Here is a 65,790-nt window from a genome sequence, read left to right on the forward strand (position 1 = left end):
GGATGCAGCTAGTATGTATATATACATATACATATATTATGTTTATACGTAATACATTTAATTTCCATCATTACATGCGCCAGGCTGAGTGTAATTGCCCAACAAAATTATTTATTTCCCTTACCATCTCCCATCTACCTTATTCTCACTTCACCCGGTTCGGTATACCTAGTGCTGTAGATGACCCTTGAACTTTGTGATTGTCTTCTCTTGTTTACCCCGCCAATGTTACCACAATGTGGAGTTGACAGCTCCACACGGCTGAGGTCAGGGTGAGTACGTGTGTCCCACGTGTTTATTCTAACCGTTGACCTATCCAACATCCAGGTTAAATCCATCATTATCTGACCTAGCTATCGCTGGCTTAACTCGCAGTACCTTTTGGTGGCCAGGTGTGTCTTATGCGTGTAAAAGTAATCCCGTTTTATTTAGGCAATGTTTTTTTTTTAAAGACGGCGTTGTTGGATGGTAGAGCGCACGACTTGTAACCCGAAGGTCCCGAGTTCAAATCCCGGTAAGACGACCATGAATCCATCCAGCTTTAATGAGTATCTGTCTGACGTTAGGGAAAGTATTAGCAGTTGGGCATAGTGCTGACCACACTATCTGACCAGTCTATCTAACCACACTATCTGACCACACTATCTGACCACACTATCTGACCACACTACCTGACCAGTCTATCTAACCACACTATCTGACCACACTATCTGACCACACTATCTGACCACACTATCTGACCACACTATCTGACCACACTATCTGACCACACTATCTGACACGATTATCTGACCACACTATCTGACTACACTATCTGACTACACTATCTGACTACACTATCTGACCACACTATCTGACCACACTATCTGACCACACTATCTGACCACACTATCTGACACGATTATCTGACCACACTATCTGACCACACTATCTGACCACACTATCTGACACGATTATCTGACCACACTGTCTGACTACACTATCTGACTACACTATCTGACACGATTATCTGACCACACTATCTGAGTACACTATCTGACCACACTATCTGACCACACTATCTGACCACAGTATCTGACCACACTATCTGACCACACTATCTGACCCCACTATCTGACCACACTACCTGACCAGTCTATCTAACCACACTATCTGACCACACTATCTGACCACACTATCTGACCACACTATCTGACTACACTATCTGACCACACTATCTGACTACACTATCTGACCACACTATCTGACCACACTATCTGACCACACTATCTGACCACACTATCTGACCACACTATCTGACCACACTATCTGACCACACTATCTGACCACACTATCTGACCACACTATCTGACCACACTATCTGAACACACTATCTGACCACACTATCTGACCACACTCTCTGAACACACTATCTGACCATGGATGAACCCTTGGATCGCCAGGTAACTTGAATATCGTTTGGTCAGCCGTACCAAACCCTACGGAATCTCTTAAAATCTAATGAATAGACAACTTAAACACATCTCTAGTGCGTTGTAGATTCTAGGGTTAAACAACAACATTACTTTCATTTCTGAATTACTATGTTATTTAATTGCTGAAATCAATACCCTAATCCTAACGGCGATACTGAAACAAAAACACGTCGGTTCCACGTTGTATTTGCTTTACTGGAGACAACGGCAGATGTTCTATGGTGGTTTTTTTTTTAAGTTTGATTATAGGCATACAATTCTTTTTCAAAAGTGTGAATAATCGCTTGGTTAATTCGGGTCAGTAATCTCTGTTAATTAAACCGACCCGTCGTGTCCCATCTCTACACCACTGATGTGGTGATGTCACTACCACCACTGATGTGGTGATGTCACTACCACCTCTGATGTGGTGATGTCACTACCACCACTGATGTGGTGATGTCGCTACCACCACTGATGTGATGATGAACTGCGTGATGTTACTACCACCACTAATGTGATGATGTCACTACCACCAATGTCACTACCACCACTGGTGTGGTGATGTCACTACCACCACTGATGTGGTGATGGACTGCCACGACTGCACGTAGAACGAGGTCACCGGCTGCTAGGGTCAGGTTATGGTGTAGCTTACTTGGGGGAGGGGCGGCCTTGTCTAACACCGGCCGCTCTTCTGTGCCTTGACGTCAGAGGCATGACGTCAAGAGAAGCTACTAGAAACGGTTGCTTATCACGATTAGCTCTTAAGCTGAATATGAAATACGAGCTTAAAGATGGGCGGGGTTTGTGACACGTGTGGTCTCTATTTTGTTTGACAAGGTTGTAGTGGGGGGGGGGGGGGGACGGGACGGGTGGGAAGGGGGAGTGGAGGTAAAGTGGAGAAAAAAAATCGATTTATTTTCGTTATCAACGTGGACAGTTGCAGACGTATGGTCCATCAGTGTTGAAGCACGTGCATGAGCAGGGAGGTGAGGGGGTGAGTAAACACGTTTGTTGACGGGAGTTCTCTCACTGACGCCCACACAATAGGTAGGTGTTGACTGCTGATTTTTTTTTGTTGCCCATTGACGGGATATTTTTGTGTGGGGTTGGTGAGGGTGGGAGAGACTGGCGATGTGGATGTAAGTGTGTGAGTGTGTGTGTGGGGGGGGGGGGGTAGCTGCATATTATGTTTATGCTCTGGTGAATAGAAATGTTATTGTTTATGTAGTGGCTAGTTCAAATATTATGGTGTATGTTGTGGCGAAGGCAATTGTTACAGTTTATGCTTTGGCGAGTCAATGTAGATGTTACTTTACTGTGGAGAGTGCACATGTAACGGTACTGAACTTTAGGTCGCTGTGACAAATTGCCCATAGGGACCACTCATTCAATGGTTTACCCCACGTTGAAATGTAAACATATACAGAACCGATTTACTAAAACCACAGAGAGGTGAGGGATGTGGTAATTAGTTTGCACAAAAAATTGCTTAAATGCCAAGTATAGCACACATATTATGTAGGGATATGTGCAGTTGTGTAAATAGCTTTAAATAGATTTATATAAGTATGCAATGAATACAACATAAACATAGTTGCCCTATGTTTGCATTACATAACGCGTAGCTCTGCCATATAGGCCTACATGTCACACAGAAGACTGTTAAAACAAAAATTTCTAAGTACGCAAGCGCGTGATTTGCCTTAAATTCTTGCATGTGTTTGCTAAAGTAGGGGCCATTTGATTTTTTTGACAGAGCTAATGTTACGAGATGGTCACATGACGGTTTTTTCCCTTTCGTTTTTAAACTGCTGGCATACGCTACATACCCAACGCGGATCCTAGTCACGCAATGAGTCAGCGGTTCTTGGAAAGTAAGTAGGTCAGCCGGTGTTTTCTTAAAAAAGAAACTTATCAACACGGTGACTTTAAAAGTATGTAACTTAACGCTTTATCTCAACATAATAATAAAGACCAGTTGCATGGTCAATCGGAGATAGAAAAAAATTGTCTAGGCCCCTAGGATTAAATCTAAAGCTAGAGCATTTGGCTTATGGCATGGTCAGTTGGCGAATTACGTGGTAGACTGACTGGGCAGCAGTCCCCACCCCCCCCCCTCCATGTTTTATGTTTCCCCGCTCTCAATCCCCCCCCCCCCCCTCCCCCTTCAACTTAAGACCCTAACAATATTTACATAAATATGTAACAAAATGTAGTCCTTGTAGAATAATAAAGTGGGCATCAGGTAGGTTTCAACCATGTTCCTTAAAAATTTAGGGCCACCAAAATATTTACATACAGCTAAAACAAAATACAGTCCATGTGATAACCCCCCCCCCTAATCCAATTACTCGGCTAAGCAATTAAGAGGGTGGGCGTTAGTTTAAGTGGTCAATTAATTTAGTAGGCTAATGGACGTTGTCTCTACTACAGGATTAAGAATCGCATTGCTTCCGTCCGGGTCCGTCGTTTAAAGGGAAAGTTTAGAAAAATACCATTCTCCCTTTCTATAAGTAACAGCTAGCTATAGATATAGATATTCTAGATATAGATAGGAGTGGATAAGTTGTTCGTGATAAAGGCAGGACAATCAACAGCTTAGGGAATCAGCAGAAACTTTTACCGGGAAGTCAATCGTGTTTACGTTAATATTTCTTAGACTTCTCACATAACATCACGTGGGTGGGTGCAGACAGGGTCGGAATAAGGGGAGGGAGGCTCACTAGGCTCTAGGCAGGGGCGGATATAGGGTGATGTGTTTGGGGGGGGGGGGTGGGGGTGTCGAGTTTCAGGCAAGCGGATTTAGTGAAGTGGGGCTTATTTTGCTGTAGACAGGGGCGGTTGAGGGGGGGTGCTTATCCGGGTTATAGACAGGCTGATTAAGGGGAGGCTTACTGGGTTGCAGTGATGACCACAATGGTGCTGACCACAATAGTGCTGGCCACAATGGTGCTGACCACAATGGTGCTGACCACAATGGTGCTGACCACAATAGTGCTGGCCACAATGGTGCTGACCACAATGGTGCTGACCACAATGGTGCTGGCCACAATGGTGCTGACCACAATAGTGCTGGCCACAATAGTGCTGACCACAATGGTGCTGGCCACAATGGTGCTGACCACAATGGTGCTGGCCACAATGGTGCTGACCACAATGGTGCTGACCACATTGGTGCTGACCACAATGGTACTGACCACAATGGTGCTGACCACAATGGTACTGACCACAATGGTGCTGACCACAATGGTACTGACCACAATGGTGCTGACCACAATGGTGCTGACCACAATAGTGCTGACCACAATAGTGCTGACCACATTGGTGCTGACCACAATGGTACTGACCACAATGATGCTGACTACTCTATTCCTTCACTATCCCGTACTGCAAACAGGTCCCCCGTATTTTACGGTCGACAAAATGATATAGCTTTTGCTATAATAAGTCATTGTAATATGATGGTTACAAAAGCCTTAAATATTTTTCAGCTGGAAAAGTGTGGAAAAATGTGGAAAAGTTTGGAAAAATGTGGAAAAGTGTGGAAAAGTGTGGAAAAGTGTGGAAAAGTGTGGAAAAGTGTGGAAAAGTAGTGTGGAAAAGTAGTGTGGAAAAGTAGTGTGGAAAAGTAGTGTGGAAAAGTGTGGAAAAGTGAAGTCTCGTACTTAAGTAAGTGTCCGATTGGATGTGCTAATCTCTAACTGATTGCATTTGTTAATCGTTTTCCGGTTGCACTTGCTAAGCGCTGTGTGAATACAATTGCACTTGCTAGTAGCTGGTATAACATTTTCTGGAGTCCAACCCTTTTATGGTAACAAGTGATCATTTGCACATCCGCAACTGGACAAGCACGTGAAAACACGCACAATGACACCAGTGTATCTTTCAGACATTTTTTCTCCGGGGGAGGGGTTGGCGGACACTGGTTAAAGTATATATTTTGTATATAAATTCTATTTCGTTCGTGTGGGAGGGGGGTGGCGGTATACATGCCTCGGGGAGGAGGTGTAAGTCTGAAAGAAACACTTGCACCCACGAATTCCCCTATCATAATTTTATCATCGTGTATGACGATGATGGAAATAACAGCAATTAACTCGCTGCTTGTTTAGATAACGAAATAAACACACATTTGTTTAAAAAAGAGCCTATAAAAATTTAGTTTTAGACCTTTTTTAACCGAATAAAATGAAAGCGGAATTCGAAAGATATTCTAAAATTAAACCAACACCGCAAGATTGCCGGAAGAAACTCTGTTTTCAACTCTCTATATTGTGAAACCATCATCATATTGACATGTTTACTAATTTGTGAGTAGGCCTACTGGCCCGATAAAACCCAAGTCGATGATTAGCTGTTGAGGAGAAGTTAAAAATGACAAACCAAAGGAAGCATTCGCTTGGATGGTTCTGTTTTTAATTTGATTAGTTTGAAAACTACTTTTATCAATTTTTAAAGGCCGTGAAGTTTTATTTTTTAAGCACTTTTGATTGGTTGAGACAATATCTATTTTTAAACGAGCCAGCGATAATGTAGGCCAAATTGAGGGTGTTTTCCCATATCAGTTGAGCAAGTCTGCGATAATGGAACTAAGCGATTTTACGCTGGTGCTTATTTAAGTAGCAAATTAAATGGTTAAAAAAGTAAAAAAAAAAGATAATTTAAAAAGGAAAAGTAAACTTAAAGGTTTTTTAATTAAGCTTTAAAACTTCAAGATATTAAACAATTTTTTTTATTAAAAAAAAAATGCCATTATATTGTGAGTGTGTGCGTGCTATGGTGGTGCTGGTGGGGGGTTATTGACCTTAATAAAAAGTCACATTTAGCTATTATTTGTCAAGAAAAAAAAAAAAAACAGTTCAAATAAAATAGAAACACGTGACCTAAGTGCGTTAGTCCTAGCAACGGGGTTCTACTGTGGTTGGCCTGAGTTCCATGACCTACTTTAAGGAATTCCAGCCCATGAAACGGCAGGATTTCGTGACCAGATTTTTCTTGTTGGATCCTAGATGTGGCCAGCTACAGCCGCACCTAGATTAACTCACCGACAAAAAAAATGCAAGCTAAAATCTGCAAGCAATATATTAATTTTTAACTTTAAATATAATTTTAGTAAACTTCACAAACTTTATATTTATTTTCTAATATATAAAGTAGTTTTAATTATTCACGTTATTTCTATGTAAATTAATTAATCAAATTATTTTAATTCGCATATTAAATACATATTATAATGCTTTAATTAGCGGGATCAATACGTTTAAAAAAACATGTTGGTAAGAACTGGAAGGGAGGTAACTGCTTTGTTTGTCTGCACTCGGTAACGCGCATGCCTGAATTGAACTATGGGAAAAATGTCAAACATTCGACTCGTCACGGGGAAGAAATGATTCAGGCGACGCTGAGTCACGTGGCTGTTATATAACCAACCACTTTGTGTCGGTACGGTCCATGACAACCAGTAAACAGGCTCCGTTAATCAATGCAGGCATTACCCAGTGTTGTTTGATGTGGTGAAATCTAGAAGCTTCACTTCCAAAGTTCAGTGGGGCATGTCATTCGGTCTTGTTGCCTGTCTGTCCATCCAGGTATCGCATGTTTTAATGTCTGTCTGACAAACTGTCACCCACCCATCCCTTCTCTTAACGCATGTCTGTCCATCCAAATGTAGTATGTCAGTCTGACTGTCTGTCCCCTACCCATCCCCTGTCTTAATGCCTGTCTGTCTATCCAAATGTCCTATGTCAGTCTGACTGTCTGTCACCCAGCCATCCCCCGTCTTGATGCCTGACAGTCACCCACTTGAGACCACTATCTAATTAAAGATAGACACCAACCTCTTGCAGCACATTCCAATCTGGATAAAGGCTACATAGACGGCTGCATATTTGAACTGCTGTCTTAAGGCGCATTGCCCTATACGGCTTGTGTGATTGCATGACTAGTGTATTAGGGCTATGCACGCAGATACTATATTCGGGCTTAAAGCATTGTTACATTTAGGGTTTGGTAAAGAAATCTTTTCTCTAGGGGTGGGGCAAAAATATTCCATTAGGGCAGTGGCGTAGCGAGGTCGGGTGTCACCCGGTGCGGCACTTAATGGTGTCACCCCCCCCCCATCGACCCTTCCCGGGGACTTTGAAAACTTTCGATTTGCACCCCCCCCCCCCCTCAAACGTTCGAATTCCACCTCTTAAAACACTATTTAACACTCGAATCAATCACTTAATTAAGTGGAATTATCATTTTTCTCTATATTTTGCTATATTTTACATTGGTGTCACCCCCTAATTGGTGTCACCCGATGCGGTCCGCCCCCCCCCCCCCCCCCTCGCTATGCCTCTGCATTAGGGCTTGGTTATGAATTTGGTACAGCAGCTATTATAGTATGTATTGCTTGTGATTACCCATTAGACTGTTTATCGGATACTATTTGAACACCTTTTTAGATCTATAGCTTGTGAGTCCTAGCTTGTTAATTAGGGGCCCACATCCATATTAGGGGCTCACTAACTTAATTAGGAGCCCCACCATAATAATAGACCACAACTAGTTATTAAATGTCGACTGCATGCAAGGGTAAACAATAATAGATAAAGTTGCATAGGTGGGCCTTTATAAATAAATACTTAATTTTAGAATAGTAATTAGACATTAAATTAATTCTTTTTTAATACTTTAAAAAATTAAACTCCACCGCAACGAGAGACTGACAGTGCAACTTTTTAAAACCTAATTTTAAATTAGTTTAAAATCTATCAAATATCCTCTCCTTTGTTAGAGTTTACATATTCGAAACTGATAGACTATATCTATAATATAAGCGGGCTGAGCGTGTGTCAGTCCTTCCTTTCTTCTGTCATCGCTATAGATTTTGGAACTATAAAAGTAAACATCGCACCATGCTGTGCTTTTCAGTGCACCGCAGTGTCTTATTATAAGTAAAAGAGTTGGGTTTGTTTATATAACGACATAGAGCTATTTTATAATTTCCACTGTTTGTACAATTTTGCATAACGTAAAGAGAATATTAAATACACGCACATTGCTAAAATATATTAAAAGGATCAATGTCAAATATCGTTTTCGTTAATATTCCTAGAAAAAAGTGGATACATTTTAATAACATAATAACTGTAGGTTAGAAAAATCTAATTAAACTGTTTAGTAATTTTGCCAAGGGAGGTATTTTAAAAATAAATTGAACTCACGCTAAAAATGTGAATGCAGAATCTGCAAGACGGAATAATTGTTGGAATAATATAATTAGCAAAATGTGAATGCAAATTATGCAGACGTGTAAGAGTACATTATTGTTGGAATATTATAATTAGCATTGATTGATAAAAGGCTGTCTTTTATTTATTTTATTCACTGAATGTAATGTTTACTACTTATAATTTTTAATCAACTATTAAGCACTATTATAGACGCGTCATCACGTTCATTGGGTGCGCAATGGTTTTAGTTATGAAACTCTATTGTAAATTTTTAAAATTTAAAGTACTGGGGAAAAAAAAATGCGTTAATTGATAAAGTGATATAATATGGTAGGTAAAACACGGATATTTTAAATACTGCTGGGGGTTTTATAGGAGAGGCGTAGAGAGGGGGGGGGGGGACATATGTCCCCGGTTGCCGACCTAAGGGGGCGCCAAAGTGGGTTGGAAAAAAATTGCGGGGGGGGGGGTGGTGGAAATCGAAAGTTTGAGGGCGGTGGGAGGGTGCAAATCGAAAGTTTGAGGGGGGTGCAAATCAACAGTTTGAGCGGGGGGAATTTCAAACAAAAGTGGTGGAAATCGAAGGTCTGAACGGGGGGGGGGGGGGGGGGGGGGGTGAAAATCGAAAGTTTAAGGGGGTGGGGTGGAAATTGGAATTTTGAGGAGAGGGGGTGCAAATCGTAAGTTTGAGGGGGTTTGGGGAGTCAAATCGAAAGTTTTTCCCCGGGCGCCGGAAAGGGTCGCTACGCCTCTGTTTTGTAGTCATTCACTGTGTCAGACGCGTTCGGCGGCGCTCGGAAAGGGCGCGATTTGGCGCTACGGGCTAGACTGTGAGCAATGCCTTTATGATTGCACTTAAATTGTGTTTATGTTATGAGTGTTATGTTTGTTTTTTTCGTTTGTTTGTTTTTTGCGTTCGTTTATGTTGTGTTTAGTTTTGTTCTGTTCCCAAGTTGGTACATTTAAAAAAGATTTACCGTGGCGGAGCACGGGATGCAGCTAGTCTATAATATAAGCGGGCAAGTAGTGTGTCAGTCCTTCCTTCCGTCCGTCATCGCTATAGATTTTGGAACCATAAAAGTAAACATCGCACCATTTAGTGCTTTGCAGTGCATCGCATTGTCTTATTATAAATATTAGAGTAGGATCTGTTTATATAACGACATAGAGCTATTTTATAATTTCCACTGTTTGTACAATTTTGCATAACGTAAAGAGAATATTAAATACACGCACATTGCTAAAACATATTAAAAGTGTCAATGTCAAATATCGTTTTCGTTAATATTCCTAGAAAAGTGGATACATTTTTATAACATAATAACTGTAGGTTAGAAAAATCTAATTAAACTGTTTAGTAATTTTGCCAAGGGAGGTATTTTAAAAATAAATTGAACTCACGCTAAAAATGTGAATGCAGAATCTGCAAGAAGGAATAATTGTTGGAATAATATAATTAGCAAAATGTGAATGCAAATTATGCAGACGTGTAAGAGTACATTATTGTTGGAATATTATAATTAGCATTGATTGATAAAAGGCTATTTTTTATTTATTTTATTCACTGAATGTAATGTTTACTACTTATAATTTTTAATCAACTATTAAGCACTATTATAGACGCGTCATCACGTTCATTTGGTGCGAAATGGTTTTAGTTATGAAACTCTATTGTGAGTTTTTAAAATTTAAAGTACTGGGAAAAAAATGCGTGAATTGATAAAGTGATATAATATGGTAGGTAAAACACGGATATTTTAAATACTGCTGGGGGTTTTATAGGAGAGGCGTAGAGAGGGGGGGGGGGGGACATATGTCTCCGGTTGCCGACCTAAGGGGCGCCAAAGTGGGTTGAAAAAAATGTGCGGGGGGGGGGGGGGGGTGGTGGTGGAAATCGGAAGTTTGAGGGCGGTGGGAGGGTGCAAATCGAAAGTTTGAGGGGGGGGGATTTTCAAATCAAAAGTGGTGCAAATCGAAAGTCTGAACGAGGGGGGGGGGGGGGCGGGGGGGGGGGGGGGTTAAATCGAAAGTTTAAGGGGGTGGGGTGGAAATTGAAATTTTGAGGAGAGGGGGTGCAAATCGTAAGTTTGAGTGGGGGGGGGGGGGGGTCAAATTGAAAGTTTTTCCCCGGGCAACAGAAAGGGTCGCTACGCCTCTGTTTTATAGTCATTCACTGTGTCAGACGCGTCCGGCGGCGCTCGGGAAGGGCGCGATTTGGCGCTACGGGCTAGACTGTGAGCAAAATGCCTTTATGATTGCATTTAAATTGTGTTTATGTTATGAGTGTTGTGTTTGTTTTTTCTTTTGTGTTTTTTTTTCGTTCGTTTGTGTTGTGTTTAGTTTTGTTCTGTTCCCCAGTTGGTACATTTAAAAAAGATTTACCGTGGCGGAGCACGGGATGCATCTAGTCTATAATATAAGCGGGCTGAGCGTGTGTCAGTCCTTCCTTCCTTCTGTCATCGCTATAGCTTTTGGAACCATAAAAGTAAGCATCGCACCATGCTGTGCATTTCAGTGCACCGCAGTGTCTTATTGTAAGTAATAGAGTAGGGTTCGTTTATATAACGGCATAGAGCTATTTTATAAATGCCACTGTGTTTACTTTTTTGCATAACGTTATGAAAATATTAAATATTCGCACATTGCTAAAACATATTTAAAAAATCAATGTCAAATATCATTTTAGTTTATATTCCTAGAAAAAATGGATATATTTCCATAAAAGTAGGTCGAAAAAACTAATTAATTCAACTTTTTTTTGGTGGTAATTTTTTCAAGGGAGGTAATTTGAAAATATATTTAACTCAACAATAATTTAAGTTAATCTTTTTTTTATTACTACCGCATTGATTAGTCTATGTTAAGGTTCATAATTAAAAGAGAAAAATGTTAAGATTATTTATATTATTTTCTAATTAGTCTATGTTTTCTCAAAATCACTATTTTTTGTTTTTGTTTTTTGGTGTTAACAGATGGTGAAATTTTATAATTATAGTATAGAGAATGCTGGAAAGACTCTCTCTAGGCGCGGACGCCTGGGAAAAGCGTGTTTTTCGGTGGTAATTCTAATTACATTGCCAATGTGTTTTCTTAGAACCATAAAAGTAAACACCACTTGCCGTACATTCATTTGCATCGCATTGTTTTATTGTAATTTATGGAGTAGGATCTATTTATGTGACTTAAATTTTTAATGTTGGAAAGGCTCTCCTTGGGCGCGGACGCCTAAAAAAGCGTGTTGTTTGGTGGTAATTCTAATGTTGTGGTTGTGTTGTTTTTTTTTTTGGTTGTGTTGTGGTTGTGTTGTGGTTGTTTTTTGGTTGTGTTGTGGTTGTTTTTTGGTTGTGTTGTGGTTGTGTTGTGGTTGTGTTGTGGTTGATTTTTGGTTGTGTTGTGGTTGTGTTGTGGTTGATTTTTGGTTGTGTTGTGGTTGTGTTGTGGTTGTGTTGTGGCTGTGTTGTGGTTGTGTTTTTGTTGTGGTTGTGTTGTAGTTGTGGTTGTGGTTGTGTTGTGGTTGTGTTTTGTTTGTGGTTGTGTTGTGGTTGTGTTGTGGTTGTGTTGTGGTTGTGTTGTGGTTGTGTTGTGGTTGTGTTGTGGTTGTGTTGTGGCTGTGTTTTGGCTGTGTTTTGGTTGTGTTGAAGTTGTGGTTGTGTTGTGGTTGTGTTGTGAATGTGTTGTGGTTGTGTTGAAGTTGTGGTTGTGTTGTGGTTGTGTTGTAGTTTTGTTGTGGTTGTGTTGTGGTTGTGTTGTGGTTGTGTTGTGGTTGTGTTGTGGTTGTGTTGTGGTTGTGTTGCGGTTGTGTTGTGGTTGTGTTGTGGTTGTGTTGTGGTTGTGTTGTGGTTGTGTTGTGTTTGTGGTTGTGTTTTTTGTGTTTGTGTTGTTTTTGTTTGTTTTGTTCTGTTCCAAAGTTGGTACATTTAAAAAAGATTTACCGTGGCGGAGCACGGGATGCAGCTAGTTAAAATATAAAATGGTAAGTTCATTTCAATCGGGTGTACAACCCAGTAAGAAACGAAATTCATACATTGATTTCTTGGAACGACAGCTTCTGTTGGTAGCTACTAAGGGGGTTTTCCCGATTTTTTCCGTGAGTTTTAAAACCGATACCCAAACATGGCCGATTTTGTTTTCGGTAATCAAATCTTTAACTCAGCTTTAATTAGTCTAGTCCATGGAGATGGTTTCATGAGTCAATTAAAACACGTGGAACTTATCGTCTTGGTATTTTTAAAAACCAACCTGCAGCTGTTGCTGATTTGACTAAATTCAACATAACAAGTGTCAGATCCATTGCACATTGGTTTCACTTGGCAAAGACATTTAAAAATAAATTAATTAATCACTGGTGTGTAGGAGTTGTTTCGATAAAACTAAAAAAAAAAATCAGCACTATCGGTTGAAAATATTTGAATCTGGGCCAACATAATTAACTATTGGCATACTTAAATCAAGCTTGCTTTAGTATTACTTGAAAGATGGAGGGGAGAGTGTGTCGAAAGCGAAAACTACATTTTCACTTCAACCCCCTCTAGAAATATTTGCCTTCAAAATTAGCATACATTGGAAAACAGGGCAAGCCACCAAGATCCCCCCAACATTGGCTGTCTTTGAGTTCTTCACGTACTTGCATTCCACAAATACTCGTCATTACTTTCTCTTACTCTGGGGATTATGAAGAGGTCTACAGTAACATAACGCATTTTAAACGATGCCTCAACATACTATTTTTTATACCCGATATATGTGTAGCCTATTTTTTTTCTTCATCAGCTCACAATTTTTTTCAGTAATAAAAAACTTTTAGATTTAGGCTATCTAAGACAGAAATAATGATAATATATTTCTTTTAAAAACGGTCAAGTGTTTTTGTTGCACGCTAAATACATCGGTAAATTTTGTTAACAAACACGAATCAATCTGACGAAATATGTACATTCAATACATTTAACACGTGGAACTTGCAAGTTGGCGAAGCAAATCAGCAAACGTCTAGTCATCGTAGTCAATGAAGTGGCTGGGAATTCCCACCAAGGCTTAACTACCAAGGTTAACCTGCAACCAATCGCAAAGAGGTGTTTAATGCACGTGAGTATTTCGACCAATGAAAAATCAAGGTTTTACTAAGCACCTATTTATAGAAGCTGGTGCAATCAAGCCGCTAACAGAGTTGAAGCGAAACTAAGCGAGAGAGGACGTACATACAATTCTTGTGATTAATTTATTTGCTATTGCTGTCAATTTTTCTTGATTGATTTAAAAAATGACATTACCAGACACAATGGACAAAGAAAACAGTTTGGACATTAGGTAAGTTCATTTTTTAGCTTTGTTTTAAAGATTGCATTATATAACTATCTACCATGTATCGGTAACTAGGCTAGGTTGTTCCGTGCAAATCGTTGGCACTACGTATTTCGTCAGATCACTGGCCTGGTAGTAAAGTGCATAGTTCAAAGTGCAACGAAGTCCTCGTCCAATCACATTTGCATACCTCTGGTATTTATTTCCATTGGCGAAGAAAAGCATCGGAAAATTATAATATACATTTTAGCGGAATTGAAATAAACAAAGGTCACGTGTACTTTTATCCTTTGTTTTGGTGGTGAGCTGCAACGCCGTCCATTTTTAGCCTCAAGGTTAGACAGTGACGTTGCAAAAAATGATGACACCGCGAACGTAATTTCCATCAGCAGGGAGCATTGACCACATCTTGTGACTCCGTGTTAAAAAAACATCTGAACTGGTGTAAACTATAAACTATAAACACTAAAGAAAGAAGTTTGTTGCCCCCAGCACGTGAATGTGTACCGGCGTAGAGACGTTGCACATAGAGTCTAGATCTACTATTATTAATATTGGGCTATATAATTTGTTTTACTAGACTAGGTCTAGCTAGACAAGTCTGCTAGACTAATAGTCTAATCACTAATCATACTACTTACTATTATCAATATCATACTGACCCCGCCAATAGATCTACTTAATTATTAAATATTAATAATTAATCAAATAGTACTTAAACATTGTCACTATACTATTCTACTAGTCTAAGGTAACTATAGTTAGGCCTAGACACTTAGGGCCTACTATTGCATGTAGATCCAGTAAAAAGATCCTATCTAGAATTTATATCTGTTGATAACTTATCTTCTAAAATTAATTATTAAAAACACCCAAGACCAAAACGTAGATCTTTTCAAAATCCTTTTAGTTTTAGTTATATCTAGATACTAGATGTAGCTATCTAGATAATGTCTGCAAGCAAATCAGATCTGATATGGATCTAGACTAGACTAGCCCAACTACTAATACAATAAAAATAATAAAGTTTCATGTATTCCAATGATGAAAATTTACTTCAGTATTGCAAAAAAAAAAATTAAAAAAATAAAATCAATACTTACATTCTATGTAGACTTAAGCTAAAGATAAAGCAGCCTATGTTGTGATATTTCATTAAACTTTTTTAAAAATAAATTTGTATTTTGTTTTAACAGAAAATTAAAGGCCATGGGCCACACTATCAGAACCTGTGTAAAGCAAGCAATAAGGCGCCAAGGCCTCACATGTGGAATGAAAGCCTGTGGGGAGCTGCTGCAAAGGTAACTGTTTGATATTATTTTAGTTAGTAGAGGCAGACCTAGAGTGACACTATATATTTACTATTAGACTAAGGCTCTAAGCTACAACATGAATGAAGTGAAGATCTACTTTGGAGCTTGCATTACTGTTGCTAACCTTGGTGTAGCAAAGTGCATCTTAACTGTCACAGTATGTGCAGGGCAGTCATTATCACCAGCTGATATGCTGAGTTAGAGGTTATGCAGCCAGAATTATGCAACATCATTCTGTACTCTATCAGATATAGGTCACACAAGCATGTGATGTTTTGCAAGAGCTTTTCTCAAAAAATTACCTACAGACAGAACAAACTTATGACTTATAGATTTTTAAAACTGTTCAGCTTATCAATATCAAATACTAATTGATTATAAAATTACTTGTCTTAACAAGCTGATTAATCTATTTTTCAGTAACCCAGGCAATGTGATGATGTGTGTTCTACCAACTGATTGTAACAACATCAGCATCCACATTCATCAGACCCTGATTCAAGCCTTCTGTAAAGAAAACAACATTCTGGTTGTTGAGCTCAAGGACGATACAGCATTGGCCACTCTTATATCTAAACTTTCAGAGGGAAGGTATGGCCATAAAGTAAATGGGAGACCAGATGACACCAGCTGTCTCCTTCTACAGGTAAATTATATTTTTTATTTAGATAAACCTCAAATTTAATTAGTTACAAGAATTTTAAAATTTTATAATTTAAAAAAAAAACATTTCAAAACATTTTGATGTTAGAGTAAAATAGTTTGATTATTTATTTAATGTCTTTGTTAAATATTAAAATAAAATTAATTTCAGATTTTAATTTAGAAATGATCTTTGTTTCTCAGTACCCCAAAAGAGGACCCAGCAAAGAGGATGAGCTTGTGTTCAAATTTTATGAAATGATGATGAAAGGCTCCCGCCCATTGCCTCATCTGGCACTGCCCGATTGACAATAATTATTTGGATTTTCCCTGAACCAAAAAATTAAAAAAAGGTTAATACACTTTTAATAATTTATCAAGCAAGATTACACATGTGGGTGGTTATTTGTGTTACACATTTTGTAAAATGGTTGTCGTGGAGAGTTAATTAAAACTGTTGTTTGTTGATATTTTCAGACTGACGCTGTCAGCAGTGTAAATGTCAGCACTGTACAAATCCCATCATTTCATCTACTTGAAGGGGTTGCACAGAACTACTCACCCACAGGAACTGCCATTCATGTTCATGATTGGACTTGAAAAAAAAAACAATTCATTGTGAGAGGGGAGAGAATTCAAGGTTAAAAAGACTTAACCAGAAGTTGTTTGATTTACAATTTATTTCAAAGCTGGAAAAATTGTTGTGAAATCTGCAATACTTGTAGCCGGAAAGAAAGGCTATAATTGGTTACTTAATGAACACAGTTGGCTTATGCCAAGGACACAGCTAATTTCAGACGTTATAATTAGTAAATGTCATTTGTACAATTTTTCACTCCCAGTTAGTGAATTTTTTCTATATGCTGTACTTTTTTGGAGCTTTTTAGCATTCTTGTAAAAAAAAACAATTGTTTTGAAAAGTTAATTTGATTAAAATACTACTTTCTGAAATGATAGTAAAGGTAAAAAATGTAAAAGCCGAACTGCTTTTTGTACATTATCTGTTAAAAAGGTGAAACTTTTTTTGTTTGTTTACTCATTTTCTGCCTTCCACCACTGCTGAAGCTGATAATTTACTTATTTAGGCTAGACAATAATCTTAGATCTAATCATTGTATTATTTAGTCAACAGATGTATATAATTTAATATGTTTTGTAAATATGTTACAAGTTTTGGCAATGTTTCCATATTCTATTAATTACATTTTGGAATTTCAGTTATGATTTTAATCTAAAAAATATTCATCTTGAATGTATGAATTGGAAATAAATAAAAGATAGTAAAATTATAAACAAATATGTTGTTTGTTGTTTATCTCTTTTTTTTTTATTATCGAATTCATTTTTTAGGCATCCAAGATTTAGTCAAGCCTAGATTTAACTAAATGTCTTGACTAGTGAAGTAATTAAACAAGATGCTACAAATGAAAATCATTGCTGCATTTAAAGAAAAAATAAATAGTACTTTCAGAAAGACAAAATGTACCACCAGATGTTCATAGTTAAAAACATAACCATGGTTTAGTTACATCAAACACAGCCTTGATTTAGATAGACCCAGCCAGGTAAAACACAGGATAAGCCAGAGGACTCACTGGCTGAGCACATTTCTTTAATGCTACTGTTAAAATAGAAATCAGAATTTTTTAAGAACTGTCTCACAAAAGTGACAACAGCAAACCAAATGTAGTTGGATTAAATTTTTAAAGTGTACACCTACAAAGGTTAATCACATTCATGAAATAAATAAAACTCAGGACTGACATACAGTGAAAGGCAATGTGAAACAAAAAATCAATTCATTCTTCTATACTTCTATATATATGTATAGAAGTAGAAATGACCCTCCACAATGGTTTGAGACTTCACACCATAAGATATTTTTAGCACAAGCCAAAAACAAGACAAGAGGGCTTAGGACATTAATTTTGGGGTATTTAGCTATTTTAAATTATTTAAACATACATTGAAGTTATTTTAAAAATCAAACATTGAGTTGCCAGTGTCTTATGAAAGTAGTAATACCCTAAATTGGTTGGTATAAAAAGTACAAAATAGATAAGTTCACATTTCTATGAATCTTATTTTGGATATACAGTTAGATTAGTACAACTCAGGGACTATTGATTTGAGTCTTTAACAGTTTTCAGATTAACTTATATTGAAAGGTCACATATTAGGAAACAAAATAAAACCTTTCGTAGTGTGATTATTTAAATTCATAGCTACTCTAGCCTGAGGGCTGATACTCTTAAGGGTTTACTTGAATATACCATCTATACTTATTGAAAGAAAATTCCCCCCAAACTGTGTTATAATGCTTAACTAGTGATTGTTTATGCAAGATATTCTCACTTGTGTCTACATATTCACCATGTGTTTACTGGCTACACTGGGCTACAATTTTTAAAAAGCTTGCTGTCAACTTTTTCATAAGGTGACAAACAAAATTAACCTAAAAAACATGCAACACTTCTACAAAGATATTTTTTAACAATACACTGGGTAATGACACCATTAAATTTAGTTAAAACTAAACATCTCATTTACGGCTAAATTCTTAATAAAAAATAATAATCAACATTTGTTTAATCACTCAAGGGCATTTTATTTAATTTGCTAATAAACACATCTGAATGCAGTGAAGAATATACATCAAGAAAAGTGCATTAGAGTCTTGTATTATGAAAATCTTGCTTCCAAACAAACTCCTCTTTATAAGAGTTGCTAATTGCACAGTTGTCCTTGCATGTGTAAGCACACACAATTCCCCAGTCAAGGCTGGCATCCAAACGGTCAACAGATAAAAAATTGAGCAGCTGAGGCATCACCTGTGAGAAAAACAACCAACCGTTGATTACTAATATTAGTGTGGAAACTAAACAACGTAACATATTGGAACAGTACGTCTGATTTTAAAGAACAACAAAATAACCAGTAGTGAGAAAAATAGCTTACAAGTGAAGTTTAAACATAACAGTTTGACTTATTTTCTCCTCGTATTACCCTACGTTCAGTTCCCTATTGCCAACTAATTATTTTGCCTTGTAAGCAAATCTCATAATTTAAAAATAAAGTGCAGTACTTTTGTTTGTTTAAATTGGTAGTAATGTAGAAAATTAACGAGTGAAATAGAATAAAGATGTAGAAAAATTATAGACTAAACGTGCTAATAGCATTCATCAGCCATAATATCAATTTAATTTTAGTCGGGGCATCTGAAGTCTTAAAGTTTGACAAACAGGACTAGCTATGTTCTATGTAACCACTCTGTCAGATTCAGGTTATAGTTTATCACATAGAATAAAACCATCTTAGTTAAATATTTTCAAAGTAATTATCAGAATCGTCTAAATCTAATTGAAATTGGGAATTCATTGACATTCTGTCTAAAATGTTATGTCTACAACCAGCTGTCTTAGCCTGCAAGATGAGGTTATGGCAGGTCGACAAGTTGTGTTTTCAACCTGCACACAAAAAAAACTACAGAGATGTACATTTTTAAAATTTAAAAAGTTGAAATATTATTGACTGTTGCTCTGTCTGCTGCAAAAGGTAAAAAATACTTAATTTTGAGATTGTCAACACTACCCCTTTGATGGAAATAAACACAAATGAGTAGGTGGGAACTGAATTAAATGAGAATTATACAGCAATACAGTTAAACTATACATTAACTCTATAGGTACTTTAAAAAAAAAAAACCCAGTGAAAAACAGTTTATTGGCGAATTTATTTAAAAAAAATTATGTTATATGTACCTGAAACTCAAAAATTCTTGGGGCACCACATGAACAGTTAGGAATATCTTCAGGTGAAGGCTTGTTATAGGCTGACACCCACAAAGGCTCACCGCCTCTACTGTATCTTAAAACCTAGTCAAGTAAAAATGTACATAATAAAATAGATTTACAGTCCAAGGGAGACAATCTTGTATTTATTTTAACAATTTCTTCTTTGCATGGCTGCAATAATAATGGACAATAATTTTGAATACACAGATAAAATAACAGTATATTTCTTATATGCAAAGTTTTACTAAAGCAAATAACTTTATATTTAGTATAAAGTAATAGATTTTTTTAACTTTTAAAAACACACATAATAATACATTTTGTAATAAAAATAACATGGCTAATCTTTGAAAATTCCTTTTTAAAATTATTTCAGTTTACTGGTAATTTGTTGGGAAAAACAAATAGTAACATTAACCTGTGTTGGTTCATAGTCCACCCTGTTTTTAAATTTTAGAAACAGTTTATCATCTTCAGTCTCAGCTTTGGCAGACTGTTCTAAATCTTCGGCCTGGTATTTCTCATCTAGACCTTGCAGCTGTGGTGACCTCATGAGCTGCTCATATTCCAGAAGTCGTTCTTCATCACTCTTACTGTTATTGCTGTCCCCCTCCGTGTACTCTTCATCTTCAGTCACCAGGTCAAATTCTTTAAAAAGCAAACTAGACACATTCTTTTCTTCTGGAAATAAAAAAATGAAAGATTAATATCTTTATCAAAGCAAAAATTAATTTGAATACCTAAGTAAATCAAGTTGAAAAAATATATTAGTTTGGGCCTCTTCTCTAATGTTTTTAAAATAATCAACCAGTCAAAAAATTACAGCTTATGTTTTAAGAACCAAAAACAGCTAGAGAGTAATACGTAGCAGTTGTTAGCATAATAATATGTTAAAAATTAAATACATTACTTAAATGTTGTACTAGTGATACATGGGTCTAATAAATAGCATAATTTGAGTGTGAACGAAGTAGCTTTGTAAATGTAAGCTAAAATGTAAACAAATTTCAATGGGTTTGCTAAAAGCACATTAAATTATTTTCAACACTCTAGACTTAATAATATTATAACCCCAATGGTTAAAATAATATTTATAACTGTGAATAGGGTAGATCAAGTTTGTTTTTGTAATGTATGTTAAGCCAATCCCTGTTTAATTTTCTATAAACCAGTGTCTGAGAATAGGCTAAGGCTATTCCCAGTCGGGTATTATTTCATGTAATATACAACTGGGCATAAAATATGACAGTAAGTAACTATTGCATTTATTGTGACTGGGGAATTTTATGAGGATTTAGAGAGTAGGGCTATTTTCAAATAAGAAAATAACTAATTATGTACTTAGGCTTAAAGAAAGCCTAACTATTTCTGGTTAATAATTATGCATTAATTTTGTAGGGCCTACGTAATAGTGCTATCCAATTACCATTTCAAAATTAAGATAGCTTAAACATAAGGTGAAATAGTTTTAATCAGTTATTAATACTATTCATGTTTACATCATAAGTTTTTACTCATAAGCTGACTTAGCAATGCCGGCAAAAATCTAGGAACCGTGACTTTCTTTCTACAAATATGCTTGCAATGCAATTTGATAACAAGTTATTAGAAATTATTACAATTAGGCTAGTCCTATGCAATTTGAATTGTTTATTACAAAAAGCAGTCTCTCTTTCATGAATAACGGATAATAATTCAAGTTGGGAATTAAAAATGAATTCCTATGGAAGCAAGCATCCGATCGATTTGCACCAAGAGCTCAATTTGACTTGAGACTATCAACACATTTTTGTTTATAATTTTACCTAATTGTGAATCTTGCGAGCAACTCTTTTTATGACCATCTTTCCAGTCATAGACTTGATGTTCTTTACTGCAGTAGTACGTTTTCTTACATTGAGAACATTTTTTGTTTCCTTTTATTCCACAAACTTGACAAAGTGTGTGATAATGACCAGCATGGGGGAATTTATTCAAATCCTCCTCCTTACTGATTTCTTCTGAAGGTGGATCTTTGCTATAAAAAGAATTTACCAAAGACAGCTGTGAGCGAAATAATTTAAAATTAGCAGCATTCCCTGCATCACAGCAAGATGCGTTTGGGCATACAAATAAAAACAATGTCCGATGAAAAGTGTCATCTCTCATTTGTAGCGGTGCGTAGACTTGCATTAAGAAAATTGTCATTCCGTTGCATTTTAGGCACCTCAACACATCCGGCTCAGGAAGTGGGGACAGAGACAGCCAGGATGGTTTACCACCTATTTTACTTGGGAAAAAATGGCTACATAACAATCGCGGGTCCTGATCATCTTCTGCGAATCCTAATTTCACACAACATTCCTGCGTGGTGGACGCCATACTTGTTTATACAAGGTCTAAACTTAAGGGCAGCAATGATTAAAATAAAACGAAATTATAAAACTGAGTTCATTCCCCTTAATATGGAAAATATGGAAAATAAAAATGCTGATAGGCCTACTGATAATTTCAATTAATTTGAAGATGATCCATTTGGCTTTTTAAAATAGTTAATAAATAATATACTTAACTCTTTCTTAAATTTTCATCTTAATCAGCCTTTACCATACCTTAATTGTTTTGCACATTTGTACAAAATGCTAAATTCTCATTTTCTCTAATTTATTAGCCGTGTCCTAAATTTGGAAACACCATGTCAATGACGTTGTTTAGATCTAGATTCTATGTCTAGATCTGTAAAATGTATGGTATAGTTAGGCTGGGCCATAAGCGTCTAACTCAAACAATCAGATAGCGGCGACAGTATAAAGAATTAGCAATTATTATCACACGTTATTTGCTAATAGGTGTTTGTCTCTTGCTTTAAAAAAAATTACTCTTGTAATTAATACGACTAAAATAGAGCAGTTTACTCTTTAGCCTATCAAAAATCGTATGGGCTTTTCATTAACGCCATCATTACTAGGGGGTTTGAACACGCCCGAAGTGCGTTATTACAACACATCGATTTTCTAAAAGCGAAATCCCTCATTAGTATCCATCTGTTTGATGGGCAAGGGGTCATCGATAGACGACACTAAAAGGGAGTAGGGGGGGGGGGGAGAGACAGGGGGAGGGGTTGGAATTTTGTGACGAGGTGGAGACCCGAGGTGAGGGGTCATATTAGAATTAGAAACACAATTTTAGTCGCATTTTTAAACTTGTAAGAAAATTGGAATAGAAATATAATAATATACTCTATGGTGACCGAGCTCATAAATATTTTAGGGAGAAATCGATGTCTTAAAACCAAAAAACAAAACTGCATTTTAAGGTGCGAGTCTGGGGGGGGGGGGGGGGGGGAAGGGAAGAGGTTTCTGTAGCGTAGGTTAAGGTGTGACGTAATTACGTGCTTGTGTGTGTGGGAGGGGGGGAGGCTGTTTGTTGTGTGTGATCATGTGTGACGAAGGGGAGGGGGAAGTAAAAATCTTATGATTCTCACTTGCATTTAATGTGTGTGTTTGTGTGTGTGTGTGTTTGTGTATGTTTGTTTTTGTTTTATCTGTACATATCAGTTCCTGCATTTATATGCATCTAACTTACCTGCACTCACCATGCTTTGGGTGTATGAAAATTATTTGTAACTACTAGCACCTGTGTTACGTGTGCATGCGGTTTTCCTGTAGCTATAATTGATTATGCCTAAACACATACACACGCACACACACACACGCACGCACACATCCCCACACACGCACGCACGCACAAACACACACACACACACACACACACACACAGACACACAAAAGCAACGACTGTAGCTGTTACTCAACGGATGATGTATCAGCTCTTTTGGTTGAGGCAATAAAAGTCAAAGCTGTTGTCATAAAACACACTCACACATACGATAACACCCACCAGCACCTGTCGCACTTTCTTCAGCTTCATTCAAAGTTACGTCCCTTTAGCGTTGTCTCCCTTACAACGAACATTAATTCATTGATTTTTTTTTCGGTTAAATATATAAGAAAAAGGACTGGGTTTGATGGCAAGTGTTATTGCACCAGCAGATAGGTCATTCAAGGGAGCTCGGACATATAAATTACAATAATGATTTTCTGCTTTGTTTATAAATATAGATGAAGTACTTTTTTTTAAAAATTCCGTGATATAAATCAAATGTGAGATCCACCGAAAAGGTAAGTTTTTAACACAATCCATCACTTCATTCAATAGCCATTAAAAAATTAAAATTTTCATTTTTTGTTTAAAAAAAATGAAATATAGATTTATATTCCGTTATAAAATCGTAGATACTTGAGGGAGGATATATTTTACACCAAATTTTAACGCTTTTATTAGTTTGTATAAAAATGAACAAATAAAAAAATAATATAGACCTCACGTATGGTATGCTGAGTAATAATGGTTTGGATCTCAGCAAAAGAAAGATAGCTAAAATATTTACTGATGTCACTATTCTTTTCTGACTGGCTTTACGGTAGAGATTTACAAGACGTAAATGAACAAAGAGAGGTGGGAGTAAGGGGGAGGGGGTAAATTTTTTTCCAGGCATCTCTGGGGGGCACCTTTAAAATACATTGTTTAAAGATTATTTTTATTTTTGCCTTATAATTCTTAAAATTCTCTTCCCCTCCTCCTATACAGATTTATCACGACCAGTAAATAACGTAACAGCTGTATGCAACATTGCTGTTCATCTCCGTAAAATCAACAACAACATCAGAAAGTGCATTCAATTCACCGTCAAACTTCCGTCTCGCCCTACAAATGGTTCATTTCCACGTCAAACACATCAGAATGGACAAATTCAAACTCGTGTTTTCCGTGACGTTATTCGTCTCCATGATGGCTTTGATCTGCTTCTGTATCTCCACCGTCAACGATACGCTTCAAAAACTCGAGGTCTACCGGCAGCAGTACCACGGATCCGGCTGGGACTTCCACCGGAAGGTCTTCTGGTCAGACTCGGAGACCAAAGAGGGAACACACCTGAGCGGGGAGGCGTCCGACTACGACGCGGCCAATTTCGAAAAAGAATACAAACTAGCCGCTTCTAAACTTAACATTGAAATTCCGGAAAACGAAGAAAAAATATCCCGACTCCCGCATTGTATTATCGTTGGTGTTTCGAAATGTGGGACGCGCGCGCTTTTGGAGTACCTGGATTTGAACCCATACGTCACGGCTGTACCTCGCGAAATAAATTTCTTCAACAACGACTCGTTGTACAAAAACGGATTAGAGTGGTATCGACAGGAAATGCCGGCGTCCTACTCGAACCAAATCACAATCGAGAAGAGTCCGGACTACTTCGAGTGCCCAGAGTGCCCGCGGAGGATTAGCGCCATGAATAAGACGATTAAGCTAATCATCCTCCTGCGAGATCCCGTGGAGCGTCTCATCTCCCAGTACATGCAGTTCGTGGACAAGTACCAAAACACAGACCGGAAGTTGCCTCCCTTTGAACAGTGGGTGCGGGATCCCAAAACGGGAGAGCTTAACACGAGAATACCTTCGCTACAGGTGAGCATCTACGCCGATCATATCCATAACTGGTACTCGTATTTCCCGCGCAAGCAAATTCTTATCGTGGACAGCCATAAGTTAACCAAAAGTCCGTTGACCGAACTGGCGAAGGTCGAGTCATTCCTCGGCCTTGACCCATTTCTCTCGGAAAAAGACATATATTTCAACGAAACGAAAGGGTTTCACTGCTTAAGGAATCGCTACACCGGGAAAACCCGTTGTTTAGGACGCACCAAAGGTAGGCCTCACATCGAGGTGCAGAAAGAAGTTCTACACGCACTGTACAATTTTTACAACCCACACAACGAAAGGTTGAAAAATTTACTCGGCTACTGGATGTCCTGGTTTTGATGTTCGTGTTGTTACATAAGGATATTGAAGGTTTTGATGTTCGTGTTGTTACATGAGGATATTGAAGGTTTTGATGTTCGTGTTGTTACATGAGGATATTGTGGTGAAGGTTTTGATGTTCGTGTTGTTACATGAGGATATTGTGGTGAAGGTTTTGATGTTCGTGTTGTTACATGAGGATATTGTGATGAAGGTTTTGATGTTCGTGTTGTTACATGAGGATATTGTGGTGAAGGTTTTGATGTTCGTGTTGTTACATGAGGATATTGTGGTGAAGGTTTTGATGTTGGTGTTGTTACATGAGGATATTGTGATGAAGGTTTTGATGTTCGTGTTGTTACATGAGGATATTGTGATGAAGGTTTTGATGTTCGTGTTGTTACATGATTATATTGTGGTGAAGGTTTTGATGTTCGTGTTGTTACATGATTATATTGTGGTGAAGGTTTTGATGTTCGTGTTGTTACATGAGGATATTGTGGTGAAGGTTTTGATGTTCGTGTTGTTACATGAGGATATTGTGGTGAAGGTTTTGATGTTCGTGTTGTTACATGAGGATATTGAAGGTTTTGATGTTCGTATTGCTTACATGAGGATATTGTGATGAAGGTTTTGATGTTCGTGTTGTTACATGAGGATATTGTGATGAAGGTTTTGATGTTCGTGTTGTTACATAAGGATATTGTGGTGAAGGTTTTGATGTTCGTGTTGTTACATGAGGATATTGTGGTGAAGGTTTTGATGTTCGTGTTGTTACATGAGGATATTGTGGTGAAGGTTTTGATGTTGGTGTTGTTACATGAGGATATTGTGGTGAAGGTTTTGATGTTCGTGTTGTTACATGAGGATATTGTGGTGAAGGTTTTGATGTTCGTGTTGTTCGTGTTGTTACATGATTATATTGTGATGAAGGTTTTGATGTTCGTGTTGTTACATGAGGATATTGTGGTGAAGGTTTTGATGTTCGTGTTGTTACATGAGGATATTGTGGTGAAGGTTTTGATGTTCGTGTTGTTACATGAGGATATTGTGGTGAAGGTTTTGATGTTCATGTTGTTACATGAGGATATTGTGGTGAAGGTTTTGATGTTCGTGTTGTTACATGAGTATATTGTGGTGAAGGTTTTGATGTTCGTGTTGTTACATGAGGATATTGTGGTGAAGGTTTTGATGTTCGTGTTGTTACATGAGGATATTGTGATGAAGGTTTTGATGTTCGTGTTGTTACATGAGGATATTGTGGTGAAGGTTTTGATGTTCGTGTTGTTACATGAGGATATTGTGGTGAAGGTTTTGATGTTCGTGTTGTTACATGAGGATATTGTGATGAAGGTTTTGATGTTCGTGTTGTTACATGAGTATATTGTGGTGAAGGTTTTGATGTTCGTGTTGTTACATGAGGATATTGTGATGAAGGTTTTGATGTTCGTGTTGTTTACATGAGGATATTGAAGGTTTTGATGTTCGTGTTGTTACATGAGGATATTGTGATGAAGGTTTTGATGTTCGTGTTGCTCGTGTTGTTACATGATTATATTGTGATGAAGGTTTTGATGTTCGTGTTGTTCGTGTTGTTACATGATTATATTGTGATGAAGGTTTTGATGTTCGTGTTGTTCGTGTTGTTACATGATTATATTGTGATGAAGGTTTTGATGTTCGTGTTGTTACATGAGGATATTGTGGTGAAGGTTTTGATGTTCGTGTTGTTACATGAGGATATTGTGGTGAAGGTTTTGATGTTCGTGTTGTTACATGAGGATATTGTGGTGAAGGTTTTGATGTTCGTGTTGTTACATGAGGATATTGAAGGTTTTGATGTTCGTGTTGTTACATGAGGATATTGTGGTGAAGGTTTTGATGTTCGTGTTGTTACATGAGGATATTGTGGTGAAGGTTTTGATGTTCGTGTTGTTACATGAGGATATTGTGATGAAGGTTTTGATGTTCGTGTTGTTACATGAGGATATTGTGGTGAAGGTTTTGATGTTCGTGTTGTTACATGAGGATATTGTGATGAAGGTTTTGATGTTCGTGTTGTTACATGAGTATATTGTGGTGAAGGTTTTGATGTTCGTGTTGTTACATGAGGATATTGTGATGAAGGTTTTGATGTTCGTGTTGTTCGTGTTGTTACATGATTATATTGTGATGAAGGTTTTGATGTTCGTGTTGTTCGTGTTGTTACATGAGGATATTGTGGTGAATCTAATGTAGAAAATATGTTTTGATGTATTAAGTGAAATATTTTGGTGAAGGTTTTAAATAGCTTGTTGTGTAAATCTAATTTAGACTACGTGTTTTAATATGTAAAGTGAAATAATTTGGAGGAGGTTTTAAATAGTTTGTTGTGTAAATCTAATTTAGACTACGTGTTTTGATGTGTAAAGTAAAATATTTTGGTGAAGGATTTTATGTCCATGTGTACATCTAATGTTGTAAACATGTTTTGATGTATTAAGTAAAATATTTTGGTGGAGGTTTTAATGTATTTGTTCTGTGAAACCTATGTAGAATACATATTTTGATGTGTAAAGTAAATATTTTGGTGGAAGGTTTGATGTGTTTTTGTGAACGTTTAATTTTGACAATATGTTTTGATGTGTTAAAAATAATTATTTGGTGAAGGTTTTGATTAGCTTATTGTGTAAATCTAAAGTACATTAGATGTTTTGATGTGTAAAGTAAATCTTTTGGTAGAGGTTTTGATGTGCCTTGTTTGTGTAAATCTATAGAAGAACACATGTTTTAATGTGTAAATGCAAACTATTTGCTAGGATGTTTTAATGTGCTTATTGTTTAAATCTATCTAGTAGTAGAATATGACTACACTTTTTTTATTAGCCGGCTGTATAAATCTGTGTAGAATATGTTTTGGAGTGTAAAGTAAAATATGTTGGTGTGAGTTTTGATGTGCTTGTATAAATCTAATATAATCTAGAGAAAAAAACTCGCTTTGATTTATAAAGTAAAATGTGCGTGATATTTATGTTCAAATATTTCGTGAAAATGTCTTAACATTTTTTATTTGTGAAACAAAGCGACGAAAATGTGTACCATTTTTTTTAGTTGTCTTATAACGCACAAGAATGCAAAGCACAGTATAACTGAGTTTCGGTTAATGTTAAGGTGACTCTAAATACATTGGATAGCACTTTGAAAGATGTTAACAAAATATGGCTTAAGTATAACATCGCTAATACATAACAGTTTTAGTATAGTGTATCTCCAATGACTACAAAAGTTATATTTATATAAAAGATGTAGATCTAATTAAAAATAGCTTATAGGGCCTACGGCTTATACTGAGCGATACTGTTACGGAAGGACAATATAGTGAATCAGGTGATTGGCCGAAAAACATTTGATTTTTTAGAAAATCACGTCTATAAGTTTTATGAAATAAATCTTAAATATAAATTTAACTAAAGCAAAAATAATGATAATATAGGTGATGGAAAAAAAGGTGTACCCACGTCAAGCTAGCCAGTAATAAAACTCAGACATATATATTTTCCCGTGCTATAGTCAGCAGTAAAAAAATCCTTTACTATGGCCGACGTTGTTACAATTTTTCAAAGTGACATCCCTTTGATTTTTAGATTAATGCCGCTATTTATAGCATTACACCAACCAGTTATTAAACACGTTGGTGGTTTGGATGGGGGTGAGGTGAGGAGGTGGAGGAGGATCCAGGTGTAAGGTCAAACATCAACACGCCTGCCCAAGCAAATTTTGATGTTTATGGCTGTGACTTTGGAATATCTAATTAAGTAAACCAGAGAAGTTGTAACAAAACACCAACAAAGAGAATTTGTTTATTACTTCCTTGTGCTCAAAATTATTTGAAAGTATGTGAAATTTTTACTTTCATGGACTGCTTTGAAAGGGCGCTATTTTTTTTTAAAGTAAAACACATTTTCGAACCTGACGGTCTATGCGGCAGGTGAAATAGAGTTCATCAGTGTATGTGAAAAGCGATAGTGTGGTCAGCACTATGCCCAGCCACCTTTACTTTCTTCAATCTGCGTTAAATACGTTATACGGGATCCGAAAGCGAGACTTTCGGGTTTAGGAGTCAAACGCTCTATTATTTGACCACCCCGCCTCTCTTTAAATTATCTATGCCATAAAAAAGTCGCATTGTTTATTAATTTTTTCGAGAGTTTGTTTTAGAACGGTTCATAAAAAATGCCACAGTAAAAATTTCAAAACCTCCGCGTTGTTTTAACCCCATCTTTAAATTTAAATAGCTCATGCGTGTCCTATAACACAATACATGTGGGAAACTTCAGATAAGTCAATTTAAATAGTCACGTCCCTTGTTCATAAATGGAGGTACATCTAATTTAAGAAAGACAATGGAATAAATCAAGGCAACAAACCATATGACAACTTAAATAATTGATGTACATTTGATCGACAGAGATTTATTTTTCCAAAAATTCTAAAATACAAAAATTCGCACTGTTACATTGCTCAACTTATTTTACTGAGAACACGAGACGCCGTTTAGTTGACGGAAACTCTTTATTACGCATGTGTAGAGAACCGTCTCTGATTACCTCTGATCACCAGTTCACGTTAAAAATAAAAAAAACTCAGCTTACACACTACACATTCAAGAGACATTGCTTTAATGATATACTGTGTGTAATACGAGGGACATAACTATAACTCACAAGATACAAACGTAACACGCACTTATTTAAACACTGCTATAAGTTGTTAAGGTTAATTATTTCTATACTATTTTATTAATTTTGTAGAGTAAACAATGTGAGCATGTACTAATCAATATTGTTATAAAAAAATCTCGTTGTAAACAAAGGGGAGACTAACTAACCAAATAGAAATTCTGGCATCAGTTAATTTTGATATTACCCTGACCAGTTCGTCAGTTTTTAAATCAGATAAATTGTGTTAAATAGCTACATCAAACATGCCAACATATGGACGAGGAGCAACAAAAGATCAATTCTCTACTAGGCTACTTCGGTACTGTGCATGCTCCTTCTGACAGCATAGACCTTATCCCCAACACGGATGGTCCCCCCTGACTCCAGCCCGCAGTAAACACCAAACAATGGCGACGTGGTGTTGATTGATGGAAACAGGCGACGTCTGATAAAAATTGGTAATTAAAATAAATTAAATGTTCTAACATTAAAAATTTCAAATTGGAAATGGTTTTTAAGTTGATTTAAAATCAGTACACACATTAACGACTAAGGAAATATGCAAATTTAGTTAAATATGTCTAGTTCAACTTCTCCACCTGGCTTTATGTTTTCAGCAGAGCAGCAGAAGCGATTTCAAGCACTGTTGTAGACAATGGCATCACAAGGACGGGTGTCATCCGGTGCGGTAACTGAGGGTGTCACCCCGCCCACTCCAACAATTTTGCATTTTCAGTTTAGTGTCACCCCTTTTCACTAATTAATTTATTATTTTAATTGGACAAAGTATTGTTTTGAAAGTAAATCCTACGGTTTTAGATTGGCTGTCATCAGGTGCAGACAAACCCGTACCAGTGTTCCTTCCACTTTTTTCTCCGGGGGGGGGGGGGGGGGGGGAAAGGGCTCTTGATATTTTCGACGGGGGGGGGGGGTGGGGTGGAACCGGGGCTGGTAAAAGTATATTTTCTATATAAATTTCGTTCGGGGAGGGCGGGAACGGTAGACTTTCTTCGGGGGGGGGGGGGGGTAACGCCCCCCCCCCCCCCTCTCGAAGAGATGCTTGGAAGAAACACTGGTCCCTACACTAGTATATGACGGAGATAGACTACCAAACAAGACTCCCTCACCTTCTCAGTGTTTTAAATGGCTCGCCATCTTCCCGTTTCTGTAGTTTCTCAGCGTCAACAGTAGTGAGAGGACACCTGGATATATTTCATTACATACATATTACATCGTCATTAATTACATTGATATCAGTTGTTTTATCATTACAGTTTAACCAAGTCGAACAGGAGGCTATTAATTTAGCCTACCGACATGGATCTGGTTTTAACTTGACAACACAGTTGCGTAAGTTTTTTTTTTTAATAGGCGGTGTGTGTAGAAATAATACTCTTTAGATGGTTAATTCCTGCCCCACCTCCCTCCCCAGCCTATACATTGTCCGCCATATAGTTTTGCACATGACAGAAGCAGGAAGACCAGGAGGGCAACTGCAGCTTGACATAAAATACTATAAAACAGTACTTGTCAACGGGGTTTTAACTTGTATTCAGTGTGGGTCACAATGACATTGGACTCTACCCTTGGTTTTAAGACATAATTTAAAGATTTTTTATGCCTGTATACTTTGTTGGTTTTAAGACATAATTTAAAGATAGTGATGCATATACACAAAGTAAATGGATGCTTGTACATAAAATAAACATCACCTTCCGCAGTGCTGCAAGACTCTCATGTAAACATAGTTACCGATCATTATTTCAGTCCAGTTATCCTGTGGACGTGTTAGAGAAATCAATTAATTAAATTGATTATATAAGTTTATTCGCATTTCAATATTTAAAAATATCATTTAACGAAGGTTGAAGTTATACAATTTACTTGAATAATGATCTATTACAGAAGTTTAGAATAGCATTTTAAACGCATACAAACAAATACTATCACCAAGTTTGCCTGTCTTTAACTCGTAAAGGGAAACAACCAAAGAAATTACGAACAAAAAACCTAGAAGAGTGACAGGTTAAAGGGAAATAAATAAGATAGACCTATGATATTTCAGATTTCAATTTCAACATTTGTGTTTCGATGCATTTCGTCATACAACCTTTCCTGTACTATAAAGTTAGGGTCAAAATGCTCTTAGGGCAGAATGTGGGACGTTTATCTTATCGCGATAGACTTGGTGGGTAAAGGGGTGGTGACTTACGAAAAAAGACCGCAGTTAAAAGTGTTTTTATCTTGGAAAGGTTATGATTACTGAATCTCTGTGGAACTAGAAAACATGATTGGGAAGGCAGGGGTAGTAGACTATGCTTGAGCGGTTTCTGGATTTTTGTGGGGGATGGGAGAAAACCGTCTGGAATTGCGTCACAAAATAAATGGCACCCCCTCCCTCGGCACATTTGATATTGACACCAGGCAACGATTTTCATTGACTGGACTAGCAGTGTTTCTTCCAGACTTTTTTCTCCGGGGGGGCACTTGAAATTTTCGGGGGGGCGGTAAACTTTCTTCGGGGGGGGCGGACACTGTTAAAAGTATATATTTTCTATATAAATTATATAAATTTCATTTCGTTCGGGGGGGCGGTAAAAATTTTTCGGGGGGGCTTCGCCCCCCCGAAGAGATGCCTGGAAGAAACTCTGTGGACTAGCATAGACCAGCTGATCGGGCCTACACTGTTTACACGATTGTCTCCCATACCTCATCCCACGGCTCCTCAATGCCCTTGATGACAATGGAGGGTCTGAAATTTCTCATGGTTATTTCCCCTTCTGGAGCTGGGCTGATCCATGTGTTGAGGTCTGCCAGAGATTCTTCTGTGGCGATCAGGTATGGGGCTCGGTTTGAGAAGGCAATCTGGCAAAAAAAAAGCATTTTCAGAAGGCAGTCTAGCAAGAAAAAGTATTGAACTTCTTTAAAAGAACCCAAAAATTAAATTAATATACATTTAAAAACAAATAATTAATTTCAAGAATATTAATTAACAGAAAAGTGAGTCATTAGAAGGAAAGAAATTTTTTTAGGAATAAATGTAGATAACTCTGTAATAGTGATTTATGCAATAAAGTGGCGCAAACTGATCTTTAAAAATAGGTTTTTTCCACGTGAACACGAATATGATGAACTTAACATATCTATGCACATTCTGATTAGGGTTGATAACAATAAGTTGTGCGACTTTTTACCTGGTCTTTAACGGTCGACTGAGCACAGCGCCCGACCCTCCTCTTCAGCCCCGGGGGCAGGACTAGCAGCTTGAGGCCCTCCATCTGTAAGACTTGACTTAACCAGGCCCCAGCCTCTGGGCCACAGTCCTGGGCTTCAAATGGCGTGGAATACAGTCTGTACATCAAGTAAAGATAATAGTACGTTGTTTTTAAATAAGGCACCTAGTTACAAGCAGTGGCGTAACTAGGTCGGGTGAAATCTGGTGCGGTAATTCTGTCACTCCGACAAAGATAGTTTTGGATATACTTATACTATATGCTGTAAGTATTTGGTTTCACCCCAGCACACAAAGGCGTCAATTGTAATTATATTGTATATTGCATTTAGCAATAAATAGTTATTTATCCAACTAAATAAATATTCTTTACTCAATAATAAGTGTCCATTACGATGTACACAATAGTGTTGCCCATTTTAGTGTACAAAATATTGTCGGCCATTTTGGTGTACAAAATAGTTAAACCATCAAAAATTATTCGGGAATTTTTTTTATCCCCTGTGATCACACCCATTGGCTTAGGACATGTAGTATTAATTCAATTGACAAAATAAACACGCCACTATCTTACCTGCATGGTACTATTTTGGCTAAGTCCACCTGATGGTTTAAAGGTACTCGTAGCTCAGGTACATTGTCGAATTCCAGGACCAGTTCCTGCTGATCTACTGAAGACTTAATCCCAGCGATCTGCGCCGTCTGGTGGGCTGTGACGTAATCGCCCGTGGCATCAACAATGAGAAAATGGCTGCAGAAGAATGAAGATTGACCAAAGAAGCATAAGTCAGCCATGTCCCATTTATTAATTTGTCTCTAAATATAAAGATTTTTTACTTCAGAAATAAAATATTTATCAATTAGAACCTGCTCTACTTTATCAAGCTAGCATCTCATTGGCTGTTTAATAGCTACAACTGTAGGTAATCCTTGCTTTATAAAGGGATTTTACCCTCTTCCTCCCCATGATCACGCATCATCACGGAAAGCAAGCCTCCACCACCCACCCCCGCTCCGAAAGTGACGTCATACCTCAGTCTACAACCCTCCCCCTCCCTTAAAATTGTAGTTTTTGTTTAATAAAACATCGATTTCTTTCTAAAACATCGACTGAGCTTCAATCAATTTCCGCTATAATTTACAAAAACTGGCTTTTAAAAAGAAAAGCCCCCCCCCCCCTCTCGATCTCCAATGAGTGCAGTTTTGTTTATTGGCAAACCATATTTAAAAAAAAAAAAACAACGAACCGCGTTCAAATATCACCATCAACACTTACCGATCACTGACATTGAATATTTTGAGACCCTCTGACGTACACTTGGCTTGGTCACATGACACGGGTCCACAAGACTTGACCGGGTAGACATTGAGGGCCGTGACCTCGCCCACTAGCTCGTACGTTTTCCTCTTCCTTCTTATCCAAACGAGAACTGTAACCGTTGCGACAGAAGCAACACATGCACACAAAAGCGGACCTCTTGGAAGTATCGGCCATCGAATCATTGTTTTATTATAACATATATGAATTATTTTTTTCTAGACACGTGTACGATAACTTGCATCAACTGAAATAAGTATTAAAACGAAAAAGTATGTTTAAATTTGACACTTTAATTTTGATTAAGTAAGTAGGCTTACTGCAGCGAGGTAGAACAATGCCTAATTCTCAGGCCTTCATTCGTCCAAAATTTTACATAAGGAAACACTTATTGAATAATATTACATTTGTAGAAGAACTAATTTAAATTTTTGTAAATGCCCCTCCGTCACTTAAAAAGTTATCAGCTGCATATTAATCACCAACCATTGCAAGATAAATGTTATGTCCTCATTTCAAGGAAACAACAATAATAAAAAAATAATACTAGGTTGAAAATATCCAGGTATTTCTCCAGTGATGTGTCGTGAATCTTTTCCCTGGACCTTGTCACCTTACAACTGGACCAAAGAAGGCTGTAGGTTGCAGACGATTGCAGACTGTGTTCAGGAGTATTATAGGTGTGTACACCTACAATATAAGCTACCCCCCCCCCCCCCCACACACACACACCTCCACACACCGCCTGTTGTTTTATTTTAATATTAAATTATTTTACTGTAGCGTTTTTCAAACTGGGTCAGGCAATCTAGGACTACCTCTAGGCAGAGGCGTATCCGGGGAGAGGGGGTGATGGTGGGGGAGAGGTGTAGCGACCAGGACCTATAACCAGCGACGTCGCTGTAGGGTGTCACCCGGTGCGGCACTTCTTGGTGTCACCCCCCCCCTCTCTACACACCACCAAAGGAAAAAAAGTGTATATATATATATATATATATATATATATATATATATATATATATATATATATAATATATATATATATATATATATATATGAGGGACTGGGTTTGTGTGTGTGAGTGTGTATGCATTGTCGAGACTTTAAACTCTAATTATTCATTAATTGAACCGGCAAAAAGCATATTTCTTCTATATTTTGCAATTTTTCATCTTGGTGTCGTCACCCACCCCCAATAAATGGTGTCACCCGGTGCGGCCCGCACCCCCCGCCTCTGCCTATAACTCATCATCGGCACCCCATAATGCAAGTTATTTGTGACATTCGTCAGTTATATTCATTCTTTTTCTCTGGGGTGCTGGCTCCAAGAAATGTTGTAATAATATGATGGATCTTGGTGTATGGAGATTTTATATTACATTACAATAAATTTCAGTTAAGTATTAATTAAATGTTCACATTCATTCAATCTCAATCGACTATTATCATGTAACCAATCAACACATTTTAGCTGAACAGGAAGAAGGGATTCAGCATCTGACCAGTACCATATGGGTCATCTGAGAGATTGACCAGAAGGTATGACTTCCCTAAACACAGAGGGACAAGATGTTGACATGACAAGTTGAAATGATTTTTTAATTCCCAATGTACACAAATAGCAGCTATAAAAATAAAATATTGAAATGTAAAAAACTTTTATTTCAGACTCATCATCAAAAACACCATCTTTCATGTTACTCACAAAATGTTTGGTAAAAATTCCAGTTATGTGAATAAAATGTTCTGGGAGCAACCTTTTAAGGAATAAGGCACATACAAGTAAAAGTGTAGAAAGTAAATTCTAAAATCTGTGTAAAAAGATATGAAACAATTACAAAACTTGAACTATTACATTCTTTATAAAAAAAAACAACCCACATCGAATTAAATTTAAAGAAGAGCAATAACAAATATGATTGGAAGGAAATGTAGAAAACAATGTTTAAACTTTTATAAAAAAAAACAACTTAAAACAAAATATAGTTACCGGAACTAAGAGAATGCAATTATATATAAATAAACAATTACATTTCTAATTGAGATCAAAAGTAGGTACAAAAAATAAACAAAAATAATTATCTATTTCATACTGAAAGTTCTTTAGTAAATTGCAAAAAGAAAACAAAAAAATATTTTAGTTTGATTAATTACAGTTTAAAATGAATTATATTTAAATTACAGTGAAAAAGTTCATAAGAGTTACATAGGATAAAAAGACATTTAAATAACTTTAAGAAGTAAATAAAGGTGAAGTAGTCTACTCTCTCTAACAACAGCATAAACAGCTCAAGCATTTCTAATAAGCTGGCAGATTACAAAAAAATGAAATAACCTGGCATTTCTCACACCCATGTTGCCAGCTAATCTTTGGGTTTCTGCCCAGTTTTTACTTCTCCCCCCTGGTAGCGATCTTTAGACCAGGTAGGGAATTAGTAATTTTCAGGTTAGCATCCCCAATTTATTAAATATTTGAATACAAACTGTCAGACTAAAAAAATAAAAGCATAATTTATTAAAATAATAAGACAACACATTTAATAAATATAACTATTGCATAAAAATTAAATGACAAAATAAACTGAATGTTCTAATGATAAAAAAATAGAAAACATTTCAGAATGCTTGAGGAAAATTGACCTAATTATTGATTGTACATATAAGTACAACTTCTCCAAAAAAATAGGCTATACACCAGTCAAAAAGAAACACAATTTTAAAAGTAGTAACAATATTTCTACCATAATTATGCTGACACTGGGTATAATGATGATAATTTTATGTTTTTTTATGGGAAACCTGACCTATCAAGGAGCAAGTGAATCATAAATTAGATAAAAAAATGGCTGTAAAATAATTTTGTAAATCTGCTATCAAGTCAAGCATTACATAACAGGCTATAGGGAGCCAACATATTGTATACCACATTATAAAACCAACATAATTATCTGTGTGTGTGGACCTCAAGGAAAGCTTCCATATTTTTTATTTTCTGACAGCGTAAACTGGATCACCAACTTTTATCGTGCTTTCAGAATCAACAGCTGCAAATACTCCAAACAGCGGAGAAGATGGATTTTCTTGAGCGAAGATCCGAAACCTAAAAAAATGATAACTATATTATAATACCATGAAATATGAAGACAAAAAAAGAAAAAAACTTAAAACTGGTTTATCAATATTGTATTCAGGAAAATGAAAATTTTTGTATAAGAAAAAAAATAGATTAGCAATATGATAATAGCATAGGCTCCACAAGTTCCACAATAAAAATAAGATAATATTAATTTAAAAAAAGCAACAATGAGTTGATCTAAATTTAAACCTTTTTAAAGTCTTCAGAGGCTGCTCATCACTTCGCCTCTCATATTTATCTGGGTCAACTGTGGTCATCACACACCTGCACAGGTAACACATCAAATTCATCAAAATATTTTTAAAATATGGAAAGATTCAAGTCCATAATGTCTAATTATATAAAGATTTAATTTAAACTATTTATTATTCAATTACAAGACTGCACATCTGCCAACAACAATTTGATTTCAGTTAACCCAAAAAAGTCAATAGATATCAGAAATATTGCAGACTTAGGGTCAGTGGTGCTTGAATCTTGATTAGGAAACTTAGATTTTCCACTCTCCTCTCAATCTCCCAGAAATTTATTTTAGATCTGAACAAAATATTGAAGAAATGTCAGCTTTTAAAATATTTATTTATAGGCTTACCTTGTGCAAGGGGCAGGCACTCTCATTTCAATTGATTCTCCAATTTTTAAAAAGCTCCAGTTATCCTGTATTTCAACAAATGTTTAATTTAGCATAGTTTATTTTTTAGACACACACGAATACAATACAGTGATTTCTGTCTTAACTAGCAATAAGGAAATTGAAACATGCATTGTAAAAAACAGAATCATTGGCCTATAGCAAGTCAGGATCAGAGACAAAAACTTGACAATACTAGCAATGATTAAGCTTGCCCTTAAACACTGAGACTGACATGTTATCAATCTGAGTAGTAATGCAGAAAATAAGGCAATAATTGTAGTTAGTTAGCTGTAGAGTAGTCTGAATTATTGGCAATTCTTGTTTCTTTAACAGCAACAAAACCTATCAATGCAATGTTTTCTAAGTGTGAACATCTAATACACAATTTCATTAGCAATTCTAAGCATAATTTAGTTGTGTAAATCTCAATGTTATTTATGGCTCTACAACCCATGGAGGTCATCATATTTTCCCATAGTAATCTGTTTGCAATTAGTGGTTACCTACAATGGATGCACATCATGTCTTCTTTATTTCATCAGTCTAATCATTTGCTGACCTGTGAGATGCTTATTGCTTTGTTTTTATCTTCTTATGATGTGATATTCCATTGAAAATGTTTTACCCACAGTGAAAATTTGGTCGGGCAATCTGTTCAAATGTCCTATTTGATCTGGTGTGTATGTGTATATTTGATCTGGTATTCTATTCAAATGTCCTACCCATTGTGTGAGTTTATTTTGTGAATAGATATTTTACCTCATCCCAGGGTTTCTTCGTGCCCTTGATGACAATATTGGGTCGAAAGTTTCTCATCGTGACCTCGCCGTCAGGTGATTTCTCAATTCGTGAGTTGAGGTCAGCTAGAGATTCTTCTGTCGCTACAAGGTAAGCACTTTGATCAGGGAATTCAACCTGTTAAAACAATGAAATAATATTTGAACAAGTATGCCTAATTGATATTAACAATTTTTATATTATTAACCTCAGCTTTTTCTTAAAATGTTTAACTGCCATAAATAAATCACAAATTTACAGCTATGTATGCTTTATTTATCCTATGAATGGATAATCTTTGCTAAAGATACTTTATTATATTTAAGATAATTGTGTTAATATATTATGTAATTGATGAATAATAATTAAAAAAACTAATATCACAACAGTTATTAATTGAGTAAAGAACAATGGCAGAATTAGCAAAAAAGTCCCCCCCAACCGATTAACAATGTTTTTGCACAGTATTACGAAGGTGCAGAGGTTTAGCAAAGTACTCAAATAATAATAAATATCGACAATTAAAGGGAAACAGAAATAGTGTGTAATTATTGAACAATAAAGAAGTTTAAAATCCAATGCACCAACATATTTTTAACACAATTTCCAGGACTAAAAATTACCAGATGTAAGCAGAAACGTTTACATCTGCAACCTTTAAAAAAATTTAAATCTAAATACAGAAATACGAATGGGGAAGGGAGGCTAAACCTTGAGTTAAACTAAATTTAAATGGTTTAATGGTGATAAAATACCTTGTCTTTGGCTAGAGTATTTTTTGCTATACTTTGCCTCTTGCTAACCCCTGGAATGAATACAACAAGCTTCAGACCCTCCTCCCCCAATACAGAACTAATCCATGAGGATGCTTCTTCTCCACAGTCCTGGGCATCTAGAGTACTAACCCAAATTCTGGAAAAAAAGAGGCCACAATTTCTTATGTTAGCCATTGTTAGATATTAAATTGTAACTATTTTGTCTTCTTGTTCCTGATAAGCAACACACGAATAATTTCTATAACAAAAATATAAGCTAAATAAATAATTACACTTTAATAAAATAAACGTACATAACCCTATAACAACATAGCAACATACCTGCACTGTATTATTTTACTTTTATCCAGCTTTGGAGATAAAGGAACTTTTAATGAAGCCATCCCATCTGCATCTAGAATCAAAACCTGGCCATCCACTGATGTTTTGATTGAGGCCATTTTAGAAATCTGACGTTGTGTGATAAAGTCACCATTTGGACGAATTATTAAAAAGTGCCTTTAAATTGGAAATAAATATGACGTTATGTTTGAAGAGGCTAGTCATTTGTAAGATATTATGATTAGATGTTATGCATAACTCAATAAGTTTATAATTTAAACTACTTTTCGGGATGAGAATCCTTAAGCAGGCAATATCTGATATAGGAAAGCTTTTTTGCCGTAAACCTGTTTATTAGTCAATACATCTTTTCATCTATAAAAAAAGGAGTTTAATTAAAGGTTAAATAATAAAGAAAAAAAATTCATAATGATCATTAATTAGTGGTCATCATGGGGTTAAACCCAATTGTCATAAACTGTATTGTTCTGGTGATGAAAATGTAAAACTGACCTGTCTTTGACACCTGACACCACTAAACCAGTGCTTGAACAAAATGCAACATCCCCCTTAATACCTGCACAGGACTTGACTGGGTAGCAATAGAGACCAGACACTTCTCCAACAAGCTCGTAGACTTTCTTTTTCTTTTTCATAGTAAAGTACACAGAGGCAGCTATTGCAGTCACAGCAGTGGCGGCTAGTGTTAAACTCGACCATTGCACCATGACTGTAGTTTGCTACAGCTAAGAAACACAAAAGAAATCATTAGATAAAATATTAGTTTATATTTTAATTAATATAAGTGTCGCTCTGTTCTTAGAATGTAAAATATATTTAAAAAATATATTAGAACTAGATTCTATGTTTGTTATACTTTTAGGTTACTATACTAGTTATTATATAAACAATGGGCTGTATAATAACTTAATTAATAACTATAGTATTTATGGATATTATAATGTTTGTAGTAAATAATAATAAATATTATTACCCCATTACTATACTATAACTATAGATTGATAGATACTATTAGTCTATTAGTATAGTATAGCAACTATACTTATAGATAGTAGGCCTGTACTAGAAAATTTTATTTTATGACTAATTAATTGTTGATTGTAGTGCATTGTGAGGTAAAGCTGACATTCTGATGATAGTATTAGTAATTAGACTATATCATATAGATCTAGATCTATCTAGATCTAGATTTCTAGTAATAATAACATAAACATAGATCTAGTAATTTTTTCATGTGGACCTACTAAACCTTGCCTAAAGTATTAATTTTATGAATTAGTATTAGTTAGATTATGAAGTATGTCTATAATCTCTATATTAAATGCAATTGCAATGGTAGGCCTATGTTGAATGTTGACTTGCTTAATATATATCAGACTGTTATGTATATTAATAGGCCAATATTAAGAAAATAATATCTTAGAAAACACAATTTATTTATTTATCGTATAAAATTAATAGGTATAAATTAGACATCAAATCTGGCAGAGCTGTAGAAAATACTTTTTTTGATATAGTATATAGTAAAGCAAAGGCCTATTATAAATATCGAACAAATGGCCAGTTAAGTAAGTGAGCTTAACAGTCGGTTACATAGACTATGTATAAGACTAGTATAGGACAATACTAATTATTACTGATAAACTTAGTACAGTAGCTAAGATCTGTAGATTCTAAATCTAGATTCTAGTTCTAATACTTTACCTGCGTATTATTAATTTAATTAGGCTTAGGTAAGTATTATTTTAGTATAATAGCCTCACTGCTTTGAATAATCAAATAAAAAACTAATACCTAGATTTAGTTAGATTAGTAGTTAATGAATGGGCTAATAAATTAGTTTATCATTGGTTTGAAGTCTATTCGAAGCTAACATTATAAAAAAAACTTTGGCCTAGAATCTAGACTCTAGATCTATATTCTATTTGTTTTTCGTGTATCTAGACATGCGTCGGATTCTACGACAGTCTACGTTAATAGAAAAAAAACGCACATCATTAAAACAAACCAAAATATTTTTAAATATAGGCCTAGGCCTTATCTATCTTAATCTATATATAAAAAACAAAGTTGGCCCCAGGTTATGCGCCGTTAATAAGACCAAACTTACTTATTTACCCCTGGTTATAAGTAAAGTTACCTTTTCGAACTTGCCGTGCCACCTTTCCAATCATCGTCAAAGTGATTAAAAAAAGCCACCCACTATTAAAATCAATTTTTTTTTCTTATTTTAATTAAGATAGCATTTTAAGGCTAAAATATTTTTAAAAGACTTTATTAATATTTAAAACAACGAATTTTTTTTCTTAATAGCTAGCTTACTATAATAATTAATAGATATAGATCTGTACAGCATTATTAACTGTTTTCTTGCTACAGTGGTTTTGCCAAAACATCAATCTTTATTTAATAATGAAAATTATATATGTTAGGAAATATAATTAATTAGACCTGAAGTTTTTAGGCGGTCTGACTTTTTATGAGTAGGCCTAGGCCTATATGTGTAGTGTAGACAAAAAGGTTAAAATAGGTAAATTTTGATACATAAATTATTAATTAGTGATAGATTTGTCTCATATCCCGAATTATGCTTTTAGCCTCAGTCATTATTTTTAGGATATTAATAATATCAAAATATAAGAATCCTCCCACCCCCCTCACTTTTTTGACGATTTTTACTCCACCTGCCCTCTGTACAGAGTTTCTTCCAGGCATATCTTCGGGGGGGGGGGGGGGGGGAAGGGGGCTCAAAGAAAGTCTACGAGATAGAATTTATATAATAAACATATACTTTTACTAGTGTCCGCCCCCTCCCCCGGAAAATGTAGACCGCCCCCCGAAAATATTAAGTGCGCACCCCCCTCCGGAGAAAAGTCTCGAAGAAACTGCCTCTGTCACACATCGTCACAAAAAGCCAGACCCCCCCCCCCCCTAAAATGACGTCACCTCTCAGCATACACCCCCCCCCCCACCTCAAAATTGCATTTGAATTTTTTTAACATCAGTTTTTTCCCCCTAAACTATCGACTAAGCTCTGTAAACAAAGGGATTTTAATCAATTTCTATTACTATTTATTAAAATGGTTTTATAAAACGTGAAATAACGGCTAAAATTCAGTTTCTTACATTACTTTTTTAAAATGCAAAAGTGTGACTATCGGAACCCCTCTCCATCATCACAAAATCACCGACGCCCCATCCCCCCTACGAGTGTGACGTCATTTATGGACGATCCGTTGTCCATAGTTGAATGAAACAATTCTAAGTCATGCTAAAGTTGTGTATGAGCTATACTAGTAGCATCACGGGGGTGGGGGTGATGTTACGGACCGCACAGGGTGGCACCATTTGATATGGGGGTGACACCAAATTATCTATTATTTTGGTAAATCATACATTTAGTCTTTAATGGAGGGGTGATACCATGGTTTGTTCGACCTTGTGAAGCCACTAGTGTATATCATGCATAACTTTTGTACAGATTTTAAAATCTTACTGTGATGATTTTTTTTGGACTGAGTGCTGTGTGAATCACCATCCAGTAATTGTGTCATTCATCTACAACTTCTAGATAAATAACACAATTCTTAAATGGTTTTACAAAAGAACTGTATTTAACTTTATTCAAGTTTTAGACACTCTCTAGTTACACAACAAAACCACATTTTATAGCAATCTTATTAGCTGTTACTCTTTTTTTAAGACCAGCTTTAAAAAAAATTATGCAAACTATATTAAACATTTATTTTACAGAAGTAATTTACAATGTTAAATTTAAATTAAAAAAAAACACCATTATAATTCATTATATTTTAAATACATATAGCTTTTCTTGTGCAATAAATTAATAAAAAATAATCTTTAAAGCTATTAATTGAACTATTTTTACTTTTGGGACATCATTCTGTGGAGCATAAAGTCTGTTTAGGTATCATAGGGACAGATAGTATATTATTATCATTTTATTGGGTAAATTGTTACATATACTGCCTTTGATTTAAATTATTATTATTCTACAAAATTTCTTATAGGTGGATTGATTGTATGAAAAAATTGTCACAACTGGTTTCAACATTATTTATAAAATCTATAAATATGTTGCATTAAAAGTGTTTCTAAACAAGATTAATAAATTTTAACTGTTTAGAAAAATTAAGAATAGATCTAGGAGAATTTTTTTTTAATATGACTCAACAAAAAGTTGTAAAGAACTTCCTATTTGGATAATATTCAGTGCATTTTTTAAAAGGCTAGGATTATCCTTGCAAAAACGTACCATGAATAAATCAAAATTAAACATATAAAATATAATTGCAAGAAAAAAGCAACTGATTAAATACAACAAAGTATGGCTAGATAATAAATATATAAACTTAAAATATATTAAATAAATATTTTACAAAGTGCATTTTTCATAAAAACTTTAAGCAAAATAACTTGTAATCAATCAAACAATTTTTGTTACATATCCTAAATAACAAGATTATATTAAACAGAAAATTTTACTTTTATAACACAAGAAAACATTATCAATAAATATTGACTAAACCTAATACATTTTATTTCCTCACAGCATACACTGGATCACCAATTTTTATAGAGTTCTCAGTATCTACAGCTGCAAAAATGCCAAAAAGTGGAGCTGTAGAGCTGACTTCAGTGACGATCCTAAATCTTAGGGGAAAAAATAAACACATTCAAATACGAGTAACATAAACAAAATAAGAGATTTGTTTATAATTATATAAGAGTATTTACTATTTACATATTAAATATTTGAAAATAATTCAAACTTTATATTTGAAAGTATGTTCTTAAAGATTAAATTTTAAATCTTTAGAAATACATGTTAAAATATTATTTCAACACACCTAAAACAAAAGAGTTCATAAACATTGAACAAATATAGTAAGAAGAATGAAATACAAACTTTCTCAAAGTTTTGAGTGGCTCCCCATCTTCTCTTCTCTCACTTTTATTGGGATCTACAGTTGTTAGTAGACATCTGGACAAGGCATAAAATACATTTTTTTGAAATAGGAAATACAAAAATTTATGACAAAGTCAAACACATTAAATATAAATTACCTATTAAGCAAACAATTACATATCATTGATTTTGGTTTGAACCAGTCAACTTAAATGCTTAACTCTGCAAAAAAGAAAAGATTACTAAAATTATACAAAAACATTTTATTACCTGTCACAAGGGGCAAGTACTCTCATTTCAACAGATCCTCCAATTTTCAAATGGCTCCAGTTATCCTAAAAATAGTTATTTAATACATTTTTACTGATTTAGGAGTTGCACACTAAAATAAAATAAAAATGCTTTTTTTTATGCCACAAAAAATGCTGAATTACTCAGTTAATTTTTTACCTCATCCCAAGGTTTCTTTGCACCTTTTATAATAATAGTAGGTCGAAAGTTACTCATAGTAATCTTCCCATTAGGTGATTTCTCTATTCTTGAGTTTAGGTCTGCTAGAGATTCTTCTGTTGCTAAGTGATAAGGACTTTTATCTGGAAATGCAATCTGTTGTAAAACAATAACATAAGAGACACAATAAAATAAACCAGCTTTAGTACCTCCCATACTCTGTCAGTTAAAGAGCTTATAATTGAAAAGCTATAATTAAGTTATGTGTATGCCTTTCATTTCAATTATATTGTAGATTAAGCTTTTATATTTATAATGAAGTTAGCACAGGATTGAAATATTTTCCCTTCCGCAACGAGACTAAAGAACATGATATAACTGAATATGAATCAGATGAATAAGATTCTTGTATATTCATGCAATTTAAAAAAGAATTGGAATAGATTGCCTTTTAAATATATTATGTCTTTATTGAAATGATTGATCAAAATACCTGGTCTTTGGCTAATGAATTTTTTGCTACACTTTGTCTCTTGCTGACCCCTGGAATGAATACAACAAGCTTCAGACCCTCCTCCCCCAACACAGAACTAATCCATGAGGATGCTTCTTCTCCACAGTCCTGTGCATCTAGGGTACTTTGAAAAATTCTGGAGAAAAGCAACAGAAGTCACACTTTAAAATAACAGTCTCATTTTTCTGAAATGACACTATTGTAAGTAACTAAAATGTTAGTAACATCACCATTTTACAGTATTTATTTCAAAATCTTTTCATGAGATGATGCACATTTTTAATTAACAGTTGCTGTGTCAGAGAAATTCCTAAAAAAAACATTTTTCTGATGGGCTTAAGAGAATTTTAAAAAAAACAAATCTTTTTGGCATTTACCTACAGAGAATTATTTTACTTTCATCCAGCTTTGGAGATAAGGGAACTTTTAATGAAGCCATACCATCTGCATCTAGAATCAAATCCTGGCCATCCACTGATGTTTTGATTGAGGCCATTTTAGAAATCTGACGTTGTGTAATAAAGTCACCATTGGAGCGGACTATTAAAAAGTGCCTATACATAATAAATAAAATAAAAATATATCCTGGTTTTAGTGTAGCAATACCCACCTATGTTAATATAAATGTAATGTAAACATTAGTTGAACAGTGTTAAATATTTCAGATTTTAGAAATATTTTCAGAAAAGATTAGGAGGAGCCTAAATACATCAGTCAATGATGTATCATTTTATTTTATAAACAGATTAATGCATCAGCAGTATTTTGTTCCACATCAATATAATGAAAATTACATCTAAAATCTAATGAGCTATTCACCAACATTTTTGGTTAAAATATAAAAAATGTGCATTGTTCCTTTAAAAAAATTTTCAATTCAGCTTAAAGCTTTAAGTGACAACATTGGGACACCATCCAAAGGATGATTGACCACTAGAGGGCTACATGGATGAAAATGTAAAACTGACCTGTCTTTGACACCTGACACCACTAAACCAGTGCTTGAACAAAATGCAACATCCCCCTTAATACCTGCGCAGGACTTGACTGGGTAACAATAGAGACCAGACACTTCTCCAACAAGCTCGTAGACTTTCTTTTTCTTTTTCATAGTAAAGTACACAGAGGCAGCTATTGCAGTCACAGCAGTGGCGGCTAGTGTTAAATACCGGCTGTTTGTAAAACTTGACCATTGCACCATGACTGTAGTTCAATATCTGTAAACTGAATAGAGTAAAAATTCAAATTTAAATTGTGTATTGTTTAGACCCTATAGGTCTATGTGCATGACATATAGACCTAAGGCCTACAACTGATATTAAACACAGAAACAAAAACAGTAATAATTTAACAGGCACTAATAGCCAATGGGCTAAATAATACCATTTAGATCTATATTTGTTTAATACTATAATATAATAATAGGCAGTTATCGCTTAGGGTTTCTCTTTAAATACTTTACCCCAAACCTGTTAATATTTAGAGTTAGAAGTCTACAATGACTTGACTATTTGTTCATTAGCCTGTTGTGATAAGAACTTTAGACCATGAAAAACTTTGGCCCATTACACGTTTTTAAAAATTAGAAACTCAGGAGGGGGGGGGGGGGGGGGGGGTGCGTTTAAAATTGACGTAACACACGATAAAAAAAAAGAGGTGGAGTGGTATGATGTTAGTGTCAATGCTCGTAAGGAAACGCGAATCAGCATACATCTACAGATTCTACATGTGCTTTAAAAAATTTTTTAGTGTCGAATTTCTAGGTAGAAATAATGTAATTTTTTTATGGTGATCAGAGAGGTGATACGTTATGACGTCAAGTTAAATTATAAGAAGGAAGGAGGCTGGCTTTTCTTAGTGATATGCGGTGATAGAGGAGTGGTGGTAATCTACTTGACGTCGTTGATCGAAGACATTCCCCCCTCCCATAAGGGCGACTACTCTTTAGTAGGCATATACGTTTTAACAGCTCTCTCGAGTTCTCTGTCCTGGGCAATGGCACAGGTAGAATTTAGATATGGGGGTTCTCAAATCTCTCCTCCTATGGCCTATGTGTTTATATATATATATATATATATATATATATATATATATATATATATATATATATATATTAACATTTGAGAACGGAAAATGTGGTTATATGAAATCATCAATTTTGAAACTAAAAGTTTTGCAAGTGACAAGAGAGAGCCGCCAATAGCCACAACTAAACATGGGACAGCTGAGAATGGAGCTGACTCCATGTTTGAGCCATCTTGATAATATCTGACTGTTCTTGTCATCAAGGACTTTTATGACTTGCTACTTTCCCCACCAAACTTAGTGATTGGTCAGCAATGTCTGAAGATTTGCATAACATGAACCCTAACCGACCCCCATTTGGGGGGAAAAGTGGGTTCAGTAGTTAGGTATCATGGATTACTTTTAAACTTTGCTGTACTACTTTCGTGCTTTTGTTTTGCACTAAGTAGGGACCTAGTGGTTGAGTGGTAGGTCATTTGATTGCTATCCCGAAAGTCTCGATTTCGGATCCTTGCTCAGACTTGGGTCTACAGGATGTCCATGAGTCCAATGAACTATGATAGGTACCTAACTCACGTTAGGGAAAGTAAAGGCCTTTGGGCATAGTGCTGACCGCATCACCCCCTTATATGCCATGATCAAGAAACAAAAGACCACTACTTCATCGCCCCTAAAAATTGTTAGGTCTGAAATGGGAACTTGATTAAGTAATTAGGCCTCAGAGATTTCATTGAACAGTTCTCTACAAATTCTCTCCAGGCTAATTAATTAAGTTCTCTCCAAGTTACAAAGACATATTTTAGTACCACAAAAACAAAACCAACTCACAGGTTTCTCAATATTCAGCAGTCACATTAAGTTAACTTTCAAAATCATGCCAACAACATCATTTGAATATAATTGTACTGATTAATTTTTATTTTTCAAAATGTAAAATATACACACAAAAAACCCACTTCAGTTAAACAGATGTAATGCCTGCTAATGCTATAAAATATGCAACAATATTTATTTTATAACAGTAATTTCAAAACTTTCCTGTAATATATGAGCATTTCTCTAAAGAATAAGGCACATATACGTGTTTATGCAGATGTTAATTAAAAATGTAACAATATGTATAAAAAAAATTATCAAATACTGTTGGATAATGAAAAAAGTAGAAACCATAACTAGCCTTTTTTGTACAAAAACAAATGCTTGTTTACAAATAACAGCAGAAAGGATGACTGGAAGAGATTCAGTGACAGAATTTTTTCCCTCAATAACTGTTTGATAAACACACTTAAGTTGGAATAATCACAGATTTAAAAAAAAAATTACCGGGATAGAGTAAACAATACAACCAACTTATGGTAGAAAACAAAATGTAAATTATTATTTTCTCTGATCACATTTATGGGAAGTCCTTTGGCAAGCTGAGAACTACAGGCATTATACACATCTTTGAGATTCTTAATTAATCGCTTTGAATAAACTTAAGTACATGCAAAATTTGGAACTTTTTTTTTAGATTGAATAGAAATGAAAAACAAAATGGCTTTACCACAATTTAACAAACATATATAAAGTAAGTTGGCTACTCAAAAAAAGATATAGATTACCTTCAATTTTAATAGACTTGTTTGGTTTTTTAAAAAAAACCTACAAGTATCAAATGATTATTACAAATATATAATAAATGATTAGAAAAATTAAAAATAAATTGAACCATCACAAAAAATAGACGTCTTTACATCTGAGAAATGGTTGCAAAAATCAAATAACTCATTTGAAGAATAAGGACTAGAATAAAAACCTGAATATATCTTCCATGAAAATAGTTAAATAGAATATGATTGCCAGAAGTCAACTGAATAAATATAAAGACAACAATAGCTTTTTAAGAGTACAAATGTAAGACATCAAAAAGCATACAAATTCAAATTAGAAAGAAATGTTTCACAAAATTTGGTTGTCACATAAAATTTCCGGTGTTTTAAAAATTATAATAAAATTAAGGAAAATAATTTATTACATAAGAAAAAATTAATCATCAGCACATATTGACTTTGAAGAAAACATACTAATTCCTCACAGCATAAACTGGGTCACCAACTTTAATAGAGTTCTCCATATCAACAGCGGCAAAAATCCCAAACAGAGGCGCTGTAGAACTTACTTCACTGAAGATTCTAAAACTGTACAAGAGAAATTAAAACGCTTAAATTTTATAATACTTGGTTTAATAATTTAAAATTAACAATACTCCTTAGCAGGAAATAAATTGCAAATATGTACATTTTATAATTAAAACAGATTTTAAAAGTTTTTAAGTTTAATTTACATAAAATAATTAAACTCTGTGCTTGATATTTTATAATTAATGTCATTTATAAAATAAATTACATACTCTTATGACATTATCATAACAATTGTAATATACAATTATAATGAATTTTACCCTTTAACAACACCATATCAATGTAAGTTCCATATTAAAAATAAAAATAGTTAAACAAAACTGTAAAAGTATCAAATTCACACCTTCTCAAAGTCTTGAGTGGCTCCCCATCTTCTCTTCTCTCATTTTTATTTGGATCAACAGTAGTTAGTATACACCTGTTACAGTACACATTGAATTGATTGAAATAAATCAGTTGGTCACTAAATCAAGCTAATTAAATACATGTTTTCAATTAAATGATATTTGTTTAAACCATTCAGTATAACGTTTCACTCAAAAAAAAAGGCGAAAAGATTTTCAGAATTTTAAGTTTTTTTTCAAAAAAGAGCTCAGATTTTACCAACTGTTCCAGTTTTAAATTTTAATACCTGTCACAAGGGGCAAGTACTCTCATCTCAGATTCTCCAATTTTCAAATAGCTCCAGTTATCCTGAAAATTATTTTTAACCTTGTTTCACTACTTAATTATTGTTCAGTGTAATTAATACAAATTGTATGTAAATTATAATACAAATACTTTTTACAATACTGAAAGATGTAGAAGATATAGATATTTGAGATATACGAATACAAGTTTTTAGAGCAAGGGAAAACATTTTTAAAATAACAAGATCACTCAAATAGTTAATGATATTCAAGTAGGACAATAATTTACATTTAATAAACATCCCCACATAGAAAAAGCTGATAATTAGTTGTATTTTACTTATACTACCTCATCCCAAGCTTCCTTGGTTCCTTTAATGAGAATATTGGGCCTGAAGTTATTCACAGTTATCTCCCCACTTGATGATTTCTCTATTCTTGAGTTAAGGTCTGCTAGTGATTCTTCTGTTGCTAAATGGTAAGGACTTTCATCAGGAAATGCGACCTGTTATAAAATAACATTAAAGAAAACATAAAATAAGCAGAACATTGTAGAATACTCATGTCGCAAATGAAAAGGTCCAACTTATCAATCTTACATTGTAAAATTAAAATAAATGATATTCAGTTTAGTAATTTATAATCTGTATTCTATTACAATACGTGGTAGTATGGGATTCTGTGTAGTCTACAAAAAAAAAAAAAAACCTTTTGAGATTAAAACTGAGCATTAGACATTATAAAATAATGATACAATTTTTAGTATTTTACTTGTATAATTATTATTATTTGAATTAGACATGGATGCTATGAGTATAAATAATTAGTTAAAGTGAAACTTTAAATGAATTAAATCTTGTTTGAGCAAAATACCTTGTCTTTGGCTAATGCATTTTTTGTTGAGCTTTGCCTCTTGCTGAGCCCTGGAATAAATACAACAAGCTTCAGACCCTCCTCCCCCAACACAGAACTAATCCATGAGGATGCTTCTTCTCCACAGTCCTGGGCATCTAAAGTACTTTTCCAAATTCTGGTAGTAAAAATATAAATAAACAACATTTTAAATGCACAGATGGAATGTTACATTTGATGGTCTTAAATATTTTCGCCAAACAAGTTTTTAGTTTGAGTAACTTTTTAAAAAAAAAATTTAATTTTTAAAATGTGCACATATCTATGTGTAAAAATTTTTAAAAGGAAGTTTACGGTATGGCTATAAAAAATTGAATTGATGTTTTTGTTTATACCTGCAGTGGATTATTTTACTTTCATCCAGCTTTGGAGATAAAGAAACTTTTAATGAAGCCATCCCATCTGCATCTAGAATCAAATCCTGGCCATCCACTGATGTTTTGATTGAGGCCATTTTAGCAATCTGACGTTGTGTAATAAAGTCACCATTTGGACGAACTATTAAAAAGTGCCTTTAAATTGGAAATAAATATGACTTTATGTTTGAAGAGGCTAGTCATTTCAAAGATATTAAGCTTAGATGTTATGCATGCACAAGAATAGAGCTAAAGCGTTGGGCTAAAGATAAACTCCGGAAAAACCAAGCTAATGAAAATAAAAACCAAAAGTGCTCTCAAGACCTTTGCGAATGGAGCAGAGCTAGAAGAGGTCGAAGACTTTAAGTACCTCGGCAGCTATATATTAGCAAATGGCAGCATGGAGAAAGAAATTGCCACCAGAATAGCAATGGCAGCACAAGCTTTCAACAGACTCGCTAAGATCTGGAAATCATCCTCACTGCAGCAGAGAACTAAAATAAGGATCTTTAAGTCAAATGTACGTTCTGTACTCCTCTATGCTGCAGAGTCATGGAAACTAAACAAGAAAGGAGAGAGCCGACTCAGAGGCTTTGAAAGAAGATCCCTCCAACGCATCCTCAGGATAAAGTGGGACGACAAAGTCCCGAACAAGGAAATATGGCGAAGGACAGGATTAAATGACATTGTCTCAGAAGTTCGAACGAGGAGATAGAGATGGCTGGGCCATGTCCTAAGCATGAGCAAAAAAAAGACTCCCCAACATGGCGCTGAAGTGGAACCCACCCGGAAAGAGAAATAGAGGAAGACCACTGGGAACATGGAGGAGGGAGATGGAAGAAGAAGTACAGGCTACTGGCAAAACCTGGCATGAACTAAAGTGGCTCGCCCAGGACAGGGTGGAATGGCGGAGATTTGTTGCTGCCCTATACTCCACAGGGAGTGATGAGGATTAAGTAAGTAAGTAAGTAAGTTATGCATAACTCAATAATAGTTTATAATTTAAACTACTGTTTGGGATGAGAAACCTTAAGCATAAGACAATATCTGATACAAGAAAGCTTTTTTGCCGTAAACCTGTTTATTGGTCAATATATCTGTTCATCTATCAAAAAGGAGTTAAGTTAAATACTGAGAAAAAATTCATAATGATCATTTATTAGTTGTCATCATGGGGATAAAAAGAAACTGACCTGTCTTTGACACCTGACACCACTAAACCAGTGCTTGAACAAAATGCAACATCCCCCTTAATACCTGCACAGGACTTGATTGGGTAGCAATAGAGACCAGACACTTCTCCAACAAGCTCATAGACTTTCTTTTTCTTTTTCATAGTAAAGTACACAGACGCAGCTATTGCAGTCACAGCAGTGGCGGCTAGTGTTAAATACCGGCTGTTAGTAAAACTTGACCATTGCACCATGACTGTAGTTTGCTAGGACAAAATCTGTGGAATATATTTTAATTTACATTTAATAACTTATTAATATTAGTATTAGACTAATTTATTTAACTTTTAGAGCCTAAGTAATATAATTTAAAAAGAAAATCTGTAGGCCTAACTTTATTAAACGAAAACTAAATTAATGTTAGGCCTGTATTATTTGCTTTAAATTACTTGTAGTATGCACAATACCCACAACTGTGGCACAACAAAATAGTAAATGGGGACGATTTTAGATACCTATGTCCGATTAATAGATTCTTCCATAAAATAGGTGTTGGGTTGTTGGTAGTATTGTAATCTCGACTAATTTTATCATGGTAGGACCGACTAGGCCTAGGGTTTGGGTAAGGGACAGGTTTAGCATTGACATAAGCCAGCAATGTATATATTTTGTTAACTACCAGTAACCTCACCCTTTTTTAAAGATTCTATTATCGGACACTCAACTGGTATAATATAAAAATCCCCCCCCCCCAAAAAAAACAGTGGATCTAGAATCTAGACTAAAACAGATTTAGTTTAGTATTAAAAATCTAGAATTTATTGCTTGTTGATTTTGTTGTAGAATAAGATAGATAGGCTTGCTGACTGTCTTTCATGATATCACTCAGTGAGTGATGAGTGATGTGATCTCATTGACACTTCTGTCACTAGTGACTAAAAAAACACTGACTAGATCTAGAAGATCTAGATCTAGATCTAGTGAGTGAGTGACTAGTGACAGTAAAAATCAAAGTAAGACTGTTTATTTAATATTTAGCCTATACTTTAGGCCTATACTAAAATACTTTTGATATATTGTCCTAGTCAACCTCATTAACTATTTCCAGGGATTAAGTATATAGATTTAGAGATCTATTCTAATTCTAGAGTCTATAAGCTAGTGAGTGAGCGATAGTAAATAAAATATCATGTTGACATGTAGCCTACCACTGGCATATAAAAATGCGAATTAAAAATTTAGTAAATATAAAGAAGTAAAATTATTAAATCGCCTTTCCAAGTAAGAAAATTAAAACGATTGTATAATTTAATCTATAATTATAATTGTATACAATAAAACGTTAACATTTTCATTTATTATATTTATATTTGCCGAATGATGATTAAATGAATCAAACGAACAAATGATCTAGCTTAGTTTACCAGATCTATGCCCTAATATCAACACCCTCACCCCAATTTTAAAAACTACACTATCATAGGACCTACTAGTACTACAAAAATTATGACTTATGTAATGATATTTTGTAGATTTGTAGGTATAATACACAAAGGTCGCCTTTTGTGAAGGCACATGAACTGGAAGAATGGGGGTGAGGGTGAGGAGGGTCGAGCCCATGTACAGCAAATAGGTTAAACTGTTAAAAATATTGTCCTTCCTAACAAAATATTAATACTTTGCACCAGATTCTGATAGATAACTCTCAAGGGCTCATCCATAAAAGTTTAAACTTTAAAGCTTTTAGACCTGTTTTACTTCCTTAAGTTACACTTCATTACAAAACGCTCATGAAATGGTGTCCTTACCCCCCCCCCCCCCCATCTCTATAAATAAACATAGTGTTAATTAGAATTAACTTGTTCTTCACAATATTAATCCAAAAATGCCTTACCTTCTTACTAAACCAACGAGAACTTTTACACAGTCCAGTAGCTATGTTTGAAAAAAAAAACAACTTTTCACTAGTTGTATATTTTAAAAGTTTTTGAGTCTTGTCGCTGGGTCCGATTGACCTTTTCACCCGTGTAATCAAATATTAAACCAGCGAAAAAAATACCCAAGTAAGAAAATTAAAACGATTGTATAATTTAATCTATAATTATAATTGTACACAATAAAACGTTAACATTTTCATTTATAATATTTATATTTGCCGAATGATGATTAAATGAATCAAATGAACAAATGATCTAGCTTAGTTTACCAGATCTATGCCCTAATATCAACACCCTCACCCCAATTTTAAAAACTACGCTATATATAGGACCTACTAGTACTACAAAAATTATGTAATGATACTTTGTAGATTTGTAGGTATATACACAAAGGTCGCCTTTTGTGAAGGCACATGAACTGGAAGAATGGGGGTGAGGGTGAGGAGGGTCGAGCCCATGTACAGCAAATAGGTTAAACTGTTAAAAATATTGTCCTTCCTAACAAAATATTAATACTTTGCACCAGATTCTGATAGATAACTCTCAAGGGCTCATCCATAAAAGTTTATACTTTAAAGCTTTTAGACCTGTTTTACTTCCTTAAGTTACACTTCATTACAAAACGCTCATGAAATGGTGTCCTTACCCCCCCCCCCCCCATTTCTATAAATAAACATAGTGTTAATTAGAATTAACTTGTTCTTCACAATATTAATCCAAAAATGCCTTACCTTCTTACTAAACCAACGAGAACTTTTACACAGTCCAGTAGCTATGTTTGAAAAAAAAAACAACTTTTCACTAGTTGTATATTTTAAAAGTTTTTGAGTCTTGTCGCTGGGTCCGATTGACCTTTTCACCCGTGTAATCAAATATTAAACCAGCGAAAAAATACCCATAAAAATTAAATAGGCCTACCTATAATCTGGTGCTATTGTGTGTGTGTGTGTGTGTGTGTGGGTGTGAGTGTGTATGCGTAAATGTATAGATGGTATGAATATTTAATCAGATTTCTTATTCCGTCGAAGATTGGATATTAAACATAAAACATAAACAACTTCATAATATACTTACATGAAGGCCTACCTGTTCCCGTCTAGAGAGCTTCTACATAGTGCATCACTGCAGGTAAGATCTAGGACCTGCGCTGCGACAAGGACGTAGTAGCACTGTATCGTTTTCATGATGGTTGACTACAAGCCAATAGTAGGAACACCAGCTGCTGTGCTGCTTATTCGATCTGATCGGTCTCATTCATCCATGGTTACAATTGCCCATTAGACTTTCATTGTCTTTCATATGCCTCTTTGTCAGTCTACGGCACAAGTGCCTGGGCTTCGTTGTCGTGAAGATATATATATATATATATATATATATATATATATATATATATATATATATATATGATTTTAGTTCATGTATTTCCAGTCACTTGTACTACACACGGTACAGTTCTGAACTAATATATGTGTATACATATATATATATATATATATATATATATATATATAAAATATAATATATATATACATACATACATAATATATATATATATATATATATATATATATATATATATATATATATATATATATATATATATATATATATATATATATATATATATATATATAAAACGACACAACAGTTTATGAAATCTTTTACGTTTACAAATTAGCGCATTACTAATGCGAAATATTTTGTGTGCGATTGTTTTTTTTCTGTGGGCAGTTTTCTATAAGCGGGTTTTTCTTTTGCTCATTTTGTGTGAGAAACTTCTGTTTGAGATTTAAATTGTTATTGCTATGCCCCAATGGTGTGTGGCTTAATTAATTCATATAATAAAGTAATAGTATATCGTTAAAAGACGAATCGACGTTGACAGACAAGATTTAAAAGTTACCTTTTAAAAATATTCTCTTCTGAGTGTGACTTCTACTTAAACTTTTAAAAATATTCTTCTCTGTATTTAAAAAAATACATACAATATGCTTCTGGGGTCCAAAGATAACCGGAAGTTTTAGAATCCCTGGTGCAGAAGGGGGGGGGTTGTTATTCATAAGATTACACATGCGCTGTATTGAATTACAGCATGTCTCTGAGAAAAATGGGAAGCCAAGGTAATGCAACATTCATTAGATGTAAGGAAATAAAAGGGCTCTCTCTCTCTCTCGGCTAGCCCCCCCCCCCCCAACAAGAACTGTAATCAAAATCAAAACCTCCACGTCTTCAGTGTGTTCTTTAAAAAAAAATTTTTTGATGGGAAATAATAAAAAAAAAACTATCTTGTGTTATCGCCCCTTTTAAGTTGTTCGTCGTCCATGGCAAATTAAAAAATAGAAAGTAAAAGGTTATATTAGGTAAAGTTGAAGCTCATGAACTGAAGCTAAATCAAACCACAATATACATCTATGTGGGCTAGAACTTTTTTCTTTGGTAACTTTCTTGTCGTATATTTTGTATCGTGCAAGACAAAGAACACAAGAAACAGTATTTCAGCGTGGTTTTTAATTATTAATAAACTGCGAACTTGTTTAATTTTAAATGCATAAAAAGAGCTACAGGCTATACAATCTGTGGAAAAAAGCCAAAATGTGATTAAATTTTGAGAAAATTGCTTAGTATGCCAAGTTGAAGTTTTAATGTAGAGAAACAAATTCAGATGCCAAATAAGGAACACAATTTGGTATGTAGTAAAATTTAGTAAAAACTATTATAAGGTTTTAAAAAAATAAAGGAATAAAAGATATCAAACAATTCATGTGCGAGTTGAATGTGTTCAAGTATATATACATATTTAATTCAGTAATAAATTACAAATGAAATAATTAAAAGATAATTACAGCAACAACACAAGAATTTGTGAAATGGTTGGACACACGACTGTGTGTTTCCACGTGTGTCAATGGTGTGTCACTGGTAACACGTGACAGATTAGTTCATCAATATTGAGCAAGTCTAGTCAAAATTTTGACTCTAATAGACATACAAGATAAGTTCAAAGACAAACGTGTTTAAAATTAACCATGTGTCAAGAACAGTGACAACATTGTGTGAGTGAAATATAACTGAATGTATTTTTATTTAAAGAAATAAAAAGTTGAAAACTATAAAAGTGACTAAAAGGGTAGATTCTAAACTACTTGCTATATAATGTTTATTTCAAGGGGCATAACTCACATTGATCATCACACAGTGAAGGTTTCAAGACCGACAACACAACTGCAAACAAAATACTTCCCAAGTTCTTTAAGATTTCACGCATAGTGAACAATATTACGCTGTAAAACCTTTCAGTTTTTTGATTAATATTTATTTACGATCAGCAATGTTCAATAAAAGAACAAATACTGCACTTACAATTCCGGAACTAACCTAATCTGTTTTTAAGAACTTTAACGATGAAGTATTTCCCCTCACATAAAGACTTTGAATGTGTGATGTGTAAGTGATCTAGCTTAGGCAAAATGATCTATGTTTCTAAATGTTTTTCCTTTTTAAAAAAAAAATGTTTTTCCTTCCCATAGTATATAATCACATACATGACATCATGTAAATTTTCATTATGTACATTTGCGAAACCTTTCGTTTTCATTTGATGTTCGAAATTATGTTAAGAATTTGATGTTGATGAACTTGTTTTAAATTGCAAATAAAAGTAGTTTAAGAAAAAATTCCTAAATGTTATACCACCGTTTTATTAAGTTTCCTAAAAGTATATTGAATATAGACTGCAGTGGTTCGTTATAAAGTGTTCCGATTTTTAAAAATAACGTCGTATAACGAGGTGTGTGTAAAGAGTGTAGAACTACGACTCAAACATGGTGTTATGAAAATTGTGGGTTTCTTTCGTTTAACCGTACCCTTATATTAGTAAATCTTACAAGCAGACATTAAAGTCTAGAGCTAGTTTTAAAGGATAGTGCTCATGATATGTTTCAAGCGGGTGTAACATATTCTACGACGTTAGCTGTACGGTATGGCTAATCGACATACACCTTATGTTATGTGGTGCTGCTAAATGGTAACTGAAAGACACTGATGAAAGCTAATTAAAATGGAAGGTTTTTTTCACCTAGAATCACCTCTAAGTAAGTCACGTGACAGTTGATGGTACATTCACACTAGCTCGATCAACATCTACTTAAGTCAAGTGACAGTTGATGGTACATTCACACTAGCTCGATCAACATCTACTTAAGTCACGTGACAATTAAATGGTACATTCACACTAACTCAATCAACATCTACTTAAGTCATGTGACAGTTGTTAGGTAATAACACACACACACACTTCAACGTTATCAACATCAAATGGTAAGAAATTTGTCTAAAGCTATCACCCATATAAAAACTGACTTGAAATTTATTAGTTCTGAGGGGATTGCACACTAGCATTATCAACATTACGCACGAAATTTGTCCTAGTGATTATATAAAATTGGAAAGAATTTTTATTTGCTAAAGAAAAAAAAAACAACAACCGAGATTTAAACTCCGTGAGCTACAATATGTGATGCAGGTGCCACCACAGTTGGGTCTGTTTCAGAGCACCTATCTACCGATTCATTCAGAACTTTCTACAAGACAAGAGTTTAGAAAATGTTTATCCACAGAAAATGTTTTCATGTTGCTTCACGTATTTCAAATTTGAAGAATTAAGTTATTTTTCTGTGCAGCTCTCGTTATATTGTTGGAAGAAATAATTTGAAAATTCATATCTCTCATCAAAGATTGAGGACGGTGAAACAGAATAGTTCCAAATTGTTAATAACATTTTAAAATGTGTGTACACATTTAAACAGCCGTAAGATTTAATAGCACATTTCCTTCTCTTCATCATGTAGTAGAGGCTATTCTAAAAATGTTTGTAAATATAGTTTTAAGATGTAATTAAAAATTGAGAATAGCAAGGGATTTTAACGCTGATCATTCAAGCGCTTAAAATAAATAAATTATACAATAAAACTGTTCAAAAACTCGTTCCAGTAAGGAGAAAAAGGTTTCAACAGCAGTATAATTTGTAATTAATTGAAAGATTTTACAATTTTATCCAGAAATCGTATAATTTTCTATAGTTAAACCACAAAATAAGAAAACATTGAGTTATCTAACCTGATTAAAATACCCTTTATCCAGTGTGTTGTTTTTCAAGTCTGTTATTCGTTGTTAATTAGAAGTAAAAAAAAAACCCATGTAAACCAAAACATTATAGTCTTAATTTTATACACTGTTTGAACCGAGTAGATACCGTTGTCATAGAAACAAGAGTTTAAATATGTCGTGTCGTTTTCAATACAGGGGAGGTAATAAGAGGTGATGTCAGATATCAGAGGTGGTGTAGCCAGCTATCGTAGCTGGTGTGGTCAGCTATAAGAGCTGGTGTGGTCAGCTATAAGAGGTGGTGTGGTCAGCTATAAGAGGTGGTGTGGTCAGCTATATGAGGTGGTGTAGTCAGCTATAAGAGGTGGTGTGTTCATCTCTGTCCACTAGCACAAGAATTCAAGGCAAGGCAAACAGACAAATACTTGTGATGTCCAGGAGCCTACAAAGCTCTCTCGCTCACCTTATAATAAATGAGGGAAATATAAAATATCTAGTCACTACCTAATATATTTACCTCAATATAGAATAGACTGATTATGACACAAGTGCCCTAAAAGTTTAAAAAAAAATAAAACACCATCATAATTTTTTTTAAAGGAAAGAGAATGCAAAGTTCGGGGACGTCTCTTCAATACTCTTTTGGAAGATTTAAGAAAGTTTTGTTTTACAAACTAAAAACAATTTTTGTTTTGAAAGGTGGAAAGATGTGGGGGAGGGGGGAAGGGGGAGATGGGATCTGTAAGGACAAAAACAACAGCCTACGTGATACATTTTGTTGTACAACAACAACAAAATTACGTTGTTTTTAACGGCTTGTGGGTTTTAGAAAGCTGATGAACGCTCACTTCCATGTTGATTATGCAAATTGCCATCTAGCAAAGGGAAGCTATGAAAAATGTATTGTCTGGCAGAGTTACGCGAGTTGTAAGCGCCTGTTTTTAAACGCGATTGATTACACACCACTTCTTCAAGCTGGAATCTAGACAAAAGACCTTCCAAACATTTTTTTTGTTACATTGCACCCCCCCTCGCCCCCCACTAACATTTTCTCCTTTCTGAATTCTTAACCTAACTCAGATGCCAAAACTATTGAGTATAAATTCATGAGTCTTTTGTCTGAGTAGCGCACATAACCCAGGCGGGTCGCCAGTATCTGAATAGAGAGTTGAAACATAATTTTGGCATGATGCCTGAATGGCGAAGTATCGTCCTAGTATGCGGGGGGGGGGGGGGGAATACCATTTCGGTACTGTATACAATTCCCGTAGGAAATTTGGATAGAGGGATCGAATCCTGGTGTGTATGACAGTACGATTACTTTCAGCTGATCAGATGACCTTTGACCTAACGACCTTTGTACAGCCACACCAACGTGTGAGGGTTCTGTGTACTTAGAGATCAGTAATACCAACACATAGTTAGTGGTTGACAAGGATATACGCATGGGCATATTAGACTTGGGGCTGAGTAAGGGCAGATTTGGCTCCTGGCTGAGCAAGGGCAGATTAGGCTCCTAGCTGAGCAAGGGCAGATTAGGCTCCTGGCTGGGCAAGGGCATATTAGGCTCCTGGCTGAACAAGGGCAGATTAGGCACCTGGCTGAGCAAGGGCAGATTAGGCTCTTAGCTGAGCAAGGGCAGAGTAGGCTCTTAGCTGAGCAAGGGCAGATTAGGCTCCTGGCTGGGCAAGGGCAGAGTAAGCTGAAGATAGAGCTCATGGACTTTAACAGTTAGTTTAATCTAGAGCATCTGTCTAAAAAGTACCCGGTGCCCCTTTAACTAATACATCCCTTTACTATTTATCTTGTTATAGCTATTTAAACATTTCTAAAATCTTATCCCCCCCACCCCAATGCAGCCCGATCAGCCACCCCCCTTACCAATTAATATGCCATTTTCGAGACTTCACATAACAGGAATGTAATTATCAATGTCTTAACAGGCATAAACAGTCACGGAATGAAAAGTGAAGTAAATATTACACCGTCGGAATTAAATTTTATACAGTCTAATGAATGAACAATTTAGGATCTTCATTGCCTTCGAAAATTATAATAAGATCATTCAAGCGAATCACTAGTTAAATTAAAATGTACGAGTTATAATTTATCTCCCAAGTACAATTACTTGCATATTTAAAGCTTAATAATGTGGGTAATGCCTCCGTTTAAAATTTTTTTCCCCACATAGAATCATGTTAACTTTTATTGTGTTTTAAAAATAGAATAATTAGTTTGACTAAGATTGTGATCTATGAGCAACACACAATTTTCTATGACATAATTGATATTGATATGCTGTGTATACTACGCTCAACACACCCACTCTGCAGCGCTGTGAACACCCCCCCCTCCGATCGTCCCCCCTCACGAACACCCTCCACGAAAACCCCATGAAAACCCCAAGAACACCCTAAGAACACCCCACGAACACCCCCACGAACACTCCCTCTCACATACACTCGTGCGATAACGTTTTGTTTAAGATAACCACTTGAGCTAAACACGAGTTATCCCCCCACATCTATAATACCATACCAAGGGAGATCAGTAGCCAAATGTAACTACACTTACATTAGCTCGGGGGAAGTGTTGACATTTCTGTGGGCTTGGATGTGGAGAGAAGGGGAAGGAGGAGGGAGAAGACAACAAAGTACTCATGGAGTCTCTCAATTCAATGCGAAGGTACAGCACACATTTTGGTTGAAATATCAACAAGACCTTAGTGGGGAACAAAAAAACTTAGGACTAAATCGGAGCTTGTCACATGACCATATTTTCTCAGGGCGGACCGCAGGAGGGGTGGGCTGGGGCGGAAGGTGTGTGTGGGTAGCGGGGAGGGAAGGCAATCTATTCGTCATGACTAAAACAAACTAACAATCGTTAGAAAACGTAAATAAGCTTGAAATACAAAACATTATTTGTACAAGTTGTAAGTATTTCTAACAACCAGTCTGTAGATCATATAGTATTACCAGTCAACAAAAGAAGAAAACAGCTAAGGGTTGGAAAACAAAAACGGCTTTTCATTTAAAAAATGTAAAGAAAAATCATACATTGATCAATGATTAAAAATTAAATAATATCACCGTATCTTACACAAAGCAAGTGAGTATGTTTTGTTTAGTTCGTGGAAGACTACGCTAAGGATGACGTGCGGAATAATTTGATAAAACGGGCTCCCATACTTTACAGTGGCATTTCTATGGCACTCCGTGTAATCATTTATACACATTTATTTTTGTATGAGGATAAAAACAATTGGCGAGGTAAGCGTCAAATTCAAGCTACATTAAAATTAACAGTAGCTCCAGTAACATCGACAGAAATATGTATCGTATAAACATGTATGGTACATATATACATACAATAATTAAAACACCAAAGCAAATTAAACGTTAACATATCTAACAAATGAAATGACATGGCATTAGGCTTGCAAAAAACGATAGGTTCAATAACTTTAAATTCCGCATCAACACAAATCGAGTTACCTTCAAGCATCTCTTCGGGGATGAAAGGGGTGGGGGACTAAGGAGAGAGGCCTTTCGAAGAAAGACTACCGTAACACTTTCCGGAATTTTTAAGTGCGCCCCACCAGGAAGCCTTAAGTACAATCCAGCCCCTCACCCACCCCCGGAATAAAACATGTGAAAGAAACCCTGGATATTATCACTCGGAGACTTGAAGCCCCGACCCTGAGGCATTAACCCTGTGTAAAAAGTTCGACCCCATTCGTGTATCATACCCCATCAGAGATATCAAAGACATTAACCACGCCCCGAGATGTTAAACTCCGCCCAAAGATGTTTACATGTAAGCGTCCCCACCAACTCCCCCAACCTTCTTGTTGAATTTAAATAACAGAATTACAACCAATTCGCTAATTTGCAATTATCATGTGATGCGATTGTTTATAAACATTTGGAAAACCTCGGTAATAAAGTGTCAACATGTGATAGTGCTACAGGTAGCAATGGCTACAACCACAGATCATCAACAGGTGATGGTAGCAATAGCAACAATCACTAGGTGGTGTAGCAATGGCTACAGCCACATATCATCAACAAGTGATGGTAGAAATGGCTACAACCACGGATCATCAACAGGTGATGGTAGCAATAGCTACAATCACTACTTTGTGTAGCAATGTCTACAGCCACCCACTTGATGGTAGCAATAGCTACAGTCACAATATGATGGTAGCAATAGCTACAGTCACAATGTGATGGTAGGAATAGCTACATTCACAAGATGATGGTAGAAATAGCTACAGTCCCTGTTGTAAGTAGCAATAACTCCATTCACAATGTGATGGTATCAATAGCTAAAGTCGTACATGTGCGAGGTTATTCACGAAGATAAGTTGAAGCACACTTTTACTAAACAGCCAGCATTATAAAACCATTTATTAAACAAAAACTTGCATTAAGTATTGTTTATAAAAAGCTGCTTCAATAAAAACCATCATTACAAACAACCTCTTTAAATAGACATCGATTTAATTAGTTTGTATCTTCATTAACCTCATTAGATTAGAAATAAAATAGCATGGTTACTTTAAAGCCGCAAGCCTTGTAGTTAAATTGCTAATTGAAATGTAAGGAAGTTTGTGCATTCGCTATTTCACAAGGAATCCGGTGACTAGCCGTACCATATACAAAAACCTAACCATACACACGGTATCATGATCATTATAAAACACACGAGTCAATATTAAAAAGAAATGGGATGAAATTAAGTAACAAGCACTTCAGTATTTGCTGTAATCAAAATAAAGTGGTAGAATTATTCAAGGCGAAAATCAGGCAGAAGGCAAAAAATAGATTTATAAAATACAGGCGTATGGGCGAGAGAAGTGGCTAAAATGTTTGAATGGGGGGGGGGGGGGAAATTGAGTTTGATGTTCTTAATATTTATGTGCGGGTGTGTGTGGGATGATGCCTTTGATGTTTACGTTTGTGTATGTGTGGGGGTGAGTGGGGTGGAGTGGGGTGGGGGGGGGTTGAAGTATGGATATAAAAGCTGGATGTCCTTAATGTTTACGTTTGTGAGTGTGGTGTGTAGGTGTGTTGAAGTGGGGGACCTCTGGG

General features: G+C 35.3%; 5 protein-coding genes and 1 long non-coding RNA gene across 6 annotated transcripts; 3 read left to right on the forward strand and 3 right to left on the reverse strand.

Moving 5' to 3' along the window:
- The first annotated feature begins 13,809 nt into the window (after window positions 1–13,809).
- On the forward strand, window positions 13,810–17,217 carry LOC131946192 (growth arrest and DNA damage-inducible protein GADD45 gamma). Its single transcript, XM_059306845.1, has 5 exons — window positions 13,810–13,987; window positions 15,178–15,282; window positions 15,715–15,940; window positions 16,141–16,289; window positions 16,414–17,217. Exons 1-4 carry the CDS (start codon window positions 13,941–13,943, stop codon window positions 16,243–16,245), a joined length of 483 nt encoding a protein of 160 aa, XP_059162828.1. The 5' UTR covers window positions 13,810–13,940; the 3' UTR covers window positions 16,246–16,289; window positions 16,414–17,217.
- Window positions 17,218–17,416: 199 nt separating this feature from the next.
- Window positions 17,417–22,108, reverse strand: LOC131946190 (programmed cell death protein 2-like). Its single transcript, XM_059306843.1, has 4 exons — window positions 21,536–22,108; window positions 20,149–20,411; window positions 19,698–19,811; window positions 17,417–18,767 (listed from the first exon to the last, which is right to left on the reverse strand). Exons 1-4 carry the CDS (start codon window positions 22,089–22,091, stop codon window positions 18,606–18,608), a joined length of 1,095 nt encoding a protein of 364 aa, XP_059162826.1. The 5' UTR covers window positions 22,092–22,108; the 3' UTR covers window positions 17,417–18,605.
- Window positions 22,109–23,760: 1,652 nt separating this feature from the next.
- LOC131946189 (heparan sulfate glucosamine 3-O-sulfotransferase 1-like) lies at window positions 23,761–25,858 on the forward strand. Its single transcript, XM_059306842.1, has 3 exons — window positions 23,761–23,890; window positions 24,360–25,585; window positions 25,660–25,858. Exons 2-3 carry the CDS (start codon window positions 24,483–24,485, stop codon window positions 25,664–25,666), a joined length of 1,110 nt encoding a protein of 369 aa, XP_059162825.1. The 5' UTR covers window positions 23,761–23,890; window positions 24,360–24,482; the 3' UTR covers window positions 25,667–25,858.
- A 4,626-nt stretch (window positions 25,859–30,484) lies between these two features.
- LOC131946229 (uncharacterized) lies at window positions 30,485–47,907 on the reverse strand. Its single transcript, XM_059306903.1, has 21 exons — window positions 47,843–47,907; window positions 47,349–47,604; window positions 46,758–46,934; window positions 46,360–46,516; window positions 45,867–46,022; window positions 45,687–45,751; window positions 45,417–45,491; window positions 45,052–45,160; window positions 40,979–41,205; window positions 40,466–40,642; window positions 40,124–40,280; window positions 39,351–39,506; window positions 38,550–38,614; window positions 38,147–38,221; window positions 37,819–37,921; window positions 34,078–34,319; window positions 33,466–33,622; window positions 32,981–33,136; window positions 31,984–32,048; window positions 31,399–31,473; window positions 30,485–30,716 (listed from the first exon to the last, which is right to left on the reverse strand). Exons 2-21 carry the CDS (start codon window positions 47,579–47,581, stop codon window positions 30,578–30,580), a joined length of 2,766 nt encoding a protein of 921 aa, XP_059162886.1. The 5' UTR covers window positions 47,582–47,604; window positions 47,843–47,907; the 3' UTR covers window positions 30,485–30,577.
- Window positions 34,845–36,406, forward strand: LOC131946193 (uncharacterized). Its single transcript, XR_009387672.1, has 3 exons — window positions 34,845–35,093; window positions 35,387–35,501; window positions 36,293–36,406. It is a non-coding gene; the product is annotated as an uncharacterized LOC131946193 (long non-coding RNA).
- A 1,404-nt stretch (window positions 47,908–49,311) lies between the features above and the next one.
- On the reverse strand, window positions 49,312–54,834 carry LOC131946191 (mitochondrial amidoxime reducing component 2). Its single transcript, XM_059306844.1, has 8 exons — window positions 54,748–54,834; window positions 53,679–53,935; window positions 52,465–52,641; window positions 52,091–52,247; window positions 51,567–51,722; window positions 51,220–51,281; window positions 50,932–51,006; window positions 49,312–50,585 (listed from the first exon to the last, which is right to left on the reverse strand). Exons 2-8 carry the CDS (start codon window positions 53,909–53,911, stop codon window positions 50,471–50,473), a joined length of 975 nt encoding a protein of 324 aa, XP_059162827.1. The 5' UTR covers window positions 53,912–53,935; window positions 54,748–54,834; the 3' UTR covers window positions 49,312–50,470.
- Window positions 54,835–65,790: the final 10,956 nt, after the last annotated feature.

This window comes from Physella acuta, unplaced genomic scaffold (genome assembly GCF_028476545.2).
Source record: "Physella acuta isolate Inbredline_101_S28 unplaced genomic scaffold, ASM2847654v3 ptg000548l, whole genome shotgun sequence".
Classification (NCBI taxonomy): Eukaryota; Metazoa; Mollusca; class Gastropoda; family Physidae; genus Physella; species Physella acuta.

What these genes read in the sequence shown, in the direction of transcription:
- LOC131946192 (XM_059306845.1), top strand. Translation starts at nt 13,941, where the DNA reads ATGACATTACCAGACACAATGGACAAAGAAAACAGTTTGGACATTAG. An exon ending in GAAAACAGTTTGGACATTAG is followed by an intron (nt 13,988 to 15,177) that starts GTAAGTTCATTT and finishes TTGTTTTAACAG; the next exon opens with AAAATTAAAGGCCATGGGCC. An exon ending in TGTGGGGAGCTGCTGCAAAG is followed by an intron (nt 15,283 to 15,714) that starts GTAACTGTTTGA and finishes TCTATTTTTCAG; the next exon opens with TAACCCAGGCAATGTGATGA.
- LOC131946190 (XM_059306843.1), bottom strand. Translation starts at nt 22,091, where the DNA reads ATGGCGTCCACCACGCAGGAATGTTGTGTGAAATTAGGATTCGCAGAA. An exon ending in TGGACTATGAACCAACACAG is followed by an intron (nt 19,812 to 20,148) that starts GTTAATGTTACT and finishes TTACTTGACTAG; the next exon opens with GTTTTAAGATACAGTAGAGG. An exon ending in CAAGAATTTTTGAGTTTCAG is followed by an intron (nt 18,768 to 19,697) that starts GTACATATAACA and finishes TTTTTCTCACAG; the next exon opens with GTGATGCCTCAGCTGCTCAA.
- LOC131946189 (XM_059306842.1), top strand. Translation starts at nt 24,483, where the DNA reads ATGGTTCATTTCCACGTCAAACACATCAGAATGGACAAATTCAAACTC.
- LOC131946229 (XM_059306903.1), bottom strand. Translation starts at nt 47,581, where the DNA reads ATGGTGCAATGGTCAAGTTTTACAAACAGCCGGTATTTAACACTAGCC. An exon ending in GTGTCAGGTGTCAAAGACAG is followed by an intron (nt 40,643 to 40,978) that starts GTCAGTTTTACA and finishes TCCAATTTAAAG; the next exon opens with GCACTTTTTAATAATTCGTC. An exon ending in GTGCCTGCCCCTTGCACAAG is followed by an intron (nt 38,222 to 38,549) that starts GTAAGCCTATAA and finishes TTACCTGTGCAG; the next exon opens with GTGTGTGATGACCACAGTTG.
- LOC131946191 (XM_059306844.1), bottom strand. Translation starts at nt 53,911, where the DNA reads ATGGTGCAATGGTCAAGTTTTACTAACAGCCGGTATTTAACACTAGCC. An exon ending in CCAAGGAAGCTTGGGATGAG is followed by an intron (nt 51,282 to 51,566) that starts GTAGTATAAGTA and finishes AATAATTTTCAG; the next exon opens with GATAACTGGAGCTATTTGAA. An exon ending in CCACTCAAGACTTTGAGAAG is followed by an intron (nt 50,586 to 50,931) that starts GTGTGAATTTGA and finishes TCTCTTGTACAG; the next exon opens with TTTTAGAATCTTCAGTGAAG.